Source organism: Homalodisca vitripennis, chromosome 1 (assembly GCF_021130785.1).
Source record: "Homalodisca vitripennis isolate AUS2020 chromosome 1, UT_GWSS_2.1, whole genome shotgun sequence".
NCBI lineage: Eukaryota > Metazoa > Arthropoda > Insecta > Hemiptera > Cicadellidae > Homalodisca > Homalodisca vitripennis.
Window position 1 is genome coordinate 234,821,846 of NC_060207.1, and position 72,089 is coordinate 234,893,934.

General features: G+C 32.9%; 1 protein-coding gene across 3 annotated transcripts; it reads right to left on the bottom strand.

Moving 5' to 3' along the window:
• Positions 1–24,952: 24,952 nt before the first annotated feature.
• Positions 24,953–54,433, bottom strand: LOC124353154. 3 transcript variants are annotated; one of them, XM_046803021.1, is made up of 10 exons: positions 54,138–54,433; positions 46,449–46,643; positions 42,957–43,202; positions 41,077–41,249; positions 36,898–36,982; positions 34,087–34,262; positions 32,906–33,062; positions 30,896–31,054; positions 29,064–29,264; positions 24,953–25,712 (listed from the first exon to the last, which is right to left on the bottom strand). In XM_046803021.1, exons 1-10 carry the CDS (start codon positions 54,336–54,338, stop codon positions 25,491–25,493), a joined length of 1,815 nt encoding a protein of 604 aa, XP_046658977.1. In that variant the 5' UTR covers positions 54,339–54,433; the 3' UTR covers positions 24,953–25,490. The 3 variants fall into 3 exon arrangements, with proteins under 3 accessions (XP_046658977.1, XP_046658976.1, XP_046658975.1); XM_046803020.1 differs by having other exon boundaries at positions 34,096–34,262; positions 36,898–36,991; XM_046803019.1 differs by having other exon boundaries at positions 24,954–25,712; positions 36,898–36,991.
• Positions 54,434–72,089: the final 17,656 nt, after the last annotated feature.

Here is a 72,089-nt window from a genome sequence, read left to right on the forward strand (position 1 = left end):
AATTTACATAAAAATGTTTTTAGAATCCCAAAAGTTAACAAAATTATTTTTAGACAGGCTTATGGGTACAATGGCCCTAAGTATTTCAACCAGTTACCAAATAATATAAAAATGTGTACCAATTTAAAAGGTTTCTGCAATCAATTGCAATCTTGGCTATTACAAAACGCCGAAATTGATTTTTTGAATTCAGTCTTAAGTTAGATAAAAATTGTATACCTCTTAATGTCATAAGCTATCATTGTTGTTTCTTAATTTGTTCTGTTTCTTCTTATGTGTGTCACACACAATGAAGGAAATATTAACTTGTATGAAACTGAATATATATAAAAAAGTAAGTAGTTGATCCTTGCAAGTAAATTCCATGTATATCTGCAAAATTATTTACGTTTATTAGCCTTAGCCTATCTCAATCTAAATGGTAAATCTTGCATTTAATGTAAAATTGTAAACAATGAATTGGTTAATTTAGCACAGCTGTTTGCAACAGATGTTGCGGATTTTTATTTTGATTTGTGATAAATTGTATTTATAGTAATGCAGGCGTGCTCTAGCTTTATAAAGTTTTGTAAAAAATACTGAACTCATGTTGGCCATATACTAGTAACAGGCCAACATTATTTCCATTTATTACATGTATTTTATATTTACCTTATTTATACAGTAGAACCCCTCATATCCGGCCACCACGGGACCGAGCCCTGGCCGGATAACGATTCGGCCGGATAAACCAACCTACAGTACACAGCACTTGACAAAACAAAACAATTGTACTGTACTGTACTAACCACACTGGAAATAATCAACGAACTGTTTACAGGTTAAACCTATTAGCTCAACTGAGGACAACACAGGAAAATGTAAACAAATAGATACACCAAAATAACGCAAGAGTCGTGGGAGACCAGTGCGTGCAACTGCGCGTCTGCAAGCCGTGGTAAATAAATTTTTGATATTGGCTTCCGGGAAGTGGCCGGATAAACCGAGGTGCGGTAAAACCGAGGCCGGATATGAGGGGTTCTACTGTATGGAAATAAATCATTTATTCATTTTTATAAATGGTAATTTTGCTATTGTTCTTAGAATGCAGGTAGAACTAGAACTAGATAATGCTGTATGGAGTAGATGTTTGGATTACGAGGAGTGGAGGAACCGTTCTGGTTAGTGTTCTGTACAGCGATGACCGAGCAAAAAGTCTGTTGCGCAACGGATTATCATAAAGTTTTTAACCAATGAAGGCATTAAACCACCTGAAATTTTAACTCTTTTGCAGTCACAGTTTGGGGACAGTACACTGTCTCAAGGTTAATCCTTACAGATGACAATATCGTGCCATTCAAATTCTATTGTCCTTGCAACATTTTATTAGACTATAGGCGAATTTTATTTGCCAATTTTCTGCATTATCAACGTGTAGATCATGCAGGAGTGTATATTGAAAAATGTTTAAAAAAATAATAATTATATAAGATCCTCAAATGAAGATACAAAAATACACTACCGTTTATATTTGATTTACCCTCGTATTTTCCATTAAGTGTTACTGAAAAGAATTTCAATGTTTTATAAAGAGAAATTCTTCACATTCAAGAGCTTTGTCACAAATTGTGCTCCTCAGAATAAGTTCATGCACTTTCAATAGGTCTTGTTTCATTGTGCTTTGTTTAACGAACATAAGTATTATTTTATTTTGTTTTGAACACATAATAAGAAAGAAAAAGTTACATATCACCAAATTCCTTCTCTCACCTGTATATAAACGTACACCTGCATGCTTTGGAAATTTCCCAGAACAGATATGACAAACAGCCTGTCTTTAACTAGCTGAAGGAAGCACAGCCTTTTCGGTCCCGTATTTGAAGGTCCAGCACCGAAGGATGAGTTGTACAACTCGCTCCCAAAACTGACTGTGAAAGTACTTTCAGCATTCAAGACTACTTCATTGTGAGCCTGGCAAATAACAAATATATTAGGTACATAACTTAAAATTACATTACCCAAGATATGTTAATAGAATCTTTCTTCTGCGTTGTTATCATTTTCTAGAATTAAAAAATGCCAATACACACAAAAGTTTAACAAAATTTAACAATTTTCAAAGCCAACGGTAGGATATGTATGCTGGTTTTGGTACACAACACAATTATACTTTTCATAACAAGCGAGCAGAGTAAGCCGAAAATGATAAGCAAACAGCATTTGTTTCACAATGTACATACTGACTTACTAATTTAGAATAAATAGTGATAAAAACAAATAATCCGAATTTGGCTCAACGAGCAGGTGAAGTATCACCTAGTGGTAAATACATATCATCTATATTCAGTACGTTCTTAACGAGGTATTGAACAAATAATTCTCTTTAATTTAGCTGTTTATATTTAAATTTATTGATTAATAAAGTACGGAATGTCTAGTTTGTATAAACCTATTAAGTTTTAAATAAACTTAATATGTATATATTCTACTGTCTCATAAGAGTAAAGAAACAACTACTAAATTTTACTACTAGACAGGACATTCATGATTATCCAACTAGAACAAAGCATCTGTTACAACTCTTACCAGTTAAATTAACCAAAACAAAATGCAGTAATCTTTTTATGAAAATTAAACTGTTTACCAAGTTACCATTACACGCTAGATATGTATCTTTTGTAAAATTTAAAACAGTTTTAAACTCCTGGTTAAAAGTTAATATATTTTACTATATGGATGAATGCTTATATGTAATAACACAACATTATTTTTTTATTTTGTATCTCAATGTATCTATTTATTCAGTTTTGAGGGTGTTAAGTTTTAAAATTGTATCCATGTTAAAAATGTTAATAGTTATTTAGTTATTATTGTTCATTTATATAGATCTGTTGGTTGTTTGGTTATTGTTATTAATTATACAGATCTATATATTTACTGGTAGGCAGGATTCAGTAGGTAAAATCTGAACAGTCTGTTTTAGTTTTAGTTTAGAATAGTTTAGTAACTTGACGAAGTCTACTACACTGTTGAATGTGTTTAACACATTCGCTGCAGTAACATATGTTAAAAAGAACCCAAAAAAATTGAAAAATAAAAATTCATAAAAACTTACTGTATGTATTCTAAAGATCAGAATATGGTCACATTTTGAAGTCAAAGTGGTCTTTCTGTTCATATTGTTCATGTTTTAGTTTGTTAACCGCTATTACTTATGTTTCCAAAACCTTTAAAAAAATAATGTTTACAATTTACAAGTTACCTGTAAACCCAAAAAATTCCCAAAAACTAAAACCAACGTAACCCTATATGAATACAGACTTGAACAACTAAGGGGAAACGGTCCTAATTGACTTCAACCGATAGCTAAGCAACAACGAGACTTGTAGCTTGCATTGTTAACCGCTGGCGTGTAACTTGCTATTTGGCAAACATCACTGTTACACGCCGGCGTGTAACCCGCAGAGAATGTGGTAAAGACCAATAAAGATCTTGAATATTGGTCATGACTAAAATGTTCTATACAAAACCAGTAGTTTTTAAACAAATACAAGACAATTTAAATGAATAAAAAGAGTGCAGTATTTAGTAACAAAATCGGACTTACAATGTAGATGTGAGTGTCCAAACTCCGCAGCTGATTGAACCAGGAACATTCGGGGAAGGGACACTCGAAGGGCTGCAGCACGCAGTGAGTCTCGTGTTCTTGTTGGACTGTCTTATTAGAGAAGGGCGTGTGGCAGCCGTACTTGCAGGACACTCCACTCTAGGGACACAGTTAATGTTGTGAGAGGTTAGTAACAAATCTGTTGCATCTTCTTAGGAATCAATGGACCTTGTAGTTTCGGTAATTTGGTTTAACCAAGTGTCTCATTTCCTCACTACGGCAGAGTCAATCAATATTGTCTGCCATTTAGACAACAGTAACACACTAGATGGTTGCTTAACAAATATGTCACTCTAAATATGGCCACAGTATCCAGTATACAAGGAATGGCTAGTATAATATGGCGGCATATTCTGACAGCAAAGCGATGCGACCTTGAGTCTGTGGCTTCTACCAAGTGGCTACTGCGATCTGGTGGTAAAATCAGATTACAAGTGATTGCGAGCACAAACATGGAAGTTAACTATGTTGCCGACAGATGGAACCACTTTACAGACAAATCTACTTAACCCTCTCCTGGTCGAATTACCGCGACGTGCTTTTGGCGCTACTGGGCTGAATTAAATCGGGCGCTCTGATAGGAGGGGACACTTATTCGCGTTTTTACTAAGTTAAGAACTTTATTTTAATAAAACTATTATGTATTGTGCATCGTTACAAAGATGATTAAATCCTCTATAATAATGTTGTATTTATTTTTTTAAAATATTTATACTTATGAGGTAAATTTAAAATCAAACAAAAAGTCAAACTTACATGAAAAATCTTGTTTTGATTGATTCTGAAAACAACTAACAAAATGATTTCAGTAAATGAGTGGTTATAAAAAGTCTCAAATAGTTCATCAAATTACGTAACATAGCAGCACAAGTCAGAAAGAATTACTACTAAACAACTAGATCACCGTCAATGAAGTAATCAATGAACCATTTCAAATTATTAATCCTAGATAGCGTCCCTAGTCATAAAAACTATGAATAAACAAGGCAACAATGACACTGCCAATAGATATTTCCAGTATTAGTTCCCTAAACAACCGTATGACAGCAGCACAAAGCAGAGGGCGTTGATAAAGCAGTTGGAGGCGTTTGGACTTTTGAGCCAGGCGCCCTGCCGAGGCGTTTGCCCGGGAGAGGGTTAAAGGCAATCAGTAATAGCATTGCATTTACGATAATACAAAAATACAGAGGCTAAACGTCATATGACGTCCTTACTCATTATGTATAGTTTACACACACTCCTTAAAGGGTTAAAAGAATGTCTAAACAACGATTTACTTACTTACACCAAGAAAAGAAAATTAGGGGGGTTCAGACAACTGATATTTTTTCGTAGAGGACAGAGAGTAAGGCACATTTTGTTCCTTAAAAAGTTCTTGACCCGATTTTGTTGTTGAGAACGATCCTTCAGCAGTACATGTCAGTAATACTGAGTTATGTAAATAATAATAATCGTTTCCAAAAAAATGAATTTAAAAAATTGAAATTTGGAGGGGGTCAGGTCCCCTTGGACTCACTTGCTGACTACGTCCATGACTTATCCAAAACTATTTACTGTAATTTCAGTCAGCATTATTATGAGCAATAGAGTAACAATTTTAAAAATGAACTGCACCTAAAAAATTTAATATTTGACAATGGCTAAAAACTAATTTGTTTAATAAACATTTTTAAATAGAACCATGTTTTACAATAAATTATGATTTTTAATATAAGGTCCTGACTAGGCATTCTGCAAGGAATGAAGCTTTCTGAACTAACACTTTTATGTGGAACTGGTACACATTCAATTTCCCTGATTAAGAATAATAATATTTAAAAGTCCAGTCTTTTAACATTTAACATTATTATTAATAAAATTTTTACAACTCTTTTTATAGATTCAATTTTAAAATAATCACATACTATGTTGACTTCAACCCAGTATTAAATGTAAAACATATATATACTTGCCATATTATTAGAGGTAGAGTTCCAGATCATTTGCTCCAGAAAATTATTCCACGTTGGGATCTCTTTTGTCGTCGTCTTTGTCTTTCCAGAATGCCCCATGATTAGTTCAGATTTTTGGTTACAGTAGTTGTTTTCTGATTTAAAGTCACTGAACGACCTGTAAAATATTTTCATACTAATCTGTGTTTATAAAAGTATGTATTATATATGTTTAAAATAATTACATTATGCAGAACAGAAAATAATAACTAACAGATTCAAAAACATGAATGGCGATGAAAAACAAATGAGAAATGTTATTAGCATAACAAATTTAAATTATATGGAAGAGAACACACGAGATAGGGATAATGGAATAAAAAAAAGACAAGTAAGAAGTAATACCAAAAAAGTTGGTTGTTTCTGTAACCCGGTATATTTTAATTAATAAGAATCACATATATAAAATAATTTCACCAGTAAAAGTGAAATTGCTCCAGAAAAACCTAACACAATTTCCTTAACACTTTTACTGCCGACAACATCATTTGACGGTGCACATGGAATTCTATAGAATGCTAACGTCTTTTGACGGCAACGACTTTTACAGTATTAAAAACGCATTTAAACATATTTGGACTTCGGCACTGATAGTCATTTGCTATTTCCATGTTTTTTTCTTACTCTATGGATTATGACCTATGAAATTTTTTGGCAATCATCTGGAATATTGAAAAAAGTGGTTTAATATGAACTCATTGTAACGTCGGATTCGGCCGTTTGTTATCGTGCTGCTAATTCGTCGTCTGCTTTGCTATTGTTTTGCTTGCTATTACTTTAGTTTACAAAGATTTTGTGAGTAAATACAATGAAGCATAACATTATTGAAGACAATCAAGTGCTAGAAGATTTATTCAGATTTTCAAGTGACAGTGAAAGTGATGATTTTATTCCAAGATGACACAGATAATGACCCTGATTTTATTACCGATGGACTTCTTGGAGATGCAACTCATTTATTGACATTGGTTTTTTATTCACATTACAAATAAAAGCTTAATAATAAAAACTGTTTATTATACTCTTTGATAATTAAAAAAAAACAGGCAAGCAAGGCTACAAAAAGATATATAAACGGATTCAACACTTAAAGAATTTCAAATTGAATAAAATGAATTGGATATTTAATTTTGTAATTACCCATTCAACCTGTTACTTGAAGAATTCTTCTGTTGACTCTCCAAATCCTGCTGGGACATTGTCATCGCAGTATTAGCCAAGAAATCTAATCCTGATGAGTCTTTAAAAGAATAATCCAGCTTTGTCTGTGGCTCCACATGTGATGACATTGGCATAGTCTGGTTGTGCTCAGCACTCTGAAACAATCAACAAGCACTTGCATTGTTAGAAATTGAAAATTAAACAATCTTTAGTGTTTAAACACACCTTGACAATAAACATTGTTTGATGTCACATTGTGTTAAGTAACATTGTAGTATATTGTGCAGGGTTATAGTGTAAGACCATTATAATGTGCTTTAAAACAAGAAATTTTTCTTGAAATTCTCTAATTAAAACCGCTTTTGCTATATATGAAATTTTATAATTTGTTGGTTGAATAAAGAATAAAATTGAACGCATTCTCTGGAACTAATTATAAATTAAATGTACATGCTAAATTTTATATGCAGACATATGGTTTCAATCGTGTTTTAATCCAAATTTAATTTCACTGTCTTAATTCTAAAATACATTTTTTAACAACTAAGGACGATATTGCCACAATGTTAAAGGGGTCAGCAAAGAAAATTCAGTGTAGCTGTATTAGGTCCTATTGGGAAGGGAAATTTGAGGTAAGAAGGAAACTTGATAGAGAACAATTTAGTTTAAATATTGTAAAAGGATAGTGTATCTCTCTCTCAAGAAATTCTCTAAGTTAATACATTTTCATGTTGAGCAAATTACATCTAGGTATAATTTAAATTCTCATCTACAGATCTATTGGTATATAACAAAATTTTTTACCAGTCTCATACTCTGAATTATTAATTATTAAATAGTAGAAAAATGAAAAAAAGGTAAAGCACCAGAACGTACATCAAGGTGATATGTTTATGGAAGATAAGTATCCATAAAGGTACAAGGTTTCCGAAACAATACTTCACTTCAAACCCTTTTACACCATTATTTTTTATCAAAGAATTATAAACTGTATGTCATTTTAATATACTTTTTAGTTTGCTTATAAAATGCAAGTTAAGAGAATTTTTCAGTATAACCAATTAAAATATTAAAGAAACTAAAAAGCGGTTGATGTGTATTGACACTTCACTAAGTGTCATGATGAACTGACTTTGAGACAGCTGGTATATTATTAATGTGCGTCCACCGTAGTCAATGTGTTAAGCATGTCTATACAAGGTAAGTTCGAAAAGTAACCGGAATTTAAGTTTTGCGGCTTAGAGAGTCCAATCGTCAAGATATTTTCACTACATTACTTTTCATGCTCCTGAAGTATAATACAATTTCCAACTGTATTCATTGTTTACTTTTTCAGTAGCAGCTGCTAAGATTAGGCATGTTGTATGAACTCAGCAAATTCTTATTTGGTAAACAATTTTAGTTAAAAGAATTTGTTATCAAATTTTATGTGAATAATGAAGTGTAAGAAAGTGTGGGAAATGTTAACAAAGACCTATAGTGAGTCTGCTATGATTAAAAGAAGGGTTTACGAGTGATATAGACATTTCAAAGATGACCGTGAAGACATTGAAGATGATGAACACTCCACAGCACATCAATAACCAATGAAAAAGTTGAAAAAAGTGGAAGAAATGGTTACGAAGTATTGCTGTATTAAGATCAGAGAAGTCTCTGATAATGTATCAATTGGCATATCAATGAAAATTAGTTTGTTATTTGTTTTAAGGGTATGAAACGTGTGGCAGCAAAATTTGCTCTAAAATTGTTGAATTTTGACCAAAAACAGTGGCAAATTAAAGTTGCTTAGGGGTCTCTAAATAATAAAGTCAACGACAATTCAGAATTATTGAAATGTGTTATAATGGATAACGAAACATGGGTTTACGGATATCACATTGAAAATAAGGCTCAATCATCCCAGTGGAAGCATTCTGGATCACCAACATCGAATAAGCCTCTACAGGTGCAGTTAAATGTAAAGGTTATGTTCTACAATTTAATGGCATAGTGCATCATGAATTCTTGCCAAAAGATCTAACGCTCAATAAGGAGTACCTCCTACAAGTTCAATGCGTTTGCATGAAGCAATCCGGAAAAAATGCCTGGATTTGTGACAAACAATTCATGGCTTTTGCACCATGACAATGGACCTGCTCACACTTCATTGCTTGTTCATGAATTGTTGGCCAAATACAGTACTGTAACGAGGCTCCAGCCTCCATATTCTCCAGACATGGCTCCATGCGGCTTTTTTATTTCCAAAAATAAAGAGACCCTTAAAGGGTTGTCGTTTTACAAGCATAGATGACGTTAAAAGTGCATCTCTGGAAAGAGCTAAACACTATCTGAAAGATTGAGTTTGAGAAGTGTTTCGAGGACTGGAAGAAGCACTGGCACAAGTGCATAATATCTAATTGGGACTATTTTGAAGGTAACAAGATGAATAAATATTTTTTTTTTTTATAAAATTCTTTTTTTCGCAAATACCTCTTAAAATGTATTCTATGACTAAAAATAATTCCATAAAAGTTTGAAGTTTAACGTTGTTTTTATGGAGCTGAAGTCAAGATGGCTGCCAATATCATTGGCTCTTTTATGTAGATTGTATAAATTATTGAGTGAACAATTAGCCTGCTGTTTCAGAATAAATTACTGCTACCTAAGATATTGAAGCTGAGTCACACTTACGACGGATGTTGAATCAAGCTGTGCTGGTTTGTTGTCGATGATCTCATCCAGGTGGTTGGAAGTATTATCACAGGCTGCCTCATTCCTGCGGATACTGCCACATATGAGAAACACATTGTAAGAAACACATTTAAACATTTAGAAAAACGTGTTTTATTTTATGTTTTTGATATTTATAAAGCTGGATCACCAATTGAGTAACCAAGACTATATATACCAGAGAACATGAATATGCGGGTTGTGAATTTGTTTAAGAAACACGATTGATTCACACTTGTTTACGCTATGGGGAAAGGAAAGAATCTAGTCGAAAAAGTAATTAATGTATTACTACATTCAGTAAAAGTATTTGATCCATTGAGAATACATTCTTCATATAAGTGAATACACAATTTCCTCTGTAATCAAATGTTAGATTTATTTTATTCAACTAGTGTTCAATATCGTCATTGTGAATGTTCAAATAACTACTAGAGAGTTAGAAACAGAATTCTCCAATCACAACACTTAATACCCTTATAAGCTAGTATTTAGCATGAACTAGCATTAACATGGTGACTGACACAACAATAGCAATAAGACTTCTTGACTGGATTCATTTTAATATCTTATTTAACCTTAGAACTGGCAAAAGACTTATGTTTATAACGAGTGGTTTCATAAAAAAATATATTGTAGTTGTTATCAGCTGTGTGGATTGTGTCTCGGTCATGCCATTTTTTTTACACTGCAGCTACTTACTGTACATGTTCTACAAGAATATTTTTTTGTATGTAAATCTATACAAGCGTAAAATATTAATTAAACAGACTAATATAGCCATAGACGTATCCAGGGAGCTTGCATTTTGGTGTGAGGTTAGCCGCTAAGTGGTAGTGGCCAGGTCAGGGGATAGAGCAAGCGGGCGAGTGTGCCGAGCAGTGGTGGGGGTACTGCGAGAAGGCGGCATCACAGCGGCGGAGGGATGCTTACCCTATCCAGCATGAACTAAAATCGCCCAGTGTATTTTTGTAAGCAGTTTACTTATGTATAATCTGAGTTGTTAACTACATGCATTTTTTATTGAATTGTCTTAGGCATTTTTTTCTCTAGTTACATTAACAAGTTGCGCATTTAGTTTCTGACACATAATACAGATGTCCCAATTTGCCATATTTCTGTTTACAATCTAACAGTTTGTTTCTTATTATAACTACTCGTACTACCATCCATCAACTGTATTGTGCAACTCTCTATTTTGGAAAAATCTTATGTATTAGCATTTAAATTTTTTTATTTCATAGTAAGCTTTAAATATTTTTCAGTAGAGGGAACGGAAACTGGTCACGATTAATTTTCTCTGACAGTAATTACGAAAGTGTCCAGAGTTCCAAAAAACTTGCTGACAACGCTGAATTTGTGTTAATAGAAGGGTAACTAAAGCTTTCATAAACATGATTGGTCACTCTGCAGTTCTCACTGACATTGAATATAATGCTTCAGAGAAGAACTTTTTTATAAAACTATGCTTCATAAGCAATCCACAATGGCCAGTGATGAGTATTTGGCCCAAGTTAGAAAACAGGTTGAGATTTGTTTAACACGTTCACGACACTTGCTAATTTCTGGACTTCTTTATTTGCTGTCTAATAATTCAATAACAAAAAAAACTGGAAATATCTTTATGCTAGTATAATATAAAAGTATGTAGGCTTCGCAATTTTGCGCAAAAATTATTTTAATATGTTTTCAATGTCTTTCTGTGTACTTGGTGTACCTAAAAAATAATAGGCGATCAGTCATAGTGTGAGGTCCTGAGTTTAATCTGAAGACGCAGCAGCATCTGATCTCTCCAGAAGCAGCAGATGGTCATCTTCTTAGATAGTGGGCCTAATCGCAAGGTGTGGAGTGAAGAAAAATGTCCACACAGTGGATGATACAACTAGGGATAATCCATTATGTAGGGTATGTAAAGAAAACTAACGAAACTACATAACGAAACTAATTACAACCCTGTACTGTTTGTTTCCTCAGTTAAGTTTTGCCATTTCTGGTACCTACTTTGCACAAAGATTGAAAGTTTTTTCAGGAAGATCTGGTCAGTTGTTTTAGCCGCTTGCTCAACTCCTGAAACTGCAAACTGTAATTTCAGGGGAGAAAAGGAAGCAATTTTTCTGGCCATTATTAAAAATTTTCTAATTTCTTGAGGACACCTAGTTGGTCTTTGAATGCAGTAGTTGACACTGTGAAATTTATATCATGTGTAATAAATACAGTAAGCTGTGATTGTAATGCTCTATCGTTGTGTTAATATTGGCTCTTCCCAATGGATTAAGGCTTGTCAATTGGACCCCTTATGACAAAAAAAGATTTTTAAGATTATTGTTTTGCTTTGATCATAAAATATAAAATATAACAAGCTGTATGTAATATTTTAAAATATTTTAGTTTAATTAAGATATTTGCTATTGTATTTTAACCCTAGTGTTGGCAATCAACGACTATTCGTCGGTGACAGTCCCGCGGAGGTCGGCAATCGACGATAGTCATGGCGTTACTATTTCAACTTATTATAGTACGTAAACTCGTCGTATCAACATGATTCGGGTACCATTGCAAACATCTGAATCTGTCCTGTCTACAGACAGTTTTTTTAATAGTTGTAGCAAGTGGATGGATGTCGCAATCAGCTGTTTAAGACGTTGGAATTTATTTTCAACTTTGTTGCTACAGCCCGGCACAGTTGTTTACTGAGTGTTTGGTTATTTTGTTCATTTATTACAATCGTTAACTGTAACTATTTATTGTTTATTGCATAAAACGTGTTTATTATTATCCTGTGATGTTCTTATGATAGCAGTTTTAGTAAATAATGTAGTTAACAGTGATATATTTGTTTACTAAATTTTGATGCAATTTCGTAGTTTTGTTTTAGCTCAACTCAGAAATAAATCAATTACAATCAATAAACATGCTAATTATTGATTTATTTTAACACTGTAAATATAATTTTGTTACTTTATTCTTTCTTTTTAAAAAGTTTCTTTTTACTATGGCTCAAAACAATTAATTTTTTGGTTACTAAATTTCAAATTGATAGTTGCTGTTTTATTCAGTTGGGTTTTAGGCACATTTTCAAATTTTCACACATATTTTTAGGTTGTTTGCATGTATTCCTAAAAACCTATCTTAAAGTTTCAAAATTCTAGGAATAAAAATATTTGAAAACCATAGTCCCAAGTAATGTAAAAAATGTAAAAAATTGGGTAAATTATATATATATATATATATATATATATATATATATACAGGGTGGGCCATAGGTCAGTTGTCACTAGCAATCCTTAGACTTTGTTTTTTCCTAGCGTAGTAGTTGTGAACTTGACTAAGTCAAACACTAGCAGTTTGAGGTTATGATTGTTTATTGTCGATATCTGAGAAAGTATGAATAGGAAATTAAACAACAGAACAGCGTGTGTTTGTTTTGCAAACATGGTGGAAACATGATCATAAATTATAGTGATGTTTATCTTGCATTCCACGGTCCCCAGATATAACACCGATGGATTTTTCAGTCTGGGGTATACTAAAAAATGATGTTTATTCAGTCAAGATTCGTAATGTTGAGCATTTGAAAGGAACGAATCCAATCAGAATTTGAAAACTTACAGTCCAGGAACATTTGCGACAAAATTTGTAAATCTGTGTTAAAAAGATGCAATCTTTGCTTAGAACAGCATGGAGACCATTTTGAGCATCTTTTGTAAGTTCATTGAATACTACATGTGTTCCTGTATTAATAAATTGTATTTGTACCACATAGTAAAAATAAATGTATTTGTATTTTCGCTTGTTTGGTATATTATTGCACCAAATGCATTTTTGACAACTGACTTATGGCCCACCCTGTATATAACAAAAAATACACCTATTAAAATTCAAGTTATCTGAACAGAATGTTATTCTTCACTCTTTTCTAAAAAAAAAAAAAACAATTTATAATACACCACAATTGCTGTTATATATGTAATTTTTTAAATAAAAAGAAAAAATACCTTACGCAACACACAAAAACGGCCTGCCATTAACAAGTGAAATGACTGCCACTACGAGGGTTTAAAGAATTTTATAAGGATTGACAACTATAATAACCATAAAATGGAATATGAAACTATTGCACTGACTTGTTGAAACTCGGTAGGCGCTCTTGAGGCTGGTTGGTGTACGGCACTGGCACTGGAGTGTATGGCAGCATGTTATTATTACTGTACCCAGAAACCAGTGTTGAAGGTATTGAGTTGCAGTTGGGCTGCATCAAGGTATCATTGTTGTACAATGGAACAAATGTCCTTTCACCCTGAAAATCATAACATTCTATTGAAAAGCTGAAATAATTAGAAAAACAAAGGGTGTATAAAAAACATTGAAACATCAAAAATATTCATTGAGTCATACACAATTTTTCTGTTTAATGCTACCTCACAGCGTTAGGGATATGCTACCACCTTGGGATATTATCCAGAAGATTTTTTAAAATTTGTTACTTTGGTTTTTTTGCTGCATACCATATCCCAAACAATAGAGCTCTCAGTTTGTATTATGTCCCAGTCAGATTATGCCAGAATTCATTAGGAAAATTCTAAATCAAATATAATACAGACTGTTTTAAAAAATGGGGAAAAATATTTTGGGTTATGGTTCAATAGATGAAAATAAACAAAGTTTTCTCTAACACTGGTGTTTTTCACTTTGTTTAGCGGCCATGTGTCTATTTTTAATTTTTTTTTAAAATCACAACTCAGAAAAGAAACCGTTAAGTTACAGGCATGGTAATTTTGCATGCTTGTATATCTTATTAATATATAAATTTCTCCTGAAATAAACACACACACACGCACACGCACACACATGCACACGCACGCACACACACACACACACACACACACACACACACACACACACACACACACACACACACACTTCAATTGTTTATACATGGTGGCCTATTACGAATTTCAAAGCGAAACTTTGTAAAAATTGACGAGAAAAGAATAAGAGCACCAAAAAACCTATCAATTAAATCACCTAAGTGACAGTTTACTTTTACTGCACTTTAAGTTTAATGAATAATTAAATTCATTTGTACTTATTTTAATAAATTGTTTAAAATAAATACAATAAATTTTGGGCCCTCTCCCGGTTGAATTACTGTGCCCTGCCTCCGGCACTAACAGACTGAATGAATTGGTTATGGGAGAACACACTTGTGCTTTATTGTTTTAACAATTTTAACAACTCTATTCGAACAAAACTATTATATATATTATACACCATACTGTGACATGTGAAAAATTATTAAGTCTTGAAGGTAAACTAAATCTAAATGAATACTCAATCGTACAAGAAATGTTTTGTTTGCATTTTAAAATTAAAATAAAACTATGGTCTTGTACAAAGAACTGTAAAAAACAACATAACCATGTGTAAAATAAAAACAGTAGCTGCAGGAAATTACACACAGGTCTAGTAATTGTGTATGAAATACTAAAAGAAGTTGGAAGGAATTTTGTTTAAAAATACTGTTAAATCACTGTCAATGAAGAAATCAATAAAACATTTCATAGAATATTCCTTGATAGCACCACAAGGCATAAACACAGATGTGAACAAGTCCCCCCCCCCCACCCCCCCCCCCCCCCACCCCCCCCCCCCCCCACCCCCCCCCCCCCCCACCCCCCCCCCCCCCCACCCCCCCCCCCCCCCACCCCCCCAAGCTGATTTTATTTTATTTTATTTTCATGTTATAAAACAGGAAATACACCCAATTACATTATGCTGTACAAACAAATCAAATGTTAAATAAGTGGTTTGAGTCCAAGTCCCATATCCATTATATCACTGGAATATTTATAAGCAAAATAACTATAAATACATATTATTCTAAACGTTACATAGGCACTATTATAAATAAATAAACAATAAATAATACACGTTCAGATAAATAACAAATACAGTATATGGTAATGACAATATCAGGAAATTAGTTTAATAAATTAATGGAATTTTTATTAATAAATTAATAATAAATCAACATTTAATAAATATAGCTTGAAATTTAAGAAATTGTAAAAGGAAAAATATACTATGAAGGACTGGTATACAAAATTAATGAAATGCATTTCTCTTTAAAGATATTTTAACTGTCAAAGTGAAACATCAATGTCGGATCCACCCAAAAGCATTGCGTTATAACCCCCCTCATCATCCGCCAACAGAGGAAAAGACGATCGCATCACTGTGCGTGAGTGAGGTAAATTAAACAAAAACTTGTTTCTGCTGTTAAAGTTCGGTACGCGATAGCTGAGGGTCCCCAAACAGTACGCGTCATCCACCCGACCCCGGACCAGGCCCCACAAATGTACTTGCTCCAAGACCCGCCTCCTCAGGCTGAGGCTCGTCAACCCAAACATCTCCAACAGCTCATTGTATGGAACTAAATACGTGTAAACATTACAACACTTGAAAATATAAATATCTCAAAAACTTCTTTTGCACTCTTTCAAGCATATCATTATAAAATTAAATGTGTAGGATTCCATACAATGGCGGCGCTTTCAAGTCTCGATATCTGACCAAGGATGTGTACAACACCATACTTGGTGGCGAGAGAAAAGAAGAGACCTGGCCCGTGCCGGCCGCACAGCTGTGTACTAGTGTGTTGCCGCGCGGTAATTTCAGGCGCTTCGCCCCACAACCAACCCTGCGAATCGTTTATCCTAGCAATGGAGTTATTTGTTTTCAGTAAATGTGGCATTCCTGCAGAGTGCCACATATTTTACATTAGCAAAATGTAATTATTTTCTTTTGACTTGGTATTTGTAAACCTGTTGATGAAAAATTTTTCTTATCCAATTTACAAATGTTCCTATTTTTTGCGTAAGAGGTTTTTTTGTTTACTGTATATTCAATATTGTGTTAGTCAGTAAGGTATCACTGTTAAATTTTATATACATAAAAGCACTACATTTACATTATACATATATGAACATTAGTAATTGTTGTCATAACAATAAAAAAATCTTCAATTTCAAGTAATTCATTCCTTTAATTATTGTTTATTTACAAACCACTGTAGAGCCTAATTATTAGAATTTATTACAAACATAAATTTTAACTCAATTTTAATTTATCAAAACAGTACCGTCATTTAAATTATCTCATAAAACATAACAATTAGGCCGCAAATCAATGAAAACAGCGAAACAATAATGGAATTACGAAACAAGGCGCGGCAACATACTAGTAGTAGCGCCTGCAATTGTCAGATAGGCCAGAATCCAGGGCTCTTCTTTTCTCTCGCCATCAGTAAAAGACCCGATGTTTCTAAAATTCGCACCTTGTCTCATAATAAAGCCCATCATTCTACTCGCAGCATTCACGCAAGTTTCTATATGAGTACTGAACGATAATTTGTTATCAATTGTAACGCCCAAGTCTCTTTTAACTAAATTGACTCTTGTAATTGATTGTCCATTTAAATTGTAGTTATGTATTATTGAACTATTTGATTTGGTAAAAGACATTTACATGGCACTTTGCGATATTTAAAAATTCATTTTATTTTGGCTAGCACATTTATACACATTATCCAGATCAGCTTGTAGTATTTCAGCGTCCCTTATTGAAGAAATGTAATAAAAAAGTTTTAAATCATCAGCAAATAACAAAGACTTTACTGTTTTTAACGTGGTCAACACAAATCGTTAATCATAATTAAGAATAAACAAGGACCTAAATTTGACCCTTGAGGTACCCCAGATTGCACCAAGAAATTAGATGACAAATAACCCTTATAACATACAAACTGTTTTCGGTTTATTAAATAAGAATGAAACAAATGTATTAAGTTACTTGACAATCCATAATGGTGCAGTTTTTTCAATAAAATCAAGTGGTCCACTGTGTCGAATGCCTTGGACAGATCAAGATATATTGCATCAGTCTGGGTCAACGAGTCCAAACCCCAAGGAGACGTAATCCGTTAAAACTTAATAGGTTTGTGTTAACTGAGCGTCCAGGCAAGAAACCATGTTGATTAGGAGATACGTATTTACTAAAAAAGTTTAAATAAATATTTGTAAATAATGCTTTCAAATATTTTAGCAGGTGTTGTCAAAACGGCTACAGGTCTATGATTTTGTATTTGGTATTCCTTCCCGCTTTTAAAAATAGGCGTTACTTTAGTCAATTTCCATTTTTCAGGAAATGTGCTTGATTTTAAACTTAAATTGTATAAAAATTTTAACGGTTTGATTTAAAATATCTTCACAGCCTTTGAATATGTACTGAGGTAACAAATCAGGTCCTGAAGTAGTTTTAGATTTCAACTTTTTCATAGCCAATTTAACATCCTGGTCGGTGACCTGGTCCAGAATCAGACAATCGCCACCCGTCATAGGGGTTTCTTTCATTGCCATCTCCACAGTTGGTTCCACTTGGTGATCATTATATACCGAGCTAAAATAGTCTTTAAAACCATCAACAATCAAACAACCATTATTTAATTGAATACCAATCATTTTCCATCACAAATAAAGTTTTATTGGCTGACTTTTTACTCTTTATAAATTTCCAAAACTGTTTACTATCTCCAACAATATTATTTTCTGCTTCATGAATAAAGTTATCATAAGCAACTTGTATGTCTTTCTTAATTATTGACCTTAAATTTTCAAATCTAATATAGTAGCCTACTCTTGATCATGAAATTTTTTGTGAAATTTTGTCTTTTAGTTTTAAATTTGAAATAATATTTTTAGTAAAACTAGAAAGGGAACTTCGACAATTTAGACTTTTTACGAGGGCAAGTTTTCATTAATAATCCCGTACACTTTATCATAAAAATATTCTAACGCATCGTTAACATCATGTATACTATAAAGTTGAGACCAATCAATTTCTGCCAAACTACGATGTAACTGAAGGAAGTCTGTCTTGTGATAACAATGACCCGTTTGGTCAGGAGACCTTGACTTGCACAATTGTTGAGTAGCGATAACAGACCTCACCTCTATCGCTGGATGATAAGGATCTTCAGCTACAAGCGGATCTAAACATCGTGTCACTTCGGTATTACTTATATTTGAAATGATCAAATCTAAAGTTTTATTTTTTATATGGTTTTTTTATCATGATATTATGGTTTAAGAATCTACTTCAGAGATAGCAAAACTTCAGCTCATAGTCATTGGTCCTGTCAGTGTTTTTTTACCGTTATCCTGCATATGGCAATAGCATTTCAAGAGTTAACACTGAGTGAATACAAAAACTCAAGAACAGTGCTATACGGTTCATTTTCAATCTTGGAGGATTCGCTCATGTGTCTGGTTACTGAGGGGCCTTAAAATATACTATCTATGGAAACCATACGCAGGATACTTACTAACTGTTTGATCCACAAGGTTCTTTCCCTCAAGGAGCCTCAGAACCTGAGTGAGAGACTAACTTAGAGGGAGGCTTCACTATCACAACGAAGCATCCACCATGATCGGCTGCTTCACTTTCCCAAAATCAAAAGGGAGATCGGAAGAAGTTTCTAGTTCTTTGGCCTGACGGTGTACAATTTCCTCCCTGCGTGTCTCAAAGAGAACATTCCTCTGAAGTTAAAAAAATATTAAAAACTTTAATCTCTGTAGTTTTTTAAATTCTAAATTACGATTTTACGTGTGTGTTGATGTATTCATTGTTATTTATTTATTATCTCGTATAGTTTAATTTAATTAATAGTTTAGATTAAGGTTTGTCGTTATAGTTTATTTGAATGTAGGTTTTGTAATACTTGTAACATGAGTTGCTCTGAAAATCAGAGGTAATTTATTTATCTATATGTCTTTGAAATGCAAAAATATTTTCAAACCAACCATATAAGTGAGATTCTTTAATAGCAAATTAAAAAGGTTCCACCAATATCAGATTGAAAAGTTTAATAAAGTGTCCATTTAAGTTCAATTAAAGGTGTTTCAAGTTCATACATATTTATAATCTCATGTTTCCCACCCAAGCTGCCATGAGTGTTGATAGAAGTAAAGTTGTTTTCAAATCTGTTTTACAGCACAGTTGTGTTATTCATAACCACGGCACCAGTCACGGCAGGATCTGAGGGGAATCCTTTTGAAATTTTGGAGGCTAGAGCCAAGAGGGAGATGATTCACTCATGATTTTTGAAGGGGGCCATCTAAGTTTTTGGTTTCCATAATCAGAACAAGTAATTTTGCATTTGGATACAATGTTTTGAAAGAAATTTACTTATCTCACAGTTTAGTTCATAAATTTAAGGTAATTTTATTTTTTATGGTAACAATATGAGAAGTTGCCGTCACAAAAACGTATATTTTCAAAATCTCAGAGGGAGCCATGACCCCTCCTGTGGATCCGCCACTGGTTAAAGCTTAGATTACTTTGAAGCTTTATACTAAGCATTCTTGCATCGTTCTGTTCATTCGATTTTGTCTGTGTAGGGATAAAATTCCATTTGTTCTCTCAAGCTAGAGTATACTTCAGTAGTCACCCACAAATCATTATGCTTATTAAGGTATCTATTATGGAACTATTTCAATCACTTATTAAATTTACTGAGTACCGGAAATGGTTTTTGTTAGTGTTGAACTACAAGCATTAGCTGCAAAATTGAGAAGAGGACAGATGTAAATCTCAACCTGTGTAAAATAAAACCTTACAAAGTTACTAATGATAAGATTACTGGAAATTGGTAAAATAGCTCTTTTGTAGCAGCTATCAGCATGTGATTTAGGTGGTATGTCTATATGTCCAAAGTGAGTAACTTGAATCGAGAAGGGCCTGTATTGTAAATGTTAGCGCTTTTCTTATAATTTTTTCCTCTGTACTTTATTTTCTTTGAATAAAATTTTTTGCAACTTCTTCTACTTCTATGGGGCGGCGTATTGCCATGCCCTTAAGCCTCAAGGGCCTTTTGCGCACCCCTGAAGAAAACCATGAGGCCGACCAGTCTACGGTTTCAGCAGTTCTAGAAACCGCCAAAAACAACTGATCACGTTCCCCTCTGGGGAAATTTGTCACCCTTGTCCAAACTACCAAAGATGGCATACCGCTCCCTTGCTATTGTAGGACAGTCAAAGAGCAGGTGTTCAGCAGTTTCCTCCTGCTCGTCACACATTCTACAGAGCGGATCCTCCCGAAGGATACTGACTCTGTGAAGATGCTTCCTCAGGTGACCATGTCTCGTAATCAGACCCATAACCCGATAAGACACCAATCTACTTAATGAGAGAAGGTCAGACAACACCCTAGGGGAAGGCAACGGTAGAACCATTCTGCTCATCTCAGACCCGGATGTAGCTTCCACGTTCCCTCATGTTCAGTGTGAACCCATTCTGAGACAGCCCCAAAGGATTCACGCCTAGAAATGCCACAGAGCGGTTAAGGTCCCATCATATTTGACACTGAGCCCATGTTCGTGTCTTCAACATGTATCAAAATGTGTACTATCAAAGTATTATTCTCAAGACTCAGATAAAGCGCCCAAACCTATCCATTAGGGTTACAAGCCATTTTCAGTATTAAAATTTCTCCAAAATTTGTTAATTCAAATAAAAAGTAATACAATATTTAATGAACTTTATAGCCAGTGACATTTAAAGATAAAACGTCCCAGGATTAGTTCTAAACTTGGCCACCAAGGAAGAGCACCAAAAATGAACAAATAAAATTTTCTGTTTTTTTCCTTTATTTTTTGACTGATTTTAGATGTAAAAACTGGTTTGTATACTAGAAAATCATAGAATTCTAAGTATATTTTAAATGACTACTAGCAATTTTTGAATTTTAAAATTTTAAATAGAAGTCTATACAGTAATTTTGTTGTTATAAATAAAATTATTATTTTATTTTATTTCTATACATTAAATTCAATGAACATCTAGTTTGCAAATTAGTTTAAAAAATGTAAATTAGGTTGAAATTTAAATTAAAAAAAAAAAAAAACAGAAAATATGGTCACGAAGATGCTACCCTCCATTGAATAAATTTCATAACATTTTCCGGTGTGTTTAATAAGAATGTATTATAACAGAGCTCTAAAATGTGCAGATTACTTTGACTACGAACATTACTTGCGACAATGTATCTTAAAATGTTGGTTTCTTTTTATTAGTTTGGTTTTTAGTATAAAAATTAACGGTTCATTTCAGTAACATTAAGAAATATATAATCATTAATAAAATGCAGCAAGGTGTTCAAGGAAGGGTATACGTTAAGTAATAATGTTTATAATAAATTGTGCATTTAATTATAGTTCAGAACTCAAATAAATACATAAATACTGATTTAGGTGTGATACATTCACATTGGTTACTCCATTTCACCTCAGATTGGTTCAGAGGTGGGGCGGACACAGCGAATTGTGAAGATAACATTTTATACCTAGTGTTTACAGACATTGTACATGCGATTCTTGATTGTTTTAAATAAAATGTAATTATTTCTGTCCCTCATTAAGTCTCTCATTTGTATATTTTATTAAAGGAACATTTTACTATAATTTTTTCAATCATGTCACTATTGATAAAATTTCACATTAGATCAAAATTGGGGGGAAAAATACTTGAGAAAGATTAAATTTTGGTTTGTGGTTTTGAGATACAACCAAATTAACAAAAAATGAGGACAGTTTTCTGACCTTCTGCAAAACAAGCTAATCTGCTCTGTAACCCGAAATATCAGTTCGTATGGTAAAATATATATATTTTATAACTGGAAAAAACGGAAAAGATTCTATTGTTTTGCAGCATTATTCCTTTTTTTAGAACCTGTTTTGCTCCTACAACCTTAACAGGCAGGTATTGCGTTGAATAGCAATTATTTGATTGTGGAGCAATTATTTGAAATCCCCCAAACACATAAAACACATGGTTAAGCATGTTGGAACTTAACAGCACATACTTAACCGTGTGGACTCCATGCTTAAGAGATCTCTCGGTCAGACGCTCGGCTCGTGAGCAAAGCCAACTCGAGTAGCAGGCCTAGCACAGGCTGTTACCTGAATTGACCAATTAGCAATTAATTAGCGTTTCTTAATGTCATTATGATTAAATATGTATTTCAATGACAACAATCAATTCTAAGATGGTTTATTGAACTTCATTGGGATCAACGAGCATTATTGCAAATTAAAGGAAAAGTTACTGTTACAAAAACATGAATCAAGATAACTACAACTTTTCTTTACAATATATAGCAATAATAATTGTAGCCAACACAGTAATTAATGATAGAACATCAAACATCAATGATAGTTAATGACTTCCTGATTGCACTGAGAATAGCTCATATTCAAATATTTAATAAGTCTACGAGTCTCTCAAGCCTTTGTTGGATATTCCCCCTAAAAAATGACAGATCGGAGAATTTAAACTTAATTGTTAAATTCGGTGGACCTTTCTAACGAATGCATTGTGTCTAATAGAGTATTTTGAAGGGGACTGAAGTTTGGTAGTGATCATTAACTGAATAATTATTACTCGGATAAGATTTCAGGGGTGAATAAAAAACACTTGATTAAAAACGTTGTATATTTGTAACTTTTTAAAACAAATAGACAATATAAAATAGAAAAACATAACTAACCTTAAAAATTTCTATACAACTAAAAATCTATACTAAAGAATTGAACTTTCCTTCAACAAACAAAACGAAAAATTACTGTCATGTTACTTTGGTTATGTTTAACGACAGCGACCACAAATAAATAATGCCAAAAATGGTGTGATACTGTTAATTATTTTCTATTTGATTAGAATCACTGTAAAACCTAACAGTGGAAATTTACTAATAATAATAATTATTTATTTTAACAGTGGGATGTGATGGAATCAAAACTCTAATCAGCTTTGTAAAGAACATTTTCCATGAAGAAAACATAATGACACATGATTACAAAAATGATATTTAAAAATATATTACAAACCAAAACAGTCTGGTTAGTTTTAACATATAATTCAATTGATGTATATGACCAAATACATTGGCCACTAAAACATGTGGTAGCTGCCGTTCAACATTACAATTACATATATATACAAAAAAGTAATAAAACTAAATATAAAAAGCTGACATTTTGTACTTATACAAATTGAATTAAATTTCATGACAGGAAAATGACAAGAAATATATACAGAGAATAGGAACAACAATTTACGATCATATCCATCCTGATAGGTTCTAATGGGGACTTAGTTGAAAGCTTGATTACCTACTGATATATTTATTATTTTCAAGGTCAATTGTGTTAAAGCATGATTCACATATTGATATGTTTTTAGAAAGCAAGAAGAAGAAATCACATGTGTAAGAAGGCTTGACTAATTACTCTTCCCACACTTCAGAATGCTTTCAGCACCACAATTCTTGAGCATAAATATTGCACGTACAGTAAATCACAAAACCTTGACTCATTACAGCACCTCTGTATTGTACTTGTATCAATGCCCTTAACCATTTGAGTGCCAAGGGCCAATATAATCGGCCTAGCAACGTTTCCGCATAGTGCCAAGTAATCGGCCCGATGGTATTGACGAAAATTGCCAAGAGCCGACTAGATCCTGTTGCTATATATTGAATATTGGTCATCCTGTTGCTAAATATTGACATATGATATCATAAAACGTATCAAATTAAAACCCAAGAAATGTACGACATAATTCACGTAGTGATAGTTTGTATATATAGTATACAATCTTTTTATGTAGCTGATATCTAGAAAGCTGTGGCGCGAACTGCCTGTTGTCACGCTGCAGTCGTTTTGTTTACGTTCAGTTGTTTTTGCTAGCTGTCTAGTATGGCTGTGTTGACATTTTTGGTTAGTGTTTTAAAAGTTTCCTACTTCAATTACTTCAGTTCAATTTCATTATTGAACAAGGTATAGTTTGCCGAAATGAGTAAAAGGAACAGATCGCCCTTAAGCAAAAATACATTACTTCAATGTATACAATCAGAAAGTAGTGCGGTGATACAAACTCACTCAGTTATTTCATCTGAAGGATTTAGTATAATAGGCCTAATGAAATAAGCCCAAAGTAATTCATTTAAGTCTGTTCATAATAAATAAATAACAGTTGAATAATCTACCTTGATTTAATTTCTTAAAACTAGTAAAATATATTTTACATGAACAAGAGTAAACGTGCATGTTGGTGCAGGTTTTCAGCATTTTGCAGCAATATATACAAAAAATTCAAAACTCAGTTATATATAAATGTATTTTTATGAAACTTGGTACATTTACTCCAACTAACACGGGGAACATAAAATTGGCAAATAAAACTAATAAAACAAAAATGAATAAATACCTTTTTGTATCTTAAACAAAAAAATGTGTTTTTCTTGTTTTTGTACTTTTGTTTACACATATAATTTTTTTTTAATGTATGGTCAGAATATATATATACCAATTTGTAGCCTGTATCTTGCTCTAAATAATAAAGCAAAAAGTGTCCCATTATGTTAATTATTAAGGATGGTGTTAATTTTTTAGAAAAAAACTGCAGTAACAAAAAATAGTGCTTGGCACTGAGGGGAATGACCTGTCACAAATGATTGGCACTATCTGCATGACCTCCACCACTTCGTGTGGCACTCAAAGGGTTAAAGAGCAGAATACAAAATCTAATCCCTACTGTTGAAAGAAATTTTGCAAAAGTAAAGTGAATAAAAGCAATGTGTATAATGTTTTTGGTCTTATTATAAATAATATTAACATATATAAAATTGTTTATCTGCTGTAGAAACAAATTGACTACATGCTTTACTTAAAGTAAAATTATTTCCAGAACTGTTCTGGAGGTGTGGGCGGATTTGGTGCTAGTAACTAAACCTAAATAATACTGAGTTGTGAACTCCTTCACACGAAAAAACTTATCAATAAAATTGTACAGTCGTAGAAATACTGACAGCTATACAATGACAAATGGTAAATCAACAAAAGTGGCACAATTACAGTGCCTTGAGGTTCACCCAAGTTCATGGGTGCGGACCATAGTGTGTAAACAAAATGGGGCAGCAGCCAACTGGTCAACGGTGATGTTGAATATGAGGCACGCCTGACGCGCAATTAACTTGGTGGGAGTGAAGCTCAACGGCTGGACACGGCCAATCCACTGGTGTAACATTCCGTCTGGGTGGGTTACCTCCAATGCAGCTGTGGAGAACCAGTGGTGATTGTCATTCAGGTACTGTTGACAAACAACATTTATCAGAGTATTTGTACAAAAGATGTTGGCAACCAGTGTGTCTGTACAAAAGATGTGGCAACCAGAGTGATTGTACAAAAGATGTTGACAAACAGAGTATGTATACAGAAGCAGTTGGCAACCAGAGTATCTGTAGAAAAGATGTTGGCAACCAGAGTATTTGTACAAAAGATGTTGGCAACCAGAGTATTTGTACAAGATGTTGGCAAACAATTTAAATGCAATACTTCCCATAACGCAAGGAAATAGGAGAGTAGGGAACATAGAATCCATAGTTATGGAAATACTGTTTTAGTATTAAATTTACAAAGTTTATGTATACTTTTCAAGAAAGAAAGCCTAGGGTACAATCAAACAAGCAAAGCTAGCTGAATTGGCCTAGCAAAGCACGCAGTGACGTCCTGATATTTAAAACGTGATGTGTGGATATTGTGTATGATTGTTTTAAAAATCTGCATAAAATTAATTTAAACACTGAAATAATATTTACATTAAATATGCCTATTTATTTTTCATAATTTACTGTAAAGTTTCTTCATGTGAACCAAAGGGATTTGAACCCTAATCAATTGGTAACTACTGGAATCTTAGAAGCTATTCAACCAAAACAGTACAGAAATGTAAGTTATATTACTGTGTTTATACAAACAGTTTTGCTCTTCAGTTTCAGGGCTTCAAAACTTTTTCAATTAAAAACCGTGTAATCTGTATTTTGTTGTGATTGTTTGTTTTATTTCAGCCATTCTCCTCTTAATTTTATGATTGAAATTTCAAAGAATTTGAGTTAATCTATCTCTTGAAAGTCTTTTATAGAAAACTCATGCCTAAAATTTGCATCAAGAGTTTAGCTCTGAGATGGCAGCAAGCCCACTTGCTTAACAAGGATATCTTAAACCACAGCAATGGCTTATTATAATCTCCTATTGTTCAAGAAATATCTTTGCAAGCCTGGCTTTATTATTTATTAGTAATGTAAAGAGGTCCCAAATAGTAATTTTAATACTAATCTTCTATACTCGTGCGAATTATAAAAATATATTTCATACCTAAATGCACTACGCAACAGTCTATTTGCCACAACCCAGACTTGAAATTATGTCATGTACTATGGCAATGTTCATGTTTTTGATAAGTCTGAAGTGTCGGAAATTCACATTACTGTTAAAAATCTTGTCTGTTTCCAATAACAATCAATTTTAATGTCCTTTGTTATATTTAATTAAAATTACTAGTTGTTACTAAATATTCAGTAATACCACATGATTACCATGAATATGCAAGGCTAAATCATATATAAACACTGTATATATGCACTGTGTATTTTGCATTAATTCATTCTCGAATTTAATATGGAATAATTTGTTGGGGCAAAGCTTTCAAATACTTAATAGACAAAATAAGAGTTACACAAAACCATTTTATACGAATCATTAAGGCAAAACGAAAATGGGAAAGTTCTTTTCCTATTTATTCTGAATTTAAAATATTACCGATCCAACATCTATATATATATTTAAAGTTCTGAGATTGTTCTATATCAGAAGTGGAAATCAAGGCACTAATACTCTTTTTTATAAAACTCGAAATTTACATAAAAATGTTTTTAAAATCCCAAAAGTTAACAAAATTATTTTTAGACAGGCTTATGGGTACAATGGCCCTAAGTATTTCAACCAGTTACCAAATAATATAAAAATGTGTACCAATTTAAAAGGTTTCTGCAATCAATTGCAATCTTGGCTATTACAAAACGCCGAAATTGATTTTTTGAATTCAGTCTTAAGTTAGATAAAAATTGTATACCTCTTAATGTCATAAGCTATCATTGTTGTTTCTTAATTTGTTCTGTTTGTTCTTATGTGTGTCACACACAATGAAGGAAATATTAACTTGTATGAAACTGAATATATATAAAAAGTAAGTAGTTGATCCTTGCAAGTAAATTCCATTTATATCTGCAAAATTATTTACGTTTATTAGCCTTAGCCTATCTCGATCTAAATGGTAAATCTTGCATTTAATGTAAAATTGTAAACAATGAATTGGTTAATTTAGCACAGTTGTTTGCAACAGATATTGCGGATTTTTATTTTGATTTGTGATAAATTGTATTTATAGTAATGCAGGCGTGCTCTAGCTTTATAATGTTTTGTAAAAAATACTGAACTCATGTTGGCCATATACTAGTAACAGGCCAACATTATTTCCATTTATTACATGTATTTTATATTTACCTTATTTATACAGTAGAACCCCTCATATCCGGCCACCACGGGACCGAGCCCCTGGCCGGATAACGATTCGGCCGGATAAATCAACCTACAGTACACAGCACTTGACAAAACAAAACAATTGTACTGTACTGTACTAACCGCACTGGAAATAATCAACGAACTGTTTACAGGTTAAACCTATTAGCTCAACTGAGGACAACACAGGAAAATGTAAACAAATAGATACACCAAAATAACGCAAGAGTCGTGGGAGACTAGTGCGTGCAACTGCGCGTCTGCAAGCCGTGGTAAATAAATTTCGATATTGGCTTCCGGGAAGTGGCCGGATAAACCGAGGTGCGGTAAAACCGAGGCCGGATATGAGGGGTTCTACTGTATGGAAATAAATCATTTATTCATTTTTATAAATGGTAATTTTGCTATTGTTCTTAGAATGCAGGTTGAACTAGAACTAGATAATGCTGTATGGAGTAGATGTTTGGATTACGAGGAGTGGGGGAACCGTTCTGGTTAGTGTTCTGTACAGCGATGACCGAGCAAAAAGTCTATTGCGCAACGGATTATCATAAAGTTTTTAACCAATGAAGGCATTAAACCACCTGAAATTTTAACTCTTTTGCAGTCACAGTTTGGGGACAGTACACTGTCTCAAGGTTAATCCTTACAGATGACAATATCGTGCCATTCAAATTCTATTGTCCTTGCAACATTTTATTAAACTATAGGCGAATTTTATTTGCCAATTTTCTGCATTATCAATGTGTAGATCATGCAGGAGTGTATATTGAAAAATGTTTAAAAAAAATAATAATTATATAAGATCCTCAAATGAAGATACAAAAATACACTACCGTTTATATTTGATTTACCCTCGTATTTTCCATTAAGTGTTACTGAAAAGAATTTCAATGTTTTATAAAGAGAAATTCTTCACATTCAAGAGCTTTGTCACAAATTGTGCTCCTCAGAATAAGTTCATGCACTTTCAATAGGTCTTGTTTCATTGTGCTTTGTTTAACGAACATAAGTATTATTTTATTTTGTTTTGAACACATAATAAGAAAGAAAAAGTTACATATCACCAAATTCCTTCTCTCACCTGTATATAAACGTACACCTGCATGCTTTGGAAATTTCCCAGAACAGATATGACAAACAGCCTGTCTTTAACTAGCTGAAGGAAGCACAGCCTTTTCGGTCCCGTATTTGAAGGTCCAGCACCGAAGGATGAGTTGTACAACTCGCTCCCAAAACTGACTGTGAAAGTACTTTCAGCATTCAAGACTACTTCATTGTGAGCCTGGCAAATAACAAATATATTAGGTACATAACTTAAAATTACATTACCCAAGATATGTTAATAGAATCTTTCTTCTGCGTTGTTATCATTTTCTAGAATTAAAAAATGCCAATACACACAAAAGTTTAACAAAATTTAACAATTTTCAAAGCCAACGGTAGGATATGTATGCTGGTTTTGGTACACAACACAATTATACTTTTCATAACAAGCGAGCAGAGTAAGCCGAAAATGACAAGCAAACAGCATTTGTTTCACAATGTACATACTGACTTACTAATTTAGAATAAATAGTGATAAAAACAAATAATCCGAATTTGGCTCAACGAGCAGGTGAAGTATCACCTAGTGGTAAATACATATCTATATTCAGTACGTTCTTAACGAGGTATTGAACAAATAATTCTCTTTAATTTAGCTGTTTATATTTAAATTTATTGATTAATAAAGTACGGAATGTCTAGTTTGTATAAACCTATTAAGTTTAAATAAACTTAATATGTATATATTCTACTGTCTCATAAGAGTAAAGAAACAACTACTAAATTTTACTACTAGACAGGACATTCATGATTACCCAACTAGAACAAAGCATCTGTTACAACTCTTACCAGTTAAATTAACCAAAACAAAATGCAGTAATCTTTTTATGAAAATTAAACTGTTTACCAAGTTACCATTACACGCTAGATATGTATCTTTTGTAAAATTTAAAACAGTTTTAAACTCCTGGTTAAAAGTTAATATATTTTACTATATGGATGAATGCTTATATGTAATAACACAACATTAATTTTTTATTTTGTATCTCAATGTATCTATTTATTCAGTTTTGAGGGTGTTAAGTTTTAAAATTGTATCCATGTTAAAAATGTTAATAGTTATTTAGTTATTATTGTTCATTTATATAGATCTGTTGGTTGTTTGGTTATTGTTATTAATTATACAGATCTATATATTTACTGGTAGGCAGGATTCAGTAGGTAAAATCTGAACAGTCTGTTTTAGTTTTAGTTTAGAATAGTTTAGTAACTTGACGAAGTCTACTGCACTGTTGAATGTGTTTAACACATTCGCTGCAGTAACATATGTTAAAAAGAACCCAAAAAAATTGAAAAATAAAAATTCATAAAAACTTACTGTATGTATTCTAAAGATCAGAATATGGTCACATTTTGAAGTCAAAGTGGTCTTTCTGTTCATATTGTTCATGTTTTAGTTTGTTAACCGCTATTACTTATGTTTCCAAAACCTTTAAAAAATAATGTTTACAATTTACAAGTTACCTGTAAACCCAAAAAATTCCCAAAAACTAAAACCAACGTAACCCTATATGAATACAGACTTGAACAACTAAGGGGAAACGGTCCTAATTGACTTCAACCGATAGCTAAGCAACAACGAGACTTGTAGCTTGCATTGTTAACCGCTGGCGTGTAACTTGCTATTTGGCAAACATCACTGTTACACGCCGGCGTGTAACCCGCAGAGAATGTGGTAAAGACCAATAAAGATCTTGAATATTGGTCATGACTAAAATGTTCTATACAAAACCAGTAGTTTTTAAACAAATACAAGACAATTTAAATGAATAAAAAGAGTGCAGTATTTAGTAACAAAATCGGACTTACAATGTAGATGTGAGTGTCCAAACTCCGCAGCTGATTGAACCAGGAACATTCGGGGAAGGGACACTCGAAGGGCTGCAGCACGCAGTGAGTCTCGTGTTCTTGTTGGACTGTCTTATTAGAGAAGGGCGTGTGGCAGCCGTACTTGCAGGACACTCCACTCTAGGGACACAGTTAATGTTGTGAGAGGTTAGTAACAAATCTGTTGCATCTTCTTAGGAATCAATGGACCTTGTAGTTTCGGTAATTTGGTTTAACCAAGTGTCTCATTTCCTCACTACGGCAGAGTCAATCAATATTGTCTGCCATTTAGACAACAGTAACACACTAGATGGTTGCTTAACAAATATGTCACTCTAAATATGGCCACAGTATGCAGTATACAAGGAATGGCTAGTATAATATGGCGGCATATTCTGACAGCAAAGCGATGCGACCTTGAGTCTGTGGCTTCTACCAAGTGGCTACTGCGATCTGGTGGTAAAATCAGATTACAAGTGATTGCGAGCACAAACATGGAAGTTAACTATGTTGCCGACAGATGGAACCACTTTACAGACAAATCTACTTAACCCTCTCCCGGTCGAATTACCGCGACGTGCTTTTGGCGCTACTGGGCTGAATTAAATCGGGCGCTCTGATAGGAGGGGACACTTATTCGCGTTTTTACTAAGTTAAGAACTTTATTTTAATAAAACTATTATGTATTGTGCATCGTTACAAAGATGATTAAATCCTCTATAATAATGTTGTATTTATTTTTTTAAAAATATTATACTTATGAGGTAAATTAAAATCAAACAAAAAGTCAAACTTACATGAAAAATCTTGTTTTGATTGATTCTGAAAACAACTAACAAAATGATTTCAGTAAATGAGTGGTTATAAAAAGTCTCAAATAGTTCATCAAATTACGTAACATAGCAGCACAAGTCAGAAAGAATTACTACTAAACAACTAGATCACCGTCAATGAAGTAATCAATGAACCGTTTCAAATTATTAATCCTAGATAGCGTCCCTAGTCATAAAACTATGAATAAACAAGGCAACAATGACACTGCCAATAGATATTTCCAGTATTAGTTCCCTAAACAACCGTATGACAGCAGCACAAAGCAGAGGGCGTTGATAAAGCAGTTGGAGGCGTTTGGACTTTTGAGCCAGGCGCCCTGCCGAGGCGTTTGCCCGGGAGAGGGTTAAAGGCAATCAGTAATAGCATTGCATTTACGATAATACAAAAATACAGAGGCTAAACGTCATATGACGTCCTTACTCATTATGTATAGTTTACACACACTCCTTAAAGGGTTAAAAGAATGTCTAAACAACGATTTACTTACTTACACCAAGAAAAGAAAATTAGGGGGGTTCAGACAACTGATATTTTTTCGTAGAGGACAGAGAGTAAGGCACATTTTGTTCCTTAAAAAGTTCTTGACCCGATTTTGTTGTTGAGAACGATCCTTCAGCAGTACATGTCAGTAATACTGAGTTATGTAAATAATAATAATCGTTTCCAAAAAAATGAATTTAAAAAATTGAAATTTGGAGGGGGTCAGGTCCCCTTGGACTCACTTGCTGACTACGTCCATGACTTATCCAAAACTATTTACTGTAATTTCAGTCAGCATTATTATGAGCAATAGAGTAACAATTTTAAAAATGAACTGCACCTAAAAAATTTAATATTTGACAATGGCTAAAAACTAATTTGTTTAATAAACATTTTTAAATAGAACCATGTTTTACAATAAATTATGATTTTTAATATAAGGTCCTGACTAGGCATTCTGCAAGGAATGAAGCTTTCTGAACTAACACTTTCATGTGGAACTGGTACACATTCAATTTCCCTGATTAAGAATAATAATATTTAAAAGTCCAGTCTTTTAACATTTAACATTATTATTAATAAAATTTTTACAACTCTTTTTATAGATTCAATTTTAAAATAATCACATACTATGTTGACTTCAACCCAGTATTAAATGTAAAACATATATATACTTGCCATATTATTAGAGGTAGAGTTCCAGATCATTTGCTCCAGAAAATTATTCCACGTTGGGATCTCTTTTGTCGTCGTCTTTGTCTTTCCAGAATGCCCCATGATTAGTTCAGATTTTTGGTTACAGTAGTTGTTTTCTGATTTAAAGTCACTGAACGACCTGTAAAATATTTTCATACTAATCTGTGTTTATAAAAGTATGTATTATATATGTTTAAAATAATTACATTATGCAGAACAGAAAATAATAACTAACAGATTCAAAAACATGAATGGCGATGAAAAACAAATGAGAAATGTTATTAGCATAACAAATTTAAATTATATGGAAGAGAACACACGAGATAGGGATAATGGAATAAAAAAAAAGACAAGTAAGAAGTAATACCAAAAAAGTTGGTTGTTTCTGTAACCCGGTATATTTTAATTAATAAGAATCACATATATAAAATAATTTCACCAGTAAAAGTGAAATTGCTCCAGAAAAACCTAACACAATTTCCTTAACACTTTTACTGCCGACAACATCATTTGACGGTGCACATGGAATTCTATAGAATGCTAACGTCTTTTGACGGCAACGACTTTTACAGTATTAAAAACGCATTTAAACATATTTGGACTTCGGCACTGATAGTCATTTGCTATTTCCATGTTTTTTTCTTACTCTATGGATTATGACCTATGAAATTTTTTGGCAATCATCTGGAATATTGAAAAAAGTGGTTTAATATGAACTCATTGTAACGTCGGATTCGGCCGTTTGTTATCGTGCTGCTAATTCGTCGTCTGCTTTGCTATTGTTTTGCTTGCTATTACTTTAGTTTACAAAGATTTTGTGAGTAAATACAATGAAGCATAACATTATTGAAGACAATCAAGTGCTAGAAGATTTATTCAGATTTTCAAGTGACAGTGAAAGTGATGATTTATTCCAAGATGACACAGATAATGACCCTGATTTTATTACCGATGGACTTCTTGGAGATGCAACTCATTTATTGACATTGGTTTTTTATTCACATTACAAATAAAAGCAAAATAGTAATAAAAACTGTTATTATACTCTTTGATAATTAAAAAAAACAGGCAAGCAATGGCTACAAAAAGATATATAAACGGATTCAACACTTAAAGAATTTCAAATTGAATAAAATGAATTGGATATTTAATTTTGTAATTACCCATTCAACCTGTTACTTGAAGAATTCTTCTGTTGACTCTCCAAATCCTGCTGGGACATTGTCATCGCAGTATTAGCCAAGAAATCTAATCCTGATGAGTCTTTAAAAGAATAATCCAGCTTTGTCTGTGGCTCCACATGTGATGACATTGGCATAGTCTGGTTGTGCTCAGCACTCTGAAACAATCAACAAGCACTTGCATTGTTAGAAATGAAAATTAAACAATCTTTAGTGTTTAAACACACCTTGACAATAAACATTGTTTGATGTCACATTGTGTTAAGTAACATTGTAGTATATTATGCAGGGTTATAGTTTAAGACCATTATAATGTGCTTTAAACAAGAAATTTTTCTTGAAATTCTCTAATAAAACCGCTTTTGCTATATGAAATTTTATAATTTGTTGGTTGAATAAAGAATAAAATTGAACACGCATTCTCTGGAACTAATTATAAATTAAATGTACATGCTAAATTTTATATGCAATTCAAACCAGACATATGGTTTCAATCGTGTTTTAATCCAAATTTAATTTCACTGTCTTAATTCTAAAATACATTTTTTAACAACTAAGGACGATATTGCCACAATGTTAAAGGGGTCAGCAAAGAAAATTCAGTGTAGCTGTATTAGGCCCTATTGGGAAGGGAAATTTGAGGTAAGAAGGAAACTTGATAGAGAACAATTTAGTTTAAATATTGTAAAAGGATAGTGTATCTCTCTCTCAAGAAATTCTCTAAGTTAATACATTTTCATGTTGAGCAAATTACATCTAGGTATAATTTAAATTCTCATCTACAGATCTATTGGTATATAACAAAATTTTTTACCAGTCTCATACTCTGAATTATTAATTATTAAATAGTAGAAAAATGAAAAAAAGGTAAAGCACCAGAACGTACATCAAGGTGATATTATGTTTATGGAAGATAAGTATCCATAAAGGTACAAGGTTTCCATAAAAGAACAATATTTCACTTTCAAACCCTTTTACACCATTATTTTTTATCAAAGAATTATAAACTGTATGTCATTTTAATATACTTTTTAGTTTGCTTATAAAATGCAAGTTAAGAGAATTTTTCAGTATAACCAATTAAAATATTAAAGAAACTAAAAAGCGGTTGATGTGTATTGACACTTCACTAAGTGTCATGATGAACTGACTTTGAGACAGCTGGTATATTATTAATGTGCGTCCACCGTAGTCAATGTTTTAAGTATGAGGTAAGTTTGAAAAGTAAACGAAATTTCAGTTTCACCGTAGTCCTCCTCCGTAGACTAATGGTTATAGTCTCGGCTCTCTAACCGAGAGATCACGGGTTCAAATCCCAGGGAGGTCCAATCAAGTTTCGCCGTTTGAAGAGTCCAATCGTCAAGATATTTCTACTACATTACTTTTCATGCTCCTGAAGTATAACACAATTTCCAACTGTATTCATTGTTTACTTTTTCAGTAGCAGCTGCTAAGATTAGGCATGTTGTATGAACTCAGCAAATTCTTATTTGGTAAACAATTTTAGTAAAAGAATTTGTTATCAAATTTTATGTGAATAATGAAGTGTAAGAAAGTGTGGGAAATGTTAACAAAGACCTATAGTGAGTCTGCTATGATTAAAAGAAGGGTTTACGAGTGATATAGACATTTCAAAGATGACCGTGAAGACATTGAAGATGATGAACAGTCCACAGCACATCAATAACCAATGAAAAAGTTGAAAAAAGTGGAAGAAATGGTTACGAAGTATTGCTGTATTAAGATCAGAGAAGTCTCTGATAATGTATCAATTGGCATATCAATGAAATTTGTTTTTATGTTATTTGTTTTAAGGGTATGAAACGTGTGGCAGCAAAATTTGCTCTAAAATTGTTGAATTTTGACCAAAAACAGTGGCAAATTAAAGTTGCTTAGGGGTCTCTAAATAATAAAGTCAACGACAATTCAGAATTATTGAAATGTGTTATAATGGATAACGAAACATGGGTTTACGGATATCACATTGAAAACTAAGGCTCAATCATCCCAGTGGAAGCATTCTGGATCACCAACATCGAATAAGCCTCTACAGGTGCAGTTAAATGTAAAGGTTATGTTCTACAATTTAATGGCATAGTGCATCATGAATTCTTGCCAAAAGATCTAACGCTCAATAAGGAGTACCTCCTACAAGTTCAATGCGTTTGCATGAAGCAATCCGGAAAAAATGCCTGGATTTGTGACAAACAATTCATGGCTTTTGCACCATGACAATGGACCTGCTCACACTTCATTGCTTGTTCATGAATTGTTGGCCAAATACAGTACTGTAACGAGGCTCCAGCATCCATATTCTCCAGACATGGCTCCATATGGCTTTTTTATTTCCAAAAATAAAGAGACCCTTAAAGGGTTGTAGTTTTACAAGCATAGATGACATTAAAAGTGCATCTCTGGAAGAGCTAAATACTATCCCAAAGATTGAGTTTGAGAAGTGTTTCGAGGACTGGAAGAAGCACTGGCACAAGTGCATAATATCTAATTGGGACTATTTTGAAGGTAACAAGATGAATAAATATTTTTTTTTTTATAAAATTCTTTTTTTCGCAAATACCTCTTAAAAAGTAACACCTCTTAAAATTTATTCTATGACTAAAAATAATTCCATAAAAGTTTGAAGTTTAACGTTGTTTTTATGGAGCTGAAGTCAAGATGGCTGCCAATATCATTGGCTCTTTTATGTAGATTGTATAAATTATTGAGTGAACAATTAGCCTGCTGTTTCAGAATAAATTACTGCTACCTAAGATATTGAAGCTGAGTCACACTTACGACGGATGTTGAATCAAGCTGTGCTGGTTTGTTGTCGATGATCTCATCCAGGTGGTTGGAAGTATTATCACAGGCTGCCTCATTCCTGCGGATACTGCCACATATGAGAAACACATTGTAAGAAACACATTTAAACATTTAAAAAAACGTGTTTTATTTTATGTTTTTGATATTTATAAAGCTGGATCACCAATTGAGTAACCAAGACTATATATACCAGAGAACATGAATATGCGGGTTGTGAATTTGTTTAAGAAACACGATTGATTCACACTTGTTTACGCTATGGGGAAAGGAAGAATCTAGTCGAAAAGTAATTAATGTATTACTACATTCAGTAAAAGTATTTGATCCATTGAGAATACATCCTTCATATAAGTGATACACAATTTCCTCTGTAATCAAATGTTAGATTTATTTTATTCAACTAGTGTTCAATATCGTCATTGTGAATGTTCAAATAACTACTAGAGAGTTAGAAACAGAATTCTCCAATCACAACACTTAATACCCTTATAAGCTAGTATTTAGCATGAACTAGCATTAACATGGTGACTGACACAACAATAGCAATAAGACTTCTTGACTGGATTCATTTTAATATCTTATTTAACCTTAGAACTGGCAAAAGACTTATGTTTATAACAAGTGGTTTCATAAAAAAATATATTGTAGTTGTTATCAGCTGTGTGGATTGTGTCTCGGTCATGCCATTTTTTTACACTGCAGCTACTTACTGTACATGTTCTACAAGAATATTTTTTTGTATGTAAATCTATACAAGCGTAAAATATTAATTAAACAGACTAATATAGCCATAGACGTATCCAGGGAGCTTGCATTTTGGTGTGAGGTTAGCCGCTAAGTGGTAGTGGCCAGGTCAGGGGGATAGAGCAAGCGGGCGAGTGCCGAGCAGTGGTGGGGGTACTGCGAGAAGGCGGCATCACAGCGGCGGAGGGATGCTTACCCTATCCAGCATGAACTAAAATCGCCCAGTGTATTTTTGTAAGCAGTTTACTTATGTATAATCTGAGTTGTTAACTACATGCATTTTTTATTGAATTGTCTTAGGCATTTTTTTCTAGTTACATTAACAAGTTGCGCATTTAGTTTCTGACACATAATACAGATGTCCCAATTTGCCATATTTCTGTTTACAATCTAACAGTTTGTTTCTTATTATAACTACTCGTACTACCATCCATCAACTGTATTGTGCAACTCTCTATTTTGGAAAAATCTTATGTATTAGCATTTAAATTTTTTTATTTCATAGTAAGCTTTAAATATTTTTCAGTAGAGGGAACGGAAACTGGTCACGATTAATTTTCTCTGACAGTAATTACGAAAGTGTCCAGAGTTCCAAAAACTTGCTGACAACGCTGAATTTGTGTTAATAGAAGGGTAACTAAAGCTTTCATAAACATGATTGGTCACTCTGCAGTTCTCACTGACATTGAATATAATGCTTCAGAGAAGAACTTTTTTATAAAACTATGCTTCATAAGCAATCCACAATGGCCAGTGATGAGTATTTGGCCCAAGTTAGAAAACAGGTTGAGATTTGTTTAACACGTTCACGACACTTGCTAATTTCTGGACTTCTTTATTTGCTGTCTAATAATTCAATAACAAAAAAAACTGGAAATATCTTTATGCTAGTATAATATAAAAGTATGTAGGCTTCGCAATTTTGCGCAAAAATTATTTTAATATGTTTTCAATGTCTTTCTGTGTACTTGGTGTACCTAAAAAATAATAGGCGATCAGTCATAGTGTGAGGTCCTGAGTTTAATCTGAAGACGCAGCAGCATCTGATCTCTCCAGAAGCAGCAGATGGTCATCTTCTTAGATAGTGGGCCTAATCGCAAGGTGTGGAGTGAAGAAAAATGTCCACACAGTGGATGATACAACTAGGGATAATCCATTATGTAGGGTATGTAAAGAAAACTAACGAAACTACATAACGAAACTAATTACAACCCTGTACTGTTTGTTTCCTCAGTTAAGTTTTGCCATTTCTGGTACCTACTTTGCACAAAGATTGAAAGTTTTTTCAGGAAGATCTGGTCAGTTGTTTTAGCCGCTTGCTCAACTCCTGAAACTGCAAACTGTAATTTCAGGGGAGAAAAGGAAGCGATTTTTCTGGCCATTATTAAAAATTTTCTAATTTCTTGAGGACACCTAGTTGGTCTTTGAATGCAGTAGTTGACACTGTGAAATTTATATCATGTGTAATAAATACAGTAAGCTGTGATTGTAATGCTCTATCGTTGTGTTAATATTGGCTCTTCCCAATGGATTAAGGCTTGTCAATTGGACCCCTTATGACAAAAAAAGATTTTTAAGATTATTGTTTTGCTTTGATCATAAAATATAAAATATAACAAGCTGTATGTAATATTTTAAAATATTTAGTTTAATTAAGATATTTGCTATTGTATTTTAACCCTAGTGTTGGCAATCAACGACTATTCGTCGGTGACAGTCCCGCGGAGGTCGGCAATCGACGATAGTCATGGCGTTACTATTTCACTTATTATAGTACGTAAACTCGTCGTATCAACATGATTCGGGCACCATTGCAAACATCTGAATCTGTCCTGTCTACAGACAGTTTTTTTAATAGTTGTAGCAAGTGGATGGATGTCGCAATCAGCTGTTTAAGACGTGGAATTTATTTTCAACTTTGTTGCTACAGCCCGGCACAGTTGTTTACTGAGTGTTTGGTTATTTTGTTCATTTATTACAATCGTTAACTGTAACTATTTATTGTTTATTGCATAAAACGTGTTTATTATTATCCTGTGATGTTCTTATGATAGCAGTTTTAGTAAATAATGTAGTTAACAGTGATATATTTGTTTACTAAATTTTGATGCAATTTCGTAGTTTTGTTTTAGCTCAACTCAGAAATAAATCCATTACAATCAATAAACATGCTAATTATTGATTTATTTTAACACTGTAAATATAATTTTGTTACTTTATTCTTTCTTTTTAAAAAGTTTCTTTTTACTATGGCTCAAAACAATTAATTTTTTGGTTACTAAATTTCAAATTGATAGTTGCTGTTTTATTCAGTTGGGTTTTAGGCACATTTTCAAATTTTCACACATATTTTTAGGTTGTTTGCATGTATTCCTAAAAACCTACATATTTTCAAAACTACATATTTGACAACTTTTGGCTATCTTAAAGTTTCAAAATTCTAGGAATAAAAATATTTGAAAACCATAGTCCAAGTAATGTAAAAAATTTAAAAAATTGGGTAAATTATATATATATATATATATATATATATATATATACAGGGTGGGCCATAGGTCAGTTGTCACTAGCAATCCTTAGACTTTGTTTTTCCTAGCGTAGTAGTTGTGAACTTGACTAAGTCAAACACTAGCAGTTTGAGGTTATGATTGTTTATTGTCGATATCTGAGAAAGTATGAATAGGAAATTAACAACAGAACAGCGTGTGTTTGTTTTGCAAACATGGTGGAAACATGATCATAATTATAGTGATGTTTATCTTGCATTCCACGGTCCCCAGATATAACACCGATGGATTTTTCAGTCTGGGGTATACTAAAAAATGATGTTTATTCAGTCAAGATTCGTAATGTTGAGCATTTGAAGGAACGAATCCAATCAGAATTTGAAAACTTACAGTCCAGGAACATTTGCGACAAAATTTGTAAATCTGTGTTAAAAAGATGCAATCTTTGCTTAGAACAGCATGGAGACCATTTTGAGCATCTTTTGTAAGTTCATTGAATACTACATGTGTTCCTGTATTAATAAATTGTATTTGTACCACATAGTAAAATAAATGTATTTGTATTTTCGCTTGTTTGGTATATTATTGCACCAAATGCATTTTTGACAACTGACTTATGGCCCACCCTGTATATAACAAAAATACACCTATTAAAATTCAAGTTATCTGAACAGAATGTTATTCTTCACTCTTTTCTAAAAAAAAAAAAAACAATTTATAATACACCACAATTGCTGTTATATATGTAATTTTTTAAATAAAAAGAAAAATACCTTACGCAACACACAAAAACGGCCTGCCATTAACAAGTGAAATGACTGCCACTACGAGGGTTAAAGAATTTTATAAGGATTGACAACTATAATAACCATAAAATGGAATATGAAACTATTGCACTGACTTGTTGAAACTCGGTAGGCGCTCTTGAGGCTGGTTGGTGTACGGCACTGGCACTGGAGTGTATGGCAGCATGTTATTATTGCTGTACCCAGAAACCAGTGTTGAAGGTATTGAGTTGCAGTTGGGCTGCATCAAGGTATCATTGTTGTACAATGGAACAAATGTCCTTTCACCCTGAAAATCATAACATTCTATTGAAAAGCTGAAATAATTAGAAAAACAAAGGGTGTATAAAAAACATTGAAACATCAAAAATATTCACTGAGTCATACACAATTTTCTGTTTAATGCTACCTCACAGCGTTAGGGATATGCTACCACCTTGGGATATTATCCAGAAGATTTTTTAAAATTTGTTACTTTGGTTTTTTTGCTGCATACCATATCCCAAACAATAGAGCTCTCAGTTTGTATTATGTCCCAGTCAGATTATGCCAGAATTCATTAGGAAAATTCTAAATCAAATATAATACAGACTGTTTAAAAAATGTGGAAAAATATTTTGGGTTATGGTTCAATAGATGAAAATAAACAAAGTTTCTCTAACACTGGTGTTTTTCACTTTGTTTAGCGGCCATGTGTCTATTTTTAATTTTTTTTTAAATCACAACTCAGAAACTGTTAAGTTACAGGCATGGTAATTTTGCATGCTTGTATATCTTATTAATATATAAATTTCTCCTGAAATAAACACACACACACACACACACACGCACACACACACACACGCGCGCGCGTGCGCACACACACACACACACACACATTCAATTGTTTACACATGGTAGCCTATTACGAATTTCAAAGCGAAACTTTGTAAAAATTGACGAGAAAAGAATAAGAGCACCAAAAAACCTATCAATTAAATCACCTAAGTGACAGTTTACTTTTAATGCACTTTAAGTTTAATGAATAATTAAATTCATTTGTACTTATTTTAATAAATTGTTTAAAATAAATACAATAAATTTTGGGCCCTCTCCCGGTTGAATTACTGTGCCGTGCCTCCGGCACTAACAGACTGGATGAATTGGTTATGGGAGAACACACTTGTGCTTTATTGTTTTAACAATTTTAACAACTCTATTCGAACAAAACTATTATATATATTATACATCATACTGTGACATGTGAAAAATTATTAAGTCTTGAAGGTAAACTAAATCTAAATGAATACTCAATCGTACAAGAAATGTTTTGTTTGCATTGTAAAATTAAAATAAAACTACGGTCTTGTACAAAGAACTGTAAAAACAACATAACAATGTGTAAATAAAACAGTAGCTGCAGGAAATTACACACAGGTCTAGTAATTGTATATGAAATACTAAAAGAAGTTGGAAGGAATTTTGTTAAAAATACTGTTAAATCACTGTCAATGAAGAAATCAATAAAACATTTCATAGAATATTCCTTGATAGCACCACAAGGCATAAACACAGCAGTGAACAAGGACAACAGTACTGTCTTTAGATATTTTCATTAGCAGTTCCAAAAGTAACCACATGATGGCAGCACAAAGCAGAGAGCAATGATAAAGCGGTTTGTGGTGATCTATGGTGACTGGACATTAGTGCCAGGTTTCCCACCACACCATGGCGATTCGTGGTGATTACCCGGAAAAGGGTTAAGTAATGCTTACTTTTCCAACAAATCAATAGATATGGTTGAAGATTACATGGAAGTTTAGAAGTGACAAGATTAAGGAATTTTGAATGTTTTCATTTTTAATTCAAACGAGACACAGGAAACAAGTGACATGTAGTGCATTTCATTTATTTAAAGAGGCACAAATCTAACTTTGCCTCTAAGTACTATAATATTTTATTTATATATTTATACTTATGTACTGAGATAAGAGAAATGTTGAGCTATAATACTCACAGAGGGTTGGTGCCAAAATGGGTTGCTCAGATCGGTTTGGTAACCACTGTAATTGTATTGACCATTATGTGTGTGGCATAGAGGTACAAAAGTTCTACCCGATTTTAAAGACGGATAACGCACAGATCTCCTAGGGTCCATGAAAGTTCTATATTGAGCTTGTGTCTGCGTCTGGCAAATGGTAACATTACGAGCAGTAGTTTCTCTCACCATTCGCCGAACTATGTCCTCGACTATCTGATATGTCTGAAACACGTGGCAACATTAAGGCAAATGGTATCATTACGAGCAGTAGTTTCTCTCACCATTCGCCGAACTATGTCCTCGACTATCTGATATGTCTGAAACAAGTGGCAACATTAAGGCAAATGGTATCATTACGAGCAGTAGTTTCTCTCACCATTCGCCGAACTATGTCCTTCGACTATCTGATATGTCTGAAACAAGTGGCAACATTAAGGCCAACATTACGAGCAGTAGTTTCTCTCACCATTCGCCGAACTATGTCCTCGACTATCTGATATAATGCCTGAAACTATGTCCTCGACTATCTGATATGTCTGAAACAAGTGGCAACATTAAGGCAAATGGCAACATTACGAACAGTAGTTTCTCTCACCATTTGACGAACTATGTCCTCGACTATCTGATATGTCTGAAACAAGTGGCAACATTAAGGCAAATGGTATCATTACGAGCAGTAGTTTCTCTCACCATTCGCCGAACTATGTCCTCGACTATCTGATATGTCTGAAACAAGTGGCAACATTAAGGCAAATGGTATCATTACGAGCAGTAGTTTCTCTCACCATTCGCCGAACTATGTCCTCGACTATCTGATATGTCTGAAACAAGTGGCAACATTAAGGCAAATGGTATCATTACGAGCAGTAGTTTCTCTCACCATTCGCCGAACTATGTCCTCGACTATCTGATATGTCTGAAACAAGTGGCAACATTAAGGCAAATGGTATCATTACGAGCAGTAGTTTTCTCTCACCATTCGCCGAACTATGTCTTTCGACTATTATGTCTGAAACAAGATTGGCAACATTACGAGCAGTAGTTTCTCTCACCATTCGCCGAACTATGTCCTCGACTATCTGATATGTCTGAAACAAGTGGCAACATTAAGGCAAATGGCAACATTACGAGCAGTAGTTTCTCTCACCATTCGCCGAACTATGTCCTCGACTATCTGATATGCCTGAAACAAGTGGCAAGATTAAGGCAAATGGTAACATTACGAACAGTAGTTTCTCTCACCATTTGACGAACTATGTCCTCGACTATCTGATATGTCTGAAACAAGTGGCAACATTAAGGCAAATGGTATCATTACGAGCAGTAGTTTCTCTCACCATGTCCTCGACTATCTGATATGTCTGAAACAAGTGGCAACATTAAGGCAAATGGTATCATTACGAACAGTAGTTTCTCTCACCATTTGACGAACTATGTCCTCGACTATCTGATATGCCTGAAACAAGTGGCAAGATTAAGGCAAATGGTAACATTACGAACAGTAGTTTCTCTCACCATTTGACGAACTATGTCCTCGACTATCTGATATCCCTCACACAAGTGGCAAGATTAAGGCAAATGGTAACATTACGAACATTAGTTTCTCTTACCATTCGACGAACTATGTCCTCGACTATCTGATATCCCTCACACAAGTGGCAACATTAAGAACATAGAGTAAATTTTACTGCAATAAATGTGACACAGTGGTGTAAACAAAGTAGAACCATTGAAGATTCTTGGAGCACCAGGAAAAAATTTTAAAATAGTACTAAATGTTAATAAAACACAAATTCCAAATGGTTAATTTTTAGACGTGGCCTTTCGAAAAACCAAAGGTTTCATCATCAGGCGACTCCACAAGCCTTGGAGTACTACTTTAAAAGTACTATTTAAAGTAGAATCATTAGCATCAAATGTTCAAGCACAACAATAAATAGAGATGCATTATTGTTTTTTTGGTTTAGGTTAATTCTCTTAATCCCAAAAATCGTTTACATCTGCCATAAAATCACAAGCATGTGAATAAAATTTCAGCTATAAAAACCAAAATTGTAGACTTAATAAATGGCTATATTGATTACTATTTTATTTTTAATGTTACAAATTTTTCATTCTGTACTTTTTCTTTTTTTATAAATTTCTCTATAACATTGAATACCCAAAGAAGTCGCAATTAATCAACCTCCTGGGTTAACTTAAGCCATTTTTTATTAATAACTTTTTCAAAACTTCTGTACAATATTATGCTGAAAACACAATATTTGTTTTTTATGTGCGGGGGTGTAGAAAACTATGGGACTATGTTTGCATGGCTCTAAAAGCCATTGATAGTTTATGCAGTAATGGTCTGGAGTTATAACATACCTATAGGTTGTAGCTGGATAGTAAGTCTTGTAATTAAAACCTGTTTTATTAATCAATACATAGATTTCCTGTTAATTAAAGATATTTTATTAAAATCTGTATTATCCGAGTTTTACTGAATCCGAGGTAGTTCCAATCCTGTTTAGCGCAGTAAATCCGACTGCTCTTATATATTGGATCTTAATGTTCATAAATAAAAAGTTGGTATCCAAAATAATTTTAGTCGTCAAACAATATTTTTCCACAAATTGCATAGTGCACCAAAAAACTGCAACCATCCAGAGCAAAAGTTTTTGAAATTACACTTCATACAGTATTACAACAACAAAATGATAATGAAATTGTTTAAGACTAACTGAATCGAATCAAAAATCTCATAACAATCTAATCAAACTTAAATGTTATTATTATTTTTAATATAAAATGACAGAATTTATTAGTGTAGGCGAGTTGCAAGATGAACCATAGTCTATACATACATGCATACCAGCAAATTCAAGGCACTAAACACCTCTCTGGAGACTAACTATAATCGTGTCCACTAATGTTGCAGACGTAATTATTGACTTAAGTGCCTACAAAATAAGATGATACCACTGCAATACACAGCTGCACCGTGATCAACTCCTGACTCGCCTACAGTATAACTTTGTAACATACTTTTTGTGATCAATTTCAGTATGCAAGAAGAATGTTTACGTTTTCCTTTACATATTCTTCGGGAACAAAACTCACATTCCAGGCTTTAGAACGTTTAGCAGAACGTCAATGGTGTTGGTACAAAAGATTGGTGAACTTGAAAGATTTAAAAGCTAAATTAATACTCCTGATGAAGTTGAAAACAACATTTTACATTCTGTAGTCAAAGAAGGAACTTAATAGTTTTTTCAAAATGAATTTTCTTCATGACTGTTTTATTGAAAGAAAAACTGCCCTAATAACTACTGAGAATTGCAACACACAAAGAAAATAATTTATTCGAAATTTGATAATACTGTAAAAGATACTGACAAAACGATACAATGTACAACCAATATTTACTTTTATATCTGTATTGTAACAACTATAACAAAATACATAGATATAATTCTGGTGGCTTACCTTATCTTTCTTTCTAATGTGGAGACTGAGTGATTGGGGAATTGTTGGCTTAAAAGTTTTACATAGCTCATTTGCTTGTTCTTCCCTGAGCCTCTTGCGTTTAATCCTTGTTTCTCGTACCTGATTCAATAGATAATTCACGTCTTCTTGGTAGCCTTTCATTTTTGCTTGAAGTATGGTTTTAAGCATTTCTTTCTGAAATAAACCAAATCAATACAGATTAATTGCTATTCAAATTGAAAAATCAGTCAAAATGTGTGCTGAAATACATTTGAATACAATTCTAAAATCATTCAATAAATGTTATTTCTACAAATTCAAATTCTTTATTTGCATTTGTATTGATGTTACAACACTTTAAATATTAAATACTACAAACTATTTTATTTAATACATGACAAACATTTTATTTCTCATAAACAAGTTATCATACGATTATTATGATTTTTATTACAAATGATAAATTTTTATTTACATTTCTTGTAACTTCAAGCTTTTAATTATGTAATTTGGTAATTAATTGTATTTTTCTGTATACAATTTATAGCCTGTATATTTGTTCTCTTTTGTATGCAATGTTTTATTTATTTGAATATTGTAATTATTTGTATGTGCTAAGTCATAAGGTCATTTAAGAGGAAGGATATTTTTAACGAACATTACTTCTAGTATGAAATACTAGAACATATCTAGATTGTTACCTTTGAAACATATAAAAAAAACCTTTGAAAACACTTGTACTTAATTTTTTTCTCAAGCAATTTATTATGTAGATTTTTCATGTAATAGAAAAATGTTTTTGATTTTGGAATTCACCATTACCCAAATCACCTCTGCATGTCATGTAATGTTGTAGCTGGAGCTTATATTGGCTACTGATAACTTACTTACATTAAAACATAAAACCAACATTTAATACTTTTATTTTTTGTGAGGCCTTTCGATAGCAAGGATATCTTCTTCAGACACATCACAAAATGTTGGTATTAAATATTGGTTTTATGTTTTAATGTAAGTAAGTTATGTCATGTAATGTACTAATAACACATAAAAAATTGATATTAACTTAATATTTTTATATAACCAAAGAATAAAAATTTCTGCAATAAGGAAATAAATTCTATTTGGTAATAATTGTATACAATATTTATGTACATTTAAAATTTGCATCAATCAAAAGTCCAAAGATACATGTTACATATATCTACAGATTACAATCTGTATCCATATATTCTCGTTAATGGATTTTCAATTATTGCCACAGTTGAAGCATTTTAATATTTGAGTTTCCAATGTTTTAAAAACCGTACCACTTAAAAGATTAAACAGGGTTTGAAAGTTTAAAACAGTGTTTATTCACATAGCAAATATAGGATTAAAACAATTGAGAGTGCATTAATTACTGCAAAAAACAAAAAAAGATAAAAGAAGATGTTGTCAGAATTTTGAAATCCACTAAAAAAGGGGGAAACAACAAATATATCAGATCAACATGTCCTTTTTAAAGAGACTATAAAATCTAAATATTTTTAAGCACCACGTTTATACTTTAATTAATATTTTTTCAATACATAATTACATACTTATTTAATTACAGTCATGATGTGGAAGAAGGTGGCTTTCGTTTTAAAACAAAATATGAAATTTTAAGTTTTAAAAAATAAAAATTTTACATAATAGTAGGCATAACATATATGTTGGATGTTAAAAATTTCAAAATCGGTCAGATTTAGAGGATCCCAATTAATTGGACATTTTTAATTTTCTAGTCCCACCCTGAGAGACCAGATGTCGTGCTTTAGGAAAACATGTCCTCTTTAATTATTGTCCTCCTCCCGGCTTTAAAATAATATATAAAATGTCCAGCTTTTTTGCAGACGCTTAAATGTTCTAAAATAGTAGCATTACATTAAAAATTCTTCCAATTTCCGAAGACATTATTGCAAAACATTATTGCAGCGCACACGTAATGCAATGGCAAGTGAACTGCTGTTAGATTCAGTTGTATGTTGAGTGTTGTCTATAGTGTCACTGACTCACTGTTGTTTCTATCCGCTCAGCAGCACTGGCGCTACTACCCCTTGATTTCCTATTTATGTATTATGAGTTAATTTTGTTATAATACGTTACATATTTTTCTATTATAATAATAATTTCTTATCCACAGGGTGTTCAGTAAAAGTTTTCCAATAGTTTGGGATTTTGTTTTACGCATAAAATAAGCAGACAAGTTCATATGAAGGTATGTCCTAAAACCCTTAGTTTTCCATCTATCAATCTGTGTTTTTATAAAAAATTATATATTTTGAACCAGTTAAGATAAAGTTATGAAACTTGAGTAATGTACTAACCCTTAGTAGGCCTTAAAATAAAATATTAACAAAATCATTTTACCCGTTTTAAAATGACGTTTGTCAGAGTTTTGAGTTATTTTTGATGGAATCATTTAAAATAGAACATACACTGCCCAAAAAATGGTATTGAGGTGGTTGTACTATTCTGGTGGGGCTGAGAAAATAATTTAAAAATCTTTCCCACGAAACGCATTCGCGGAAACGGGCGGCGTCCAGCGCGACATTAAAGGGCGGGTCAGTCTACTATAGGCAATGCAATGCCGACATCCTGTCCAGTAGCGAAATAGGTTCTCTCGCAACCACGACGCCAAGAACAGCGACGCCGCGGTAGATTCCTTACATTTTCATGAAGAAATAGAAGTTCCGTTTCATATACTACGAAAATACTTACAATATTATATTTGTAATATAAACAAAACTTTGTTAACAATCTGTAACAAATTTAATGAAATATCCAACGCGTTACGCGCATTAATACTTGCATTTATTACTTGGTTTAGAAACCTTATTTTCAAATCTAATTTATAGTACATAGTCAAAAATATCGATGTGATTCAGACGTCGATCTAGCACACCAATAAATAAGTCTAATTTATTGTTTCTATTTACCTTTAATTAGGCAGTTCTAATTTTTCAATACAACAACATGTGTTTAACCTGGAAAGCTATTAAAAAAATCGAAATAAAAATTTGCTTATTTTCTTATGGTTTTATTTCACGTGTTGTTCTAATACAAATTGCATGACCGTTCCTACGTACAGTATTTTTGCAGCCATGAATTGAAGACAGCATTTCACTGTTAACAAGTTTTAAATGGGATCTAAATATCCAAAGAAGACTTGATTAAAACTATTAGAAACTAACCTACATACAGATGAACTTTGATTGCTGGACTTCTGGTAGTACCTTATCAACGCTGTTATCAATTGATATCTAGGACGGTCTGGTTGGCATAAAGGGTCGAGATAACGAAAAACAAATAAAGAATACACAGGAATACTTCGGAGTCCACCAATCTAATCTGAAAATATTATGTTACGTCCTGTTTTGCAGGTAATTGTTAGCAATGATGTTCCATAGTTTAAAATAGAAATGTAAACAATTTGTAAATCAATTGTTAAGTAATAATTTTTTTAATTGCTGTGCTTGCTACTGTGAAAAGTATACTAATTGTTTTATATGTCTTTCATAAAATTTTAAACAAAAAGTTCAAGCAGATTTTAGTAACATTTAATTAAGGTATTGTGTAAGAATAAATACATTACATAAAGATAAGATCACAACCAAATAAGGATTAAAACACAATTATTAAAGTAGGTTAGGGGTAGACTTTAAGTGGCATACTCTAGTTATTCAGATGTTTTTATCGAATGGATAGATTGGTTCAGATTGGTTGGAATGGATAGATTGGTTTTACTCAAATGAATAATTCAATATTAGATTATTTAACTTAAAATATAATTTCAATTTATTCAGTTAACTAGAGTCATTTTTAATAAAAACCATAAACAGCAAGAAGTAGCTATAGAAGTAACTATTGTTTTATAATTTGTAAGTTGTGAATTGGAGGAAATTATATGATATTACTAGATAAACATATCGGTTTGATTCCTGGTTACTTACTCATGGTGGAGAATCCTTTCCCCCATTTCAAAAAAGGGTTACTCACTGATATCCTGGCAAGCTATATAAGTATTGTTAAGTTTTTCTGATATGTAGGTCTAGGGTTGGTTAGCTAGGTTGGCTAGTTGGTTCTGTTATTTTGATAAAGTTATTGTTAAATTTACATTATTTAAAATTATAATGTATTATTCTTGTTTTTACTGTATTTTAACTCTTGTTGTGTAAAATTATTATATAATACCAATGTTGAATAATACACCAAAGTAATAGATAATAACAATTGAATAATATAAAATTAAACTCCTACCTCTCCAAAATTAAGTATAAACCAAATATAAGTATTTAATAATATCCTATTGTTTCAATTGCACTCAAATTGCAACTACTAGAACTTGCTTTCCAAACATGTTAAAGGAATTAATTCTGTATTATTTACTAACCTAACCCATAACCATATGTATTGTACAGTTGACATGAATTTCTTTCTTAAGCAATTCTTTACAAACAAAAACTTCTTCGTTAAGGTCTGTTCTGTTTTCATTGGAAACTTTAATCTATTTGAAGTTGTAAAAATGCAAAACAGCACTATGTATTATGTAATGTTTATAATATGTACTTAAAAAAAATTGATGTTATAATTCTACCAAAATTTGTTCCATAAACTGCACATTTCCAATTCTGGATTTAATATTGAGTTTTAATAAGAGCGACTTTGAAAAAAAAAACACATGAAAATGTTAACATTTGGAAAAATTAATTATACGATTAGTAGAGGTATAATTAATTTCTGGACTCATCACAAAATACAAAGGAAATAATAACTCAGAAGTAGTGCATACAATTTAGATATTTTCTTATTTTTTTACTATTAATTAATTACATTTTTACTATAAATTTATGTGTGTAATACATTATTCTTTTCAAGAAATTGTGGTATAAAAACATGCATAAACCATAAAAGACTACACTAATTGCTTTTTGAAATGAAGTGGGACTGTCCCTGGTAAAGTGTGATAATATTATATTAGAATCTGAGATAGGCAATTTATTCTTTTATCAAGTTCTGAATATATATAATGGTATCCAGATTGCTGTGAAGAAAATTATATATTTATTGTAAAAACCACAAATGGTACATGAATGGCTAGTTTTTGTTACTATAGGTACGATTATTTTCAAAAATTTACAAAAACTTTAATTATTACCTAAATGTTTCCAAAATATACCAACATTTAGAAAATTTATATGCACTACTAAGCAATAAATTAGCTAATAACCAATTTCAAATTTTTTTTATTTTTGGAAAGTGGTGGATTGTACCTAAATTTGGTTACTATAGAAATGATTATTTTTTTAAATTAACAAAATTTAAATGGATGCAAACATTTTTTGTATGATTGCCTATCTGTCTCTGTCCGCAAGACATCTCAAGAGTAAATAAGCTCTAGACCTGAAATTTTACAAGCTACCTCAGCAAAGCTTGTTACAAGACAAACGGTATGGCGTAATTTTACCTTGTAATATCTAAAATAAAGGTAACAATAAATTGCATAAAGATACAATAAAATTCACTTTTGGACAAACAAATAAAACCACAATAACAAAGTATAATTGTTTAAATTGCTATTTATTGGAATCCTAGAAAACTTTTTATCAAAAACGGATAATGTATTTTACATTTTACAAGATTTTTGTAAAGGTTGCAAGTTCAAATAACAAAACTCAATTACTAATCCATACAAAACTCACTACATAGAAAGTTTTATCCAAAAATGTAGAAAATTATTAAATTTTAAAACGTCATAATGGCAGGATACAATGTTGAATTTTAACACAATTTATATAAAAACATTACCACAAAAAACCAAATTATAATTACTACAAAAATTCATTTCCAGGAATTACATAAAACAAATTTATGAGTTTTTATTTTTATGGTTTGAATTAAAACTAATTAAATTACAAATGAATAGTAAAAACAGTGTAATTGTAAAATGCTACTTAGAAGAAATTTATTGTCACAGAACAGATTCCATTATCAGAAATCGCAAAATAGCCAAACTTTCACCAGCTGCTGGAAATTAATTTCTGAACAGAGAGTATTACCACACAGTTAAATTGAGGCCCCAGAGGAGGGTTTTAATAAATTTGAGAACAAGGTGAACTTATTTGGAGAAATTAATTCAAAAACACTCTGTCTCTATCTACTAATAATGTTTCGTTAACATTCTAATTCCCCTGGAGAGGGGGGGGGCTATATCAATCATCATTGAGCTATGTCTTGTTCACATAAAAATAAAATTTCATGACCATAGCTTATTCTTTCTCAGGAAGGTCATAGGGCAGTAAACTTTCTTAGAGCTCAGCCAAACCCCATTGGAGGGACATATCCTTCTGAACTATACCATGATCAGTCAGTCAGTTAAATATGCATCAGTTATAAATATCATAGATTTCTGATGTAGTGGTCTATTAGTTTAATAAAAGCATTTTTTTATTTATTCATTTCTTTAGAAACATTAAATTGAGAGCTAATAAAAGATATATCTTTTCTTTTGGTGTTATTGATACCTTTACATAAGCTGCTATTAAAATAATGTAATAATGGTGATATTTTTATGTGATTGGTCATTCAGCGAGTCAACTTGACGAAGAAATTTTGATATTTGCTACTCTATTTTATTGCATTTCATCGTTTAGTTTGACTTTATATTTGAATGGTTGTAATAAATATATTTTTTAATTAGAGCAAACAAAATTTTTACACTCTATTTCAACTTTGATAACTATCATGAATAGTTTATTAAGTTTTAATAGTTTTAGCACTTTCAGTGTGAATGTACAAACAGCCAGACATTTCAGTAACACGAATAAAGTGTTAAAATCTGGATTCCCACTTACTAATTTAAAGAAAAATAGCATTTTTATTCAATGCGCTTTATTAATTCATAGCCTAGTTAAAGTAAATGTCCCTTATCTTAAACATGTTGTATATTGCATACACATCTGACCATCAGCAGCAATGATAACAGTCTGCAATCAATATAGCTGGAAATAAATTTTTTTTAAGCAGTTTAATTCTAATTTTTATTGAATTATCTCCATAAAATGGTGGATAGGTATATATTGTAAAGAAAGTGTTCTTTAAGTGTGATTTGTTTAACTTAATGTGGGATTTTCTTTATGAGAGTCTACCTGTAAGCAAATATTCAAGGGACGACTTGTTGTAGATTTAATGTTTTTTTAATTAAGAAAGATTTTTGAGCAGTGTAAAATGTTAATAACTAGATGTAAAACAAAATAAAATTCAGGATAAAAAATAAATAAATATTACCAATAAAACATAAAATTATTATATCTTTTAATTGGTTGTTGTATGGTAATTACTATAAATGATAGTAGTTTTTGTAAAACATCTAAAAATATTGTAGGCCTTTTTAACTAGAATTGCAAAAAATGCCAAAATTAAAAAGTGGTATCATTTAAAAAAAATTGAGATTAGACCAATAATTTGAACTCCAAATCTATGTATGTGTTTAACAATCAAATTAAGACAAGTTGAATTTTGTTTTACAATTACAAGTGTTTTAAAATGTATTGAAAGCAATTTAGGAATAATGAATAATACACATTAAATATCAATCATACTCCCGACAAACTCAGAAACTACTCATCTTCAATAAGAATCGATCTCCATCAGCTTTCCACTTACCTTCAAGTTACAAGGGATTCCATGGCGACGAGCCATAAGTTGGAGGTGTCTATAGGTAATATTTGCCCAGTCGTAGCTACTGCGTAGTTTTGGTAGATGGGACTCATAACCATCTTTTCCAGCGTCGACAACCTCCACCTCCTCCCCTACTATCTCCTGATCCGAGTGAGATGCGTCCTCTTCACTCCTCGCAATCGACATCTTGAAGTACTTCTGCCGGTGCTGTACTGATTACTGACTGATACCCAAGATCAACAATACACTGCAGACTGTAGAGTCGACGCAAGAGGTTGCTGCAAGTCTGCGACTGACTAGTGTCCAGTCCGCTCCGCAAGAGCGCAGAAGGGTGGGCGGTGGAACTCACTCTGATTGGCTGGTATCAAATTTCACCCTGCACTTCCACCAATCACGTCGCTATCCTAGTTCAGTGAGCGTATAGCGGAATATTTGAATAGTTTACCTAATTCTAACGTTTAGTATGCCAATATTAGGCCTACACCACATGTAATGGAATTGGAAACCTGAATACTTAATAAAATAAGATTGATTTATTATAGCGTTAACCGATACTATGAAACAATACACAGAAAATAACTATTATTAATACGGTCACGATGGCGTGTACCCCACCAGAAAATCATTTAAGAAACATATTGAAATTAATTGTTGTGTGCAAAAATCCGAAGCCTACATACATTTCTCTTTATTCTTAGACGTTTCACGTAAAAAAATAATAAGGTATTTTGCCATTATCATTTAAAAATTCGACGGTAACTAAAAAAGTCAGGAATAAGTCGTCGTCGTGGATGTGTTAAAAGTTATAAATAATAATAAACCTTCATTGTTTACTAAACAATATAGAATGGTTAAAAGTCACCAGCAGGTACGTTAGTATGAGGCATGTCGTTAAAATAAACGCCGAATTTAAATAAATGTTTGGACATTTACAGTTTGTAACTGGAGAAGCAACTTGATACCAACAAAACGAACAAGAGACACCTGACTCTTTTCTTCATTCACCATCACTCATTGAATATTCTGAGTAATCTTGCTACTTGAGCTGAAATATGACCCGCTGGTGAAAACTGAGAACCTGAGATGTGGTTTTATTTCTGTTGCAAATAATGGTCATTTCCAATGGCAGTAACTTATACTGAATGATCATCCATTCTCTTACAATGTTCATTAGATGATCTGTCAGATCGAAACAAAAAGAAAATATAATATTTAATATAATAATTTTTTGCTTGTTTTGCTACAGGTTTATACGTTTTGTAGCTGTCTGATTGAATGAAGGTATACAATTTAAATTTTGAAAAAACTGTTCAGAAGCGGCCATACAAAATACTCAAAATACATAATAATTACATTACTACACAATAATTTTAATGTCTCAAAAACAGATTTTACGAAAATATTAAAACACGCGTTATTTTTTTTGAAAGTTTGAACAATGCTTACGTTGCTCGTTTATAACTACAAATGGACCCTACTGGGTAATGAAATATTAAGGGGATTCACCACTGAAAACATACTTTTTTTAAATACACAATAAAAATAGCTTAACCATTTTTTTTCTAGTGTGTAGTAGGCTAACAAAAAATACAAAAATATAAAACGGCCAAATAGTTGTCACATACAGCCTACAGTGAATAAAAAACGGGGGTTTTTCGCGTTTTTCAGACCATATTTAAAATGATATATCTAAGAAACTATCCAACATATTGCACTACTCATGGTCTAATTTTGAAGATATGGATCTAATCTAAATATTTCCCAAGATATATCGATTTTTGTCTGAAAATGTATCGAAATTCAAACTTTCGGAAAAACAGCGATAGAAAGTAAAACGTATGTTCAACACTAATATATCACGTATATTTTTTAAGTTTATGGTTCTGAAATAAATTTACACAGTATATTTAGGTCAAAAGGTTGTATTATACATCAATATTAGGTCATAATAATGTAAGTGTTCAATAAAATATACATAATATATACTTATATATACATTGTAAAATAAAAACAGAGTTCGATCGGTGACGTTCAAAAGTCACCGGCACCATATGTTTTCCCCTCCGCTTCTATTTTCCTGGTTTCTTCCTCAAGCTGTGCATGTCTCAACTTCCTTTTGTACTCTGTGAATTTCATCTTTTTGCGTTTCTGTGCCAATGCTAGTCTTTTATTGTCGAAGCGCTTGGCAAATCTTGGCAGTGTTTTTTCCAGGGCTAAGACCAATTGACATTTGAAAATCAGGATATTGCTTGCCTATAGCCTGTATTATACTGGCATACTGCTTCACACACCTGCATCTCTAGTTTTCTTCGAGATGCGAAGGTATTTTTTGCGCATTTTGTCCAAATTACGCCATGCAAAGCCTCGTTGGCGTTTTGTGTTTTTCCGGACACGCACCTGGTGAGTAACGCGTCACTAGCAAGACGCTGGTATAGTGGTAGAATTTTTGCAAAACCACTCTCTCAGTCAACGGGGTTTTTCACATTATCCTTGTGAAGGCCAGGTACTTCACTTTTGGCAATTGCCCGGTTGTAAAAACACCCAGGATTCATTTCCCACCGGGCACTTTTGGTGATTCGTCAGTTGAGGAGCAATGGGACAGAGTTGCAAGGACAGCATTTTTCATTTTTTTACATGGCCTAAATTGGTTTGAATGGCATTTCTGTAGTAGGTAGTCAGTTTCAAACTACCTTATGATTTCCCTCCCAAGGTTTTGCCCTTTCCGGTGTTTTCCGAAACAATTTTTCGGAGGCCGGAGGCGCTTGGCTACATGGTTCAAACATTCTTCCTTTTCAATTGGAGTTTCATAAAGATTTAGATTGTAAAGTGGCTAAACGTTTTACAGTCACCATCTGACACTAATGCTGTATAACGAATCCGTGTTTCTCCGATCTTTTACATATCCGCTCCGCAGGCTCAGTCTCCATAGACGGCGAAGACCCATCAAAGTTTTTTTGGCAATTTAGGAGATTGTGCCTTTCAAAACCAAGCTTGAAATCCATCTGTTCATGAACCCAGCTTCTTTTTCATTTTTATCACAAACCCTGCAGTATTTTGATAAAACTTCATAGTCCACTACTAGACCGGTTACCACATCGATACAACAACCGACACCATTTTTTGAGGTGAAACCCTCGCTTCTGCCAGCTCCCATTCGAAACTAACGGAAATATTTATTGGGCCATGGTCATCTAAATTAGTATTGTTTATGATAGTTCTTTCTTCTGTCCTTACTTTTTCCAAGGATTCGTTTGCCGTCTTGATGTATTGTTTTTCAATTTGTCTCATATGTTGATAATATGCGTTACAGCTCATAGGCTTCATATTCATTGCCATACTGAATGCCTCTAATCCCCTATGACCTTTTCCTAAGCTACTAAAGGTTTTGTACAACCCTTTCGGTTTTACATCGTACGACAAGCGTGAAGTCGCGCCCTCATGTTCAACTGTTTTGTTAGAAGTTTTAAAATTATTTTTGTAATTGCATTCTTGACACCATATGTTGAAAACATGTGCATATCCCTTTGAAGGCATTTGAAGGACTTGAAGGTTCCCTGCACACTCAGGACAAGAAAATTTTTCCATAAAATTTGATAGTTTTGTTTCCATCTACAAAAATATAGCTAGGCGCATTGTCGTTAAATGTGACTTCTGTTTTATAGCTGTTGTAAAGCGCGAAGCCAGTAGGTTTATCAGGAACTTCATTATCATTATTAGAACATGAGGTAACTGGTTCAGATGTACTTGGTACAGTAACATCATCATTAGGTAGTAACATAACCCCACTTTCATCATGGATTCCTGTGTCTGTATCAATACTTACAAGACTTGCAGGTTGCACCTCATACCACTTTGCAATATTGTCCTTATTTCTTCTAGCAACATTTTTTTTGTATTCTTGACTCTTCCCATATTTTATAGCATAAAACTGAACTAAACTTCACTCAAAACAAACAGCCTGAAACTCAACAGTAGGAATGACAGATGACTGAACACAAATTGTTTTGTTTTTATTCTATTACTACTTCTTCTTCTTCTTCTTCAGCATAGAGTAATGAAAATAAAACAGTTACAATGATTGATATGCGTATTAAACTAGATTTCAATATCTGGTTTACATATTTATAATGAAATATATAAAAGAAATTATGTTTTTAGTAAAAAATAAGGTATCTAGTAAAAAATGTGAAATTTTGGACATTGACGCGCTTGCAAAAAAAACGTTATTTTTTCATACTTAGGGTTAAAATATAGGTCTTAGGATACTATGTTTTTGTTCAGTAGGTTCCAAATGACAAAATATGACAAAAAAACTTTTTTTTAAATTTCATAATTTTTCATTATTTTCAGTGGTGAATCCCCTTAAGTTTTTAATCAAAATCAATGGTTCATTCTAGCCATCTAAAGATTTTTAGACCTTTTTAAATATTTTTATTATCAGAAAAACTAGCCATCGAGTCAAGTTCCACGGCACCTCGCCGGTGTGCCGCGACGGTACCGTCCACGGCGGAGATTCTCGTCATTGCTTCCCATCAAGCCGCCGCGCCGTCCAGTCCAGTCCACGGCACCTCGCCGGGATGCCGCGACGGTACCGTCCACGGCGGAGATTCTCGTCATTGCTTCCCCTCGAGCCGCCGCGCCGTCCAGTCCAGTCCACGGCACCTCGCCGGGATGCCGCGCCGGTACCGTCCACGGCGTAGAGTCTCGTCATTGCTTCCCCTCGAGCCGACGCGTCGTCAAGTATTTTTAAATATCGAAGGGGTATTAAACTTGAGATAATTTCTCTCTGTTCTGATAATGGAATTAGTTTGAAAAAAAGAAATAAAATTAATTGTACAAAACCTAAAAAATTAGAAAAAAACCTTTGAAGATATGTTAAAACAAATTTGAAAATTTATTTGATTGACTAATAGTTGCATTTATTTTTTTTACAACATGAAAATACAATTAGGGTTAACCTGCAGGATTAGGCTAACTGTGATTTTTAGCGGTCTTCTTCAGTGCAGAATAATTAATTGCTCATGTGCAAGAATCAAATTACGATGAGATAAAACCGTTGATATCATGGCATAGTTGTATGCTGTTTAGTAAACAGTAATCATAATCATAATATGATGTTCGATGCAACCATTTGAGTTCCATGGCAACTTTTTTGTTAACTCATGACGTCATGAGAGGGGGTGCTAAATCAGTGCAGTGACAGTATCTATGCCTTAAATAACCCCCCTCTTAAGTAGGGGGGGGGGGTCCTTATTCAGGGTACTGACTGTGTGCATGTCCTGATTTAGCACCCCCTCGATTCTATGCAATAACCACGGGCATTTTTATTCCTTCAGCCTTCATTTTTTTCCTGTACGGTACAGATTCCGTGGTAGAATGTCAAAGAATCAAAATTATGGTTACTTTACTACGTGTATATATTCACAATTTTGATAGTGAATTTTATAGCAATGTTTAATTAATGTCCCGAATACACTAAATGCCACCACACATAAATAGACGCATTGTCGTTGCTAGCACTTTGATATTTTTCGAAACTGTAGAAACTATACTTATTTTTGGTTTCTTTACTCAAAAAAAATAATTAATTTTACTGTTGAAAAAATTTTTAAATTAAAATAGCCACATCGGTCCAACCGTTCTTACATACGAACAACATTTTATTTTTAGTTATTTAGACAAAATCGTAATAAATTGTTTGCTAGCCTATCAAGTAAGCTACACTTATTCAATTGATGTTTTTCACATCAATGTGACTATTATGTGACAGCATTGAACAAATAGCAACAATGCATGAACTAAGGATATAATGTACAGTATGTTCTTCTGCTAAAATATATTCAATGATTGCTAAAATAGCGCTATGGTGACGACGTGGAAGTCTTTCTCTAATGCCACTGGTTATACCATTTTGCTGGTCTCTTTTCATCCAAGTTTGTCAGTTAATAATTATTTTATTGCTGGATAATAATGTAAGCATGATTATGAGTGCCGATAGCTGATTGGCATAATACGTTGGACTTTGCATCTAATAATAATAATAATAAATATTTTATTCCATAAGACATTTTTATAGGAAATGTATCGGAATCGTCAAATTTAGAGAGCTAAAATTGTCCATACACTACCAAAAAATTCTCTTTCATACATAGCCTACATTGTTTGCCGTCACACTCTCTCACTCATTCGAATTGTCCCACTCTAGTCCCTGGTAGATACTCAACTGAGTTGGAAGTCGCAGGTTCAAATCCATTTTCACACCTGCATTTGTAACTTCGGTACGAATAGAAATGATGTACTGAGAATTGCATTTTACCACATTACCCTTGGGTTGGCTCTAATTGTTGAGTGATTCACTCAGATTAATTCAGGTCCATAACGTGCTGAAAATGTAACCAATTTCTTTAAACAGATTCGTTAGTTCAGTTAAACCATGGTATAAAAGGAGTCCTAACAATCTTGTTAGCAACATAGGGCAAATATGTCCTTTAATTAATTGAGATCAAGGAGACCAACTGTACGAAAAAAGTAATTGTTAAGACTTTGATAACAGCATGACTATTTCAGAGATTGAAGTTGGAATATTATGTGAACTAAATGGGTCTTAGATGAGTTACTTTATATTTTCCAAACTAAGCATACGATAAAGTTTAGCTAGTTAATTATTAATCATTGTACATAATTATCCATGTAAGTTTATTTACTCTCTATACTCTGTACAGAGTGTCTCGTAACTCTCTGGACAAAGGTATACCACGTTATTGCTCAGGTCAAGACAAACACACTTCAGCATATGGACGTGGGACCCCGATGCTTACTTTTCAAGACAGACCCATGTTCATATGGTGAAATATGTTTGTAGTGACCTAGGCAATAACGCGGTATACCTTTGTCCAGAGAGGTACGGGACACTCTGTATAGGCTATATTTACTCTAATTGGTGGAATTTTATGTAACGGTTTTGTAGATCCGTTCAGCTTTTTATTACTTGTTTCTACCCATGTTAACATACAGACTATCATGGATGTTCATACATTCTTTTTTTATCTATTATAAACCCTTAAAATTTTAAATACTGTGAATAGCTGTTAGTTGCAGATTGGCCCGTACTCAGACCGGGGGTTTCGGACAATTACCAGGGCCAGGGCCGGCCTCACTACACGTCTATGGCGGGACATGACGGGGCCCTGCAAAATATCTTTTCTCGGGACCCGCCAAAGCTGGGCACGGCCCTGGTTGCAGACATGTGGACCGTTCTATAAGACTTTGATGAATGTGGTCTAAGAATAATCAGGTCATAGTAGCAACCTTGGTTGGATGATGGTTTTGAAGGAACTCTTTGGCTGATGAAGATGAGTTCTTTTTACGCAAGTGGGATGCCATTGATTATACTAAAGATTTTAAAAGAAAAACTATATAAAGCAATTTGCAAATTTTTATTTACATTCCCAAGGAATGGAATCCGTGATCTCTGGGTTAGAGCAAAGACTCCTAGCAACGGGTATATTAAAAAACAACAAAAATAGTAACCTCTACGCTAAGTTAAAGGTCAAGGCGAAGTCCGAGGTTCTCGTTATCTCTTATCTGGTTGATAAAGATGCAACCACTTTGACAAGTGCTGAAACAATAAAAGCCTGACAAAGGGGCTGTCACGTCTTATGTTCTTATGATAACGTAATTTTTTAGAAGTTATAAATTAGTATTTTAAGAAATGTTACCCCACAAGTTTTCGATCATACACCCTTTCTATGTTGGCCTAATCTTGGGGATTTGAATACGCGAGCTTCTAATGTAATATAAATACTCCTTTATGTTAAAACAATTCAGAAGCTTTCATGACGAGTGCTGTAGTCAAATGTCATGGCTAACAATCCCACTCTCCTCACCCTTTATAAAAAGCAAAAAATATTTCTGGAGCGGAAAAACCACTCTCTAATAATTACACAAAATTATCATTTAATTTATCTTGATGATTCACATTCTTAGATTTTTGGTATGGATTATAAATTAAAGCACATGGAGCAAGATCATAAAATCATGTTGAAGACCAAAAATCCATTTGGTCAAAATGTAAGATAATGTTTAAAATAAATTGTATAAATTCCAAATTTGTAAAAAATTACAAGTACTATTCCATCCTTTACAAAAATAAACAATTCCGCCAAGATTAAATAAGAAAAATTTAACGTAAACTGAACTGTATAAAAATGTTATATACTGTATTTACATTTATGTTATCTTGATTCTTGTTTACTTTTTATAATGTTCTTTTAATGTATTAATTCACATTTAAAACTTCCTGAAGACGGGGGTATTCAATCCCCCGATATATATTATACATTTGGTGTATATACACTAACACAATTAAATAAGTAATGAAATAAAAATTTACAAAGTACGATATTTTATTACTTGGTTATCTAATTGGGGGGCTTCATACACAAATTACGGCAAAAACATTTGTGAGCGATCTATAAATAACTTTCAACAATGAACGAACGCAGGTTTACACAAGTATAAATTGACAAAAAATCAATCTAGTTGTTTTGGAAGTTTTAATTTTGTTACTCAACATAGAAATAACTGTAATGCCACATAAGACATTCTTTTAGATCATAGTTAAGAAAGTATTACTTCCAAAAATCTAAGATCTGACAAAGGAGTCATACGGTATTGATAACATTTTTGATAACAACTTTCACATAACAAATTTAACAACTCTTCAATCTTGCATGTTTGACCACAAATGCCTTTTTTAGCAGTTTCTCAGTAGAAAGTATTTGGAATCCCCAAATAAAAATAAACATTTTTATTAAGAAAACCACATAAAACTTCAGAAAATATTGCAACTAGAATATTGGAATTGTGTTTTAACAGAGCGTTCCCTTTTAATTCACAAAACTATATCGGTTTTATAAAACGAACAGAACTTAAAATGTTTATAGTTTACAAATTAACGACCTACAAAAATTGAGTAGGCCTAATTATACAGAAGATGAAAAAAGTCGCAATATTAAAAACTTATTGCTAAAAAAAGTTCGACCGTGCTAGAGACTCCAGCTATTGCCAATCGCAATCCTTGAGTGTAATCTAAAATTACAGTTAAATATTATCATTTTCGTCATCTAACCGTGAAGTGAGTGAAATTTAACTCAACGGGATATCATACATAATATCCAAGAAACTTCTATAGAATTATTTTTTACTTGTCTTCTTTGCTTAAGAATATGATATCATAAAGTATTCTCAAAGCACTACAAGATTTGGCCATTTCTTGACTTTCTTGTTCAACAGCTATGCAACTCAGAGAATCTTCTTCACAATAGGTTTTGAGAATTGTATATATTCCTGTATAACGTACAACCTAATGTGCATTATTGTTTTACTAATTTAGTTAATTACTGTACTGTACATCTTTACTTCTTCTGTACTTTTTCTGAGTACATTCTAATATGAGTAATTTCTAATAAAGGTAGGATTAAGTATTATTTTTAAAGCCGTTTCAGATTTCAGCGATTAGTTAAGCACTCATCTCCCTTAGAAAATGTCCTATAACATGAGATGGTCAGAATTTGATTCCGAAGACTCCCTTTGAAGCAGTCGGCAAGAACTATGCTGGATGAAAGTTCGCTGGACTGTGCTTTTGAACTAATATACCAATTCCAGCTCTAAATGTACTAACATATTAGCAATATTAATCAGTTTATAAAGCTTCAAATGCATAGTGTAATTGTTAATGTAGTTTTAAATGTAATTTTTTTATCAAATACTAAGTATTTGATCTAAAAGACAATGCTACTATCTAACTTTTACTATACATTTAAATATTGATATATAACTCATCTATTAGTTAACTTTTGACAGATGTGGGCTTCTCTGATCTGTGATGTATATTTTCTTGATCGGGAAACAAGGCAAAAATTCTAGTATGGAACAAATCATACTAGTAAGAAGTAAATTACAATGGCCATAAATATAAACTTTTTGTTTTATTTTCTTAATCTTGGTAACAAGGCAAACTCAACATTAGCGTCGGAAATACATTCACACGAACAAGCAGTGGTCATACACGCGCAACACCTACTGAATTGAGTGCAAAACAGCGGGTAACTGCTAGCAGTGCAGATATAAGAGACAATGTAGTCTAACTTTTACTTTACATTTAAAAACTCTTATGAAACCTAAATTACAAAGTAGGCTTCTCAGAGCTGTTTATGTATATACATTTTTTTGATTGGGAAAGAGACAATATCAGCTATGGAACAAAAGTACTTCGATTGGAGTAAATTAGAGTTACCTTTTTATAATTTTCTTTACCTTGGGAAGAAGGAAAACTCAGTTTTGGCATCGTAAATAAAATACTCTCCAACCAAGTGCTCATAAAGGTGCAAAACCTGCGAAATTGCGAGCGTACGCGCGGTATTCTTCGCTAGTAGTCTTTGTTTACAGTTTGTTATTGACGATGGAACATTTGATAGGATAACCAGGTCTCGGACATTTGCCATCGTTATGTTTACAAAAAGGATAACACAACGTTTCGAGGATTGGAATATATCCTCTTCGTCAGGTGGGGGAGTTATTTGTGTATACCAAAAAGAAACCCTTTTCTTTCCTCCTTTCTCTTCTCTATTTTTGCATTTACAAATAACTCCCTCACCTGACGAAGAGGATAGATTCCAATCCTCGAAACGCTGCGTTTTACGTACTTTATTAGGATAACATCCCAACTTGTGTAATCAGTAACCTCTGTTCTAAACTCCCGCGTAGCATTGTCTTCGGATCTGATCACGCTATTGCGACCAGGCCCCGAAAGACCTGGTTACACGACTCCCAAACGCCCTGCGCGACACCAGCCGCCGGCAACCCTTGAACGCTTGGCGAGAAGACCGTACCGCCGCTGTGCCGAGCCAGCGATGGACACCCTCCGCCCAACCGAGTAAGTTGGACTGTAAGGGCGACGCGTCTGACAAGGGCGACATACACTGCTGTCGGTGGCAAAATGTCTCCACACTGGGCGCCGCGACAAGGCGGCACGTCATAAGCACGGTTATTAGGAAAATGCTTTCCTCATACTTTGTGCTTTGGGAAAGTGTAATGCTGCACCTGGAGCTTGTCTAGACATTGGAAAAGCTTGCTTATATAAACATTACAGATTGATCGTGGTTTGATTTCCTGTAAATCTATAAATTCTTTCATACGTAATCACTTATGTTTGAAGTGTGCATACAATAAATCTAGTACTGTTATTTTTTAAATAGTTCTTCGTTATTCCATTACGTAACGTTTTAACTAATTTTATAGCTTTCAAATTAAACTGGAATTTTCGGCTCCATGCGTTTTGAGTCGAATTTAAGGTGTGATGTATTTAGGATGGTAAGAAAGAAAGAAAGAAACACTTCTTTATTGAGGCGAAATTAGGACCTTATGGCCCTTTCTTACATTTAACCAGTTAACCTCTTAAACAAATTTAATCTTAATAGTGCAAAATAAGGCTTAATTAACTAAGCCTAAGGTACTGTCATATCCTTAGGGTAAAAAGCTGATAAAATGTGCACGTTTAAAAAAATTATGACTGAGAAAAAATATTGATAATCAATAATTGAGAGTAGTTTTTAATTTTAATTTGCTTTCAAAGGTTTTCAATTCGTAGAAAGATTTTATACAAGGAAGTAGGAGTACCATATCACATGTCTCGTAATAGTTTCGTTGAGGCTACATGCAAAATTTCAACTCTATAGCTTGTTTCATACTCGAGGAGTTCCGCGGACAACAGACAAAAAAGATGTTCTTACAGAACCCGGCATACAAAAGAGAAATTGTGTAAGCCTACAGAGTGATAAGCTGCAATGACGCTCCGCCAAATACCATGGTTGGACATGCACCATCACAACTTATTCATGTCCGTGTAGAAATGAAGTTCTGCGCGAAATTCAGTCTACAGATAAAATATTTCTCGGGTGAGATAATATAATGACACAAGATACATTCACAGTTGTTCTTCAATTTAGGTTCTATAACAATTAAATAGTGTTTAAATAATAAAAGTTACAGTGAGCTAGGGAAAGTACATGTACTACAAACCGACTTTTAAAATTGAATTTCCACTATATAATTTACTCTATGAGTAAAGTAACATGGTAATATCTCCCATAACCTAGCCATGGTAGGAAGGTTGGTTCGATTGAATTTTAAGTTCAGCTCCAGTTCATCTTCCTTTTATTGCAGCGTCTGGTAACTGACTCTGTCTCAGATTTTGGATCTCTTCAGACGAACATGACTCCAGATTCCAGGAGTCAAGTATGAGACAGCGTCAGATACCAGACGCTGCACTATGAGGAAGATGAACTGGAGCTCAACACAAAATTCATGTCAATATATGATTGGACTCTGTTTAAACAATGATTGATTATGCTATTTTCTTGTTGCCATCATATTTACCCATAACACCAGTGTAAAAATATTCTCTAACGCTCAGCCAAATTCTATAGTGACATCCACCATCATCAAATTCAGTGTTACCATTATAGAAATGAAGCTTCTTGCAAAATTCGAATAATACAGGTCAGTTCGTTTTCGACGTATTATGCGGCAGACAGGCAGATAGACAGATATAAATGAATTTTTTCCAGGAATAGAATTTGCTAACGCTCAGCCAACTGTAAATTTAACAGAATTGATATTAACGGCGTGATATCTCAAAATGAGAACAATCTCTTCCAATTACATGTTTGGTTACAATACGTATGTTATCGTATATAAGCTTAACGTAAATATAACAATAACGCACTTTTGATAGACTACTTTTTAGCTTTTAAGTAGAATTCTTATCTATGTTTCTATGTCTTTATTGCTCCATCAATTATAACTACTGTTGATGTTACATTAGTGATGTTATTGAAGGTAGCTTAGATAGTTTTGTAATGCGGTGTTTATAATACGGAAAAATTGTGTAACTTGTGTAAAATATACTGTACACCTCAATTTTTTTCTGCATCTAATTTTACTCTAAAAATCCGAAAAGTCATTGAAATCTACAAACTATATTCAAGATATATCTAATAATATTCTTTCAGAAAAATAACACCGATTGAGATTTTTGTAACGGCATTGCTTTGTGCGCATTAAGGAAAAGTATTACATAATACTCAAGCGCTTCATACTCTGCTACGAAATGAAAATATTAGAAAAAAACATTTGGCAAATAAACAAACACTTTATCTTCGGAATCAGATTTGTATACAATTAATTGTATTGCTAATCATAAAACTAAGAGTATATAAACGTTCACTGTACGTAGAGTAATAAATTGTAAATATATGTTTTAAAATAGCTTCTAAAAATATACTTATAAAATGCACTTAGTGGCATTTGTAAATTGGTTGAGAGTTAGCGAAGCTTATCACTCATGATTTCATTTCTGTCTGTCTGTCCACACGATATTTCTAAAACAAACTGACAGTCTTGAAATTTGGCACGAAACTTCATTTCTACAAAGACAACAATGTGTTCTACGGTGCATAAAAGCATCGCTGAGTTTGATTATGCTTCGAGTCACCGTGGGATTTCGCTAAGCGTAAGCAACACTTTTTACATTGGTAATTTGGGTTGGAAACAAACTGAATATAAGCGTATGATATCTTATCATTTAACAGATTACTACGTGGAACATAACTAATCTAACAAATACAACATAATCGCTTGGTACCTTTATCTATAGCATCCGAAATAAATGCGAAAGTGTCTTTGTTTGTTTAGCTTTCACGTATAAACTGTTTAACGAATTGTACTGAAATTTTACAAGGACGTTCCTAGGGCCCCTAGGATAAACATAGGCATATTCTCATTTCGTAAACCCTTCCGGGCTACGCCCCACTGGTCTTTAAAACAACTCTTCTTGTTTTAACACCTTAGGAAAACCAATTTATATATTCTGGGTCACAAATCAATTCACGAGGCACTAAATGCAATTTTTATGACAGAAAATTGTCGAAGTGACATCGCTTCAATTTTCACTGATACGATTCTGATTGGGTATATGATTATAAGTATAATGACATGATTTATAGACTGGACCGAGGAAAAAGTACGATATAGCGAACGTAGATTGGGAAGCAAGAAATTTACTGTATCACGTACCATATCTTTAAATATGGATGGCAACTGTCGCAATATAAGCATTGAAATGGGTTTGTATTATTAATGTCAATTTAGTTTTTGATTTTCAGTAACAAAATCTATATCTATAAGTTAAAAAACTGTATTCTTTTGAATCCAACCACTTTACAAAATTATATATAGTTCTATTTATATTGTTTCTCTGCGAAAAATATCAAACTCAAATTTTTGTGTTGGAAATATAATTTATTAGAAATAGAAGTTCAAAACGTGAAATAAGAATTACCCACACTTTTCGTTAACTTCTGGTCCTCTTAATAATGAATACTGTAAAATGGCTACTTCATGCACCTTATATGACTAATTCCACTTTAAACAATCATACGGCCCTGTCATATTAGGTCACAATCCTCTCAACAAAAAAACTACGAACTTCGATATTGGAGTTCCTCCACATTGATCTAAGATAGTTCAAGTGTTACTAAAATCATGGGAGCTTTTCTAATTAATACACGGAATCTTGCATAGAGATTGTGAGCGAAACCGCGGGTATTTGCTAGTATAGATTAAAAATAAAAATGATTAGACTTGTATTATTTAAACAACGCTATGAAACCTAACTTAATGAACAAAATATGAATACCATGTGGCAAAGTATCACGAGGAACATTTGATTTATATGTGTTAAATTTAGCTTGAAGCTTCTTTTCTCTATATACAAGAATGAGTTCTATGGTAGTGCGTGTCAAACTTTAGAATTTGGCTGAGCGTTAATGAAGCCTATCACTCAATAGGCAGACACAATTTCTTTTTGTCTCCCGGAGGACGTATAATTTATTTCCAATCGGCCTCAGGACATCTCTAGAATGAGATGAGATATATAATATATAAGGTAATTGATGTGAATTTTGCATGCAACCTTTGCGAAGGCTATTTCACGACACGTACTCCTGCCTTTTATTTTATATATAGCTTGAATATCATGAATAAAGTTTATATGCTTGTCCTATGCCCTGTGTGTGGATAATAAAAGTAAAAACTGATTTCACTATTGATTGAACGTTCTATATGTAAGAATGTGGCCCACAAAGGATTAATGTCCACAGACATTACCCACGTTGTGGCATTAGTTTCAAATAATCCCTTTCTATTTTATCAAACAATCCAGTTCGGTCATAGAACGCAATCGGAAATAAATTTCCAAACCTTTCAAACTAGTGAAATTTCTTACATATCCTAGTAGTGTAAGAGTCTTACTTAATTTTTACATTTTAACATGAAACCACACTATATTTATGTTAAGAAAATTTTAGTAGACGATTTATTGTGTTACGACTGCAATATAAAAGAATCGGTATAAGAAGCGGGCCCAAATGTAATATATGTAATGTAGGCTATAAAACATAAGGATTCTATAATCGGAGGGCAGTGAACTATAAAAGGAGGTACGAGTGTAACTATAGTTTATGTAGAGATGTTAATCCTGTGTATGATTCGTTATGCGGTTAAATTATTTATTTATTCGGTTTACGGGAACCATTCATTAGCACTGTATAAAAGAGCAGTAATTGGGGCGTTACTTTTCTTTGTTTAAAGTTTATTATTGGTGATGGAAGGTTTAAAAGGATAACAGGACTCTAGACAATTGCCATAGTTATATGTTAAAAAAGGTATAACACAACGTTTCGAGGATTGGTATCTATCCTCTTCTTCAGATGGAGGAGGTATCAATACATACCAAAAATAAAGAACAGAAAGAAGAAAAGAAGGAGAAGAAAAGGGTTCAAACATTCCCAAAAGATGCTTGGAGTCCAGCTTATGGTCATGTAACCATTATTCCAATGTTGGTGCAGGAGAGAACTCCTAAAAGTAAACGGCTAATTGATGATTTGGGAGAAATTCCATAAACACACCTTACAAAGATAAAGAAGATGGCCTGGTTTTCTTACTGTGTTTATTTTACGGGTTTTAGTACAGGCTTTCTTACCGTGTTTCCTGTTTAATTTTAGATTTCTGTAAAAATATTTTAATTTGTTTGAAATCTTTCCTCCCTCACAAAGGGTAAATTTCCGCTGCTGTGACTAGTAAAATAAATTTATTATAATTCAAACTGAAATTATTAAGCAAAGAGGATTTGAACAAAATTTTGCAAACAGGACAAAGAGGTGTCCTTGGGGCTGTGACTATTTTTAGAAATGTAGCAGATGTTCCTCACTTATCAGACATGAGCGGAATTTATGGCTCACCCAAGGTCGCTCGCCGGCTACCGACAAAGGGCTACCGCTTCTGTTGTCCTTCGGGGTGGGCGCAGCGCTGTACCTGATCGTGTTGTTCTCCAGTGTTGGGGGTGAGGTGACATTTCAAAAATTTATTTCCAATATCCGGCCTTCACTATCCTTTCTTTCTAATGACCATATTGTTACAACAGATTTTAGCACGTACCTCGGAGGAAAAAACCTTTCAAATATTCTTAGTCCCTTTGCATTTTTGTAAAACTGTGTATGACAAAGGGATTGAAAATCCCATTGGTTTCCGCTCTGTAAAATGTCAAGCATCTGGTTTTTTTGTAATACAAAGAGATTGGTTATATTAAAAATTGTTTGTTTAAAGTTAATAATGACGTTGGATGTTTTGAATGATAAACAAGATAGCATAGTACAAGACAAAAATAGATTGGATATATTAACAATTGTTTGTTAAGTTATTAACGACGGTGGATGTCTTGAAGGTTACACATGATTACGTAGTGTACAAAGCACATATACGTATTGCCTATATTAACAATTGATAGTCAAAAGTAATTAATGACGATGGGAATTTTGATGGATACAGGTGATTACATAGTACTCGGTATATACTTACATATTCAAGTCAAAATTAGATTGGCTATATTAAAAATTGTCTCTTTAAAGTTATTAATGACGGTGGGTGTTTTGAATGATACAGTGATTACGTAGTACAAGGCAAAATTAGATTGGCTTTATTAAAAATAGTCTCTTTAAAGTTATTAATGACGGTGGGTGTTTTGAATGATACAGTGATTACGTAGTACAAGGCAAAATTAGATTGGCTTTATTAAAAATTGTCTCTTTAAAGTTATTAATGACGGTGGGTGTTTTGAATGATACAGTGATTACGTAGTACAAGGCAAAATTAGATTGGCTATATTGAAAATTGTCTCTTTAAAGTTATTAATGACGGTGGGTGTTTTGAATGATACAGTGATTACGTAGTACAAGGCAAAATTAGATTGGCTATATTAAAAATTGTCTCTCTAAAGTTATTAATGACGGTGGGTGTTTTGAATGATACAGTGATTACGTAGTACAAGGCAAAATTAGATTGGCTATATTAAAAATTGTCTCTTTAAAGTTATTAATGACGGTGGGTGTTTTGAATGATACAGTGATTACGTAGTACAAGGCAAAATTAGATTGGCTATATTAAAAATTGTCTCTTTAAAGTTATTAATGACGGTGGGTGTTTTGAATGATACAGTGATTACGTAGTACAAGGCAAAATTAGATTGGCTATATTAAAAATTGTCTCTCTAAAGTTATTAATGACGGTGGGTGTTTTGAATGATACAGTGATTACGTAGTACAAGGCAAAATTAGATTGGCTATATTAAAAATTGTCTCTTTAAAGTTATTAATGACGGTGGGTGTTTTGAATGATACAGTGATTACGTAGTACAAGGCAAAATTAGATTGGCTATATTAAAAATTGTCTGTTTAAAGTTATTAATGAAGGTGGGTGTTTTGAATGATACAGTGATTACGTAGTACAAGGCAAAATTAGATTGGCTATATTAAAAATTGT

What these genes read in the sequence shown, in the direction of transcription:
- LOC124353154 (XM_046803019.1), bottom strand. Translation starts at nt 54,338, where the DNA reads ATGTCGATTGCGAGGAGTGAAGAGGACGCATCTCACTCGGATCAGGAG. An exon ending in ACATTAGAAAGAAAGATAAG is followed by an intron (nt 43,203 to 46,448) that starts GTAAGCCACCAG and finishes CACGTGTTTCAG; the next exon opens with ACATATCAGATAGTCGAGGA. An exon ending in AGGTGTACGTTTATATACAG is followed by an intron (nt 25,713 to 29,063) that starts GTGAGAGAAGGA and finishes GTTTGTCAACAG; the next exon opens with TACCTGAATGACAATCACCA.